Here is a 72,089-nt window from a genome sequence, read left to right as displayed (position 1 = left end):
AACAGCTTGGTTCTCTGTTCCCTGATCCTTTGTCTTCTTCCCTAATAAGAAGAACAACAGTCACTAATCTTGCTACTACTGTCACTTATTGAGTACTGGTTATGCATTGAGCATGATTCCAAGTACTCCACATGTAACATTTTATTTTATTTTATTGTAACCCACTGAGATGGCTATTATCATCCCCAATTTACAAAGGAGTGGGTGACTGAAACTTAGCGAGCTCTGTAAGTTCAAGAGCACTCAAGTGTGAGGTTGAGTAGTAACTGAGAAGTGAATGGAGGCTCTATCTTATTTCTTACCCCAGATTTTTAGCCATTCTATATAATGTCTCCATGTCCCTGGGCCGCCCACCTCTAGGCCCAGTCCATTCACTGACTCTGAAACCAATATAGTCCTAACTTGAGCGAGATGAAGGAACTCTAGCCCAGCACCTGACGTCACTCTTGCTGCTCTCCCAGCTCTAATCTGGTACTTGATTTACACTAAATGGACTTCTGCTCAGTGATATCGCTGAGAAGTCATCAGGGGGACTAGGCTAATGAGAACATTTGCTAAAGTGAGCTTTGCAAGCACTGAATGGTCACCTCAAGGTGGTGACATAGTGTAGATGTTTTCTCCTCTATATAGTAAAATCTGGCCAACTTCAGCTCCCCTTCTACCTTCTCTTGTCACCAACTCTCCACTTTGTTCTCAATTCCAGTGACCATGCTCTTGCCTCCGTTTTTCATGACTGATTCCTGGCCTTGATAGACTTTCTATTAGGTCAGTTTCTGTAAGATCTGCAAAGGGATAGTAAGATTTGGCTATTATGTACTAGCAGGAGAAGGGAGACCCCACATAGAAAAGATCTCGAGGGTTTTAGATTAGGGGCAGAATATAAGTTTAAGTTCATTGACATGAGTATTTTTACCTGTGACTCAGGACTTAATATTATGTCATGTACTTGTAAAGCAAGTCTAAGAGTTTTCTGGGATAGTTCCTTAATATCTGAATTTGAAAATGTTTCCTGAAATAAAGTGGAGATGTCAGAAGTTCCTTGGCATAGAGGAGGAGGTCAGAAGGCTCAAGGGTGTGAAAATTTTAGAATGTATTTATGATGCATACACTCACAACCCATCACCTGACTATAGTTCCTGGGACAGTCTAAAGGGTACGGTATTCATTTCAGTATAAGAAATTCACTGGAGAGGGAGGCACTCACATCCTTGGAGCAGGGTTTTCCACTATTAGATGGGATTAATGGGGCTGGGGAATGGCAGGGATCAGGTGGAAACTTTAAACTTTCTATCGTAGATACTGTGGTACTCTACCCAGGGCTCTATTCCAGGGCTAGTGCACCCTGCTGCTGGGAATGTTGCTGGCTAACAGCTCAGAGATGTGTCTAAATTTGGGAAATGCTACCCTCAAGGTTATGCCCATTCCCTGATGTTTCCAGAGAACCCAGTCTGAAATAGTTGGTGTCACAAGTGTCCTAGGCACCAGACTCTAAAATCAGATTTTGGAGCTGGATGGTCACCAGCCAACAAGTAATAACTCTATCACTGATAGTAGGTAGAGTGTGGCTAGCCCCTAGCATGCTCTCACAGTGTAATTGTGAAAACTTTCACCAGTGGGCAATTGGGATGGGAGACCAGTGGAAGCGGACGCACTATCTCGTGCAATGTCTCTAATGTGTAAGAGGCGAGGGAGAAATGATTCTATGAAGACAATGGAATTGTGTGGCTATTGTTGAGTGCCTCTGATGAGTTGAAGAGAGAAAAGGTCAGGCTCTAGTGATTAACAACCAATTCGAGGAAAAGGTAAAAGCTAACGGGCCTGCTTGTTGACATTTAAGTGGCCCCTCATGTCTTACAGCCAAAGTATAGGTGGATGGAGTACCAGGCTCAGGACTTAATCACGAAAGAAGTAGAGCTCACACCAAGGTCCGAGTGCACCCTGTGATTTGAGATGGAGCTATCTAGGTACATGTGTTTGAAAATAGAACTCCCAAGTTCCCCAGAGCTAGCAGGCCTATAGAAGGGGGCCTTCCTCCTTGTCAGGATATAGTGGAACCTCATGACTGGAGAACACGCTGAAGACTCAAATCATGCAGGTGCCTTAAAAGACCATGCTATCTCCCTCTTCCCTCCCTCCCTATGTTCCGTCTCCCTCCTAATTACCACACCAAGAATAAAGATCAAATCTCAGCATAGCTTGGCTGGGGATGTGCTAGGTTGAGTAAGGAGGAGACACTAAATACAGAAGGAGCTGTGGCCAGGTTAGTATGCTTGGGACTGGTTCCTGGAGGTGCTGACTCAGGAGAGTAGAACCTAACACTGAGTAAGGGAGAGTTTGAAATGGAAGTAATCTCTTGTGAAACAAGATTTGATAGACCGTCAAAGCCTCCAGAGACTACGCTAACATAGCATAGGAACGCTATGGTAGGTCAGGGATGGTAATGGAGATGCTGTCACAGAACTGGACTCTCTGAGAACAAAGGGGGATTATAGTTAGCAGCCTTTAAACATCAGAAGCAAGCTAGGTACAATTACTGCAATTAGTGGCCAGGACAGAGTGGTGGCATGGGGAGGCCTTGACCTGCAGGGCACCGTGAGATGGGTAATTACCAGGAGCAGGCAGGGCCGCTGCCACCCAATGGGGGCAGAGAAGAATATGGTTGGTGCTCGGTACACCCAATGTTGTGTCTCTGGTGCTTCCTGGTCCGATTTTAACAATCAATGGACAAGCGCAGGAGCTATGGCCTGAAAAGGGCATGATAACCAGGGAGCCAGGTCCCTTAGGGATGAGAGTCTGGATTATCCCACCAGGCAAGCGCCTACACCAGCAGAAACTGAACATCAGTGTTGGAGGAGGGCAATGATGAGTATTAGTTATGGCCTCCTAATTACACACAAATTGTCCAATCCGTGTGAAAGTAGACGAGATCGGATGAATATAGGTGGTATGCACATGGGCTCCTAGTAGGTGGCTAACAGTTTGGCTGATTAGTGAGGGGACCTAGAAGGAAGAGAACTGGGAGACCAGTGACGAGCAATGCTGAGGAAAGAGGTAAGCAGAAAGCCTGTGGGAGTGCCACAAAGCATGTGTATCTTTGAGTGTATTGTGAATGACCTCCCCAGAAGAGGCCCTTAACTAACAGGTGAAGAGTTTGACCCAGCCTGTGGATGTTAATCAGCCTTTCTTCTTAGCCATCCTGATGGTTGCTGAATGACCCATGAATATAGTGATCGCGTAGAAGGGATCGAGGCTGTGCATGGCCCTATACCATGTGGGTCCCCCTCATTAAGTCTGAGCTAGCTTCTGCTACCGCTGAGTCCACCCCCTGGCAGCAGGGATGGTCACTGAGCCTTCAGCCTGCCATCATTCCTCAGAGAAGCCACATGGTGGTAGTTCAACCACATCTACCCCCTTACACCTGGGAGGGGGTAGCAGTTCATCTTACTGGGGTCAACCCATACTTTGGATAAGAGTTTACCTTGCCCGCTTGCAGAGCCTCTGCTAACATTACCACCTGATCCATCAACATCGTGTCTCCCTCAGAGCGCCCCAGGCCCAGAGACCTGTTTTATGGCAAAAAATAAAAATAAAAACGAGAAAAGAGCTGTGAAAACAGACTTGTGGCCAAAGGATTACCATGTACATCATCACCCAGCAGTAGCCTGCCTGATTAAACGGTAGAAGTCTCAGCAAAGGTGTTGGTTGACTTGGGGGCAATATCGTGCATTATTGGAGCACTGTCTTCTGGGAAGCGGTAGGTGCATTGCACCACTGGCTGATATATGCTGCTTTATCTCCGATATATGGGTCCATGAAGCAAGGTTGAAAGTAACGCTGTCTCTACCGACTGTCACACCCAATGACCCACTTGGGAAATTTGTGCTTCCTGTTATCATGATATGTATATATTACACACAACATATATGTGCACATATGTGTTTGTGGGCACACACGCACACATATATATAATGAATATAATGACCATGCTGTAAAGCATACATTCAAAACCCTGGAGATTGCAAACATGCCTTCCACTTAAAGCAGCGTGTTACATTTATGCTGATTTAATCATTAACGTTAGTAAGAGGCCAATTATACTGTTCAAGAGTTAAGATGTTTTACGAGAAAATGACAAAAAGATACATGTAATCATTGCAATGCCAGTTTACCATCAGATAGGATGTGCAATAATCCCTTTAGCAAGCTTAAGCTTTTACATATTAATGGCAATAGTGGAGAGCAGGAAGGTGCCTTTTACGGCATCGCGGAGGCCCTTACAATAAAGAAATGCCTCTCTACTTGGCCCTATTACTGGAATGTGCTGGGAGAATAATGCTGTTCCATGGGCCCGTCCCTCCCCGTCCCCATGGACGGGACCCTCCCCGTCCCACCCTACTGGGACCTGGGGTGGTTTTTTTTTAAAGCAATGCTGTATAGCAATTAATAATGAGGAGGGAAAAAATTCATTTAGACGTTTGGCAACATCTTTGTGGCCCTCAGTATGGGTCTCATATAGAGTAGATTTGCCCTGCAGAGAGACTCTGGCAACGCTTTATTCTTAAACATACGATTAACCAGCTGCCAGAAACAATGGAACATTTAAAACTTCTATTCCGGGGACCAAGTTACCATCTATAGGTCTCAGAGCTACTGAGATTACTTAAAAATGAGCTGCAGGGCACAATACATGTTTCCTCATGCGTAAAACAAAGCCTTTGGGTTAGATTATGGTCTCGACAGTCCCCTTCTGGACTACAGTACCTCACAATGTAAAGGCCAACAAGGTAGCAAAGAAAAGCAACCTGTTGACTAAGGGAAGTGAGTAAGAAACTAAAGAAAAGAAATCAATAATAAGTCTAAGGAAAAGATCTTTCTTGGTTAAACAGCTAAGTCTACTCTCATCCATTCTGAAAGATGAACCGAGGAAATAGCTGAAGATATTCATTCCTGGGAATTGAAATACACTGGACGAAGTATCTGTTTTTTCTCTTGAGCTTGAAAATTATAGAGACGACAACCCAAATGCCAATCCAGAGTGAAAAGGATAACTGTAAGTGGCAGTCTATTCAGCAGCGACAAGGAGCAAGAAACAACACAGGTAAATCTCACGGATACGACGTTGTGAGAAAGAAAGCCAGGAAACAATACATAGTGTGTGATTCCACTTGTTACCGTTCAGAAACAGGATCGCTGGTCTCTGTTGTTTGGGATGCAGATAGAGGTGGTGGAATTGTAGGGGAGAAGGAAGGCGATCAACATCCCAGAGCTCAGGACAGAGATTATCTCTGGGAGGGGTGCAGGATGGGGTTATGGTAGAGAAAGGGTCCGCGGTGCTCCTAAATTGTGTTCCTACATTCTTTTTCTCGGCCTGGATGGTAGTCACATGGCACTTGCTTAATCATTGTTTGTAAAACCTTACAAATGCATTTTATGCCCTTTTCTGTATATACATTGTTTCGCAATACAAAGTACAGAGGGAAATATGCTTAAAAGCATTGTACACATTACCCAGAACTATTTAACTTTAACGCTTGGTCCTTTTCAAGATAACATAAGTGGGACCCTACAGATAAAGGTGGAGTCTCCCTTATGCACTTCCCAGCCCTGCTCTCCCCCCACCCCACCCCCTGCTTTGAGGCGGCTACAACATGAACTTGGTGTTTATTCTTCCATCCTTGTTTTTATACTTTTCTACACACGTGTTTCCGTGAAGGCCATATTTCCTTGCGTGTGTTTGAACTTTATATCGATTCTTTGATGCATGTGTTATCCTGCCAACTTGCTTCTTTGCTCGGCCTGGTTTGTAAGATCTATCCATGTTGGTACACGCAAAGGGCACTCTGCTTCTCCGTGCCCCAGTTTCCTCATCAGCAAATGATGATGATGATGATAATGGGTTTTTACGAGGTTGAAATGAGTTAGTATTTACAAAGTATCTGGCACACAGTGAGGGCTATATGTGCTTCCATAAACCATCCAGGTAATTTATTAATTACCTAAGCTAATGAATTTATCTAATTTTACCTGCTTCATAGAGGGCCAGCATTGCTTTGTCCACTTATTTATCTTTTTCTCGCTGATGGACATTTAGGGATTTCCAACATTTGGAATTATAAACAAGGCTGTAACAGACAGCTATATATATCTTCCTTCCTTTTATTTTTTATTTTGTCTTGATCCCTTTTTAAAAAAAAATTTAAGTTTATTTATTTATTTTGAGAAAGAGAGAGAGAGAGAGGCAGAGAGATTATCTCGAGCAGGCTCTGCACTGTCAGCACAGAGCCCAACGTGGGGTTCGAACTCACAAACCATGAGATCATGACCTGAGCCGAAACCAAGAGTCAGGCACTTAACTGACTGAGCCACCCAAGAGCCCCTGTTCCTGTCTTTTAAAGACATCTTTTGGCCTACCTGGGCCAGTGTGTTTTCTGGCTCTGACTTTGATAAGAGTGGGAGGGAAGGCCCAGAACAGAGCAAGGCCTCACATCTTTGAAATTCAAGGGCGATTATGAAAGTCTAGGGTCTTTAGGGAAGAGAGGAAACACTGACTGCTGGGCACCTAGTGTTAAGCACTTGGTCTACGTTATCTCATTGACATAGACAACAAATATTATGCCCACTGCTCAGATGAGGAAACTGAGGCTTGAATAGTTAAAGAACATAGTTAAGGTCACCCAGGCTGTGAGAGGAGGAGCTAACATTCAAAAGAACTAATAAAAAGTGGAAGGAATAAAGGTCAGGCAAAGATGGAATAGTAGCTTGCCTCACAAGGGGGAATAAAAAAGGCTAACTACACGGCCCCCAAAGCCCTGTGTCCCCGAAAAATCCTATCGCGCTTCAGCTGAGGCGCAGGCAGGGTTTCTCCCTCCAGATGACCCTGCGCCTGGATCAGTATCTTTGCCCAGCTCTGCCCTTTGCAAAGGCCCAAATGGTGCCGGGGGTTTGCAGGGGGTGGAGGGGGAGATGAGACAGGGTGGGAGAATAGAAAGGGATATGCTACAGAGATGATTACTGAAAGTTGACAGCTGCCAACCACACTGTGTCCCTGGCAACACCTGTTGAGTCTGCCGCAGTGGTGGAGAGTCAGATGAAGAAAGACAGCTGTATACACGCCAACCGCAGCAGGACGCTGGGCCGGGCTCGTGCTCTGCCAGCAGAAGATGTGCCAAGCTCGCTGGCCCTCATTCAAATGGCTGGGTGTCGACTGGGTCTGCCAGCTAGTAAGCCCGGGGAATACATTTGCATTAACACCGCTCCCCACCTCCCCCTGCTCCTCGTCCCCGTCCCTCCCCCGACGCACAGAACATCGCTCCTCTTCCCAGAATGTCATCTTCAGGCTGCTTTTCAGAACCTGTATTTCAGTGGAACATGAGGTAAGCCAGATGCTGTCCTGAATTGCCTCGAAGGGAGCCAGCGTGGGCAGTGGAGAGCAAGACAAAAAAACTCCATTTCAGGTTTTTGGCAGTTGGCTCGAAAAATATGCTGGGTAATTTTAATTTTTGGGGTGTGTGTGTGTGTGTGTGAAAAGAAAGAAAGAAGAGAAGGGGTTTTACATTTTATCTCATGCAAACATTATGCTCACCCAGACCCTTCCTTTATTCACACACCTTGAAATTTGGGGGATTCTCAGCTAAGCTGAGAGAGTTTCACAATTGCGGCGGCATGTTTTAGGAAAGTTTGGTTCTGCCTACAAAATTGCTTCCGGAGGTGGAGAAGTGTCAGATATGTCTAATTTCTTCTTATCTTTTCTCGAGACGCCAAGGATACCCTTGAGGAATGAGAAGTCTCAGATCTGGATGAGGGAGTTTTTTCTCCGCACAGACCACTGTTTGTGATTTAGAAAAGAGATCTGTCCTATCTATCTATCTTTCTCTATATTCTGGCGTGTATCATTTCATCCACTTCGGGCCAGCATGCCGTAGACATGGGGAGAGAGATAAAGCCTTAAGGAGGACGGAAGCTTTGTGGATTACTGTTTTCGATAGCCTTTCTCCCAGAGGTCTTAATGAGTAACTAGACCTCAAATGATACAAATTACCCCGTTCTCTTTCCTGACCTTCTAACATCGCACCTGTGCACGCACGCACGCACGCGCACATCACGCTTCTTGAGAAAGGTTCTCTCTTCATCTCAGTGTAGGGTTTGTGAAGGAAGATCACTAACACTCTTGATACCCTACTCTCTTCACGATGATAAGTCTTTCTTGAGTGGCTTTCGGCTGAAACCATAAGTCACATCACAAACTCTTAGTCAAGCACCATGTTTGGAGTCAAAAAATTTTATTTTAGGAATTTATTTCCCAGCTATAATAATGGCACGTGTACAATGACATTCAATGCAACATTTTTGCAAATAATCGCAAAAGACTAGGAAAACCCTAAAGGCCCATCGTTAGGGCACCTGATAGTACATCTATACAACGAACACTATGTAAATGTGAAGAAGTGTGAATTAGCTCCATACGTGGAGACGTAGGCCAACTTTCAAGACACATCAAGGGCAAAAATCAAGGTGTTGAATAACGTGTGTGATGTGTTACCATATGTGTAAACATAGAAAGCATATGTATGCTTATCTATACATAGACTATGTCTCAAGCATAAAAAAGAAGCACTTAACAGTGGTTATCTCTGGGAACGGGGGCCAAGTGATCAGATACACAAATTTTACTATGTATTGTTTTGCATTATTTTCATTTTTTCTGCTACTGCGTACATACACCACGTTTTCAAAAGCGTGAAAAATAAATGAACAAACTTATTTCTCACTAAGCTCTGAAGTTGTGTACTGGATATTTAATTCAAAGTTCTTTTTGGAAAAATGTATTTATTTAAATTCAAGTTAGTTAACATATGGTGCAGTATGGGTTTCAGGAGTAGAACCCAGTGATCCATCCCTTACATGTGACACCCAGTGGTCATCCCAGCAAACGCCCTCCTTAAAGCCCATCACCCATTTAGCCCATCCTTCCCATTCCCCTCTAGCAACCCTCAATTTGTTCTCTGCATTTAAGAATTTCTTACGGTTTGCCTCTCTTTTTGTTTTTATCTTATTTTTCCTTCCCTTCCTCTATGTTCATCTGTTTTTTTCTTATATTCCACATAGGAGTGAAATCATATATTTGTCTTTCTCTGCCTGACTTATTTCGCTTAGCATAATATGCTATAGTTCCATCCACATTGTTGCAAATGGCAAGATTTTATTTTTTTTGATTGCTCAGTAATATTCCAGTGTGTGTGTGTGTGTGTGTGTGTGTGTGTGTGTGTATCTCCTCTTCTTTATCCATTCATCAGTCGATGGACATTTGGATTCTTTCCATAATTTGGCTATTGTTGAGAGTGCTGTTGTAAACGTTGGGTACATGTGCCCCTACAAATCAGCACTCTTGTAACCTTTGGATAAATTCCTAGTAGTGCTATTGCTAGGTCATAGGGTAATTCTATTTTTAATTTTTTTGAGGAATCTCCACACTGTTTTCCAGAGTGGCTGCACCAGTTTGCATTCCCACCAACAGTGCAAGAGGGTTCCCCTTTCTCCACATCGTCACCAACATCTGTTGTTTCCTGAGTTGTTAATTTTAGCCACTTTGAGCCATGTGAAGTGGTATCTTAATGTGGTTTTCATTTGTATTTCCCTGATGATGAGCAATACTGAGCATCTTTTCAAGTGTCATCTGGATGTCTTCTTTGGAAAAGTGTCTATTCATGTCTTCTGCCCATTTCTTCACTGGATTATTTGTATTTTGGGTGTTGAGTTTGGATAAGTTCTTTATAGATTTTGAATACTAACCCTTTATCTGATATGTCATTTGCAAATATCTTCTCCCATTCCGTTGGTTGCCTTGTAGTTTTGGTAATTGTTTCCTTAGCTGTGCAGAAGCTTTTTACCTTGATGAGATCCTAACAGTTCACGTTCACTTTTGTTTCCCTTGCCTCCGGAGACTTGTCTAGTAAGAAGTTGCTGCAGCCAAGGTCAAAGAGATTGCTGCCTGTTTTCTCTAGGATTTTGATGGCTTACTATTTCTCATTTAGGTCTTTTCATCCATTTTGAGTTGATTTTTGTGTATGGTGTAAGAAAGTGGTCCAAGTTCACTCTTCTACATGTCGCTGTCCAGTTTTCCCAGTACCATTTGCTAAAGAGAATGTCTTTTTTCCATTGGATATTCTTTCTTGCTTTGTCGAAGATAAGCTGGCCATACATTTGTCGGTCCATTTCTGGGTTCTCTATTCTGTTGCACTGATCTATGTGTCTGTTTTTGTGCCAGTACCATGCTGTCTTGATGATTACAGGTTTATAATACAGCCTGGAGTCCAGAATTGTGATGCCTCCAGTTTTGGGGTTTTTTTTTTCAACATTACTTTGGCTATTCAGGGTCTTTTCTGGTTCCATACAAATTTTAGAATTATTTGTTCTAGCTTTGTGAAAAATGTTGGTGTTCTTTTGTTTTAAGCTAAGTGTGATTTCGCACACATCTACTTTGACCATTATTACAGATTAGTAACTTGATTCGTTAAATGTAACTGTCTAGTGACTAGTTAGAAAATACAAGTCAATGTAGTCAAAAGATCTGTTATGACTGTAAATGATGAAGATCTTTTTCTTCCACAGTCACAAATCAACTCAGAATAATTGTTGCTCAGCATGAATGAAATAAGATTGCTTTTAAGAACTTAATTGCCATAATTCTGCAATAGCATTTGAGTCCCCAGTCCCTTGCATTGCATTTTGAAAGCATTTTGATGCTTTCAATTTGCATTCATTCTTGTATATACATTTTCACATGACTCCATTTATAATAAATAATAGGAGAAACTGGTAAAAAAAATTTTATGGGATCCAAGAATGTACTTGAAATGTTCACTTACCTTCACATCAGAATGCTGTCTCTCTCCATTCTCTTCTCTATAGACAGTGTGTCAAAGAAATACACTGAGAGAGGAAATTTTTGCCTATAGACTTCATAAGATATCAAAAGTTTGATATTGCCCTTGAATGAAAGCAGATGAGCTTTATTATTTATTTATTTATTTATTTATTTATTTATTATTGCAGTATAGCTGATATATAATGTTATATTAGTTTCAGATGTGTGACATAATTACTCCATAATTCTGTACATTACTCAATGTTTACTACGTTAGATATAGTCAAGCTTTAAATCAGAGGTAAGCTTGCTTTCTGTGAGGAATTTGGAGTCAGAAAATCTGAGTTTCTGTCAAATTGGCCTCCCACCTCTCCCAGTCTCAATACAACAGAAAAAGAATGTGGTAGTACTCATCGTGTGAGGCTATTCAGAAGACCAAATGAGCTATGAGGTAATGAAAGCTCACTTGGAAACTGTAATGCTCAATTAGTTATTATTGTTAGATATCACACTCATTTGAAGTAAAAATCAAAGCGGACTTTGTTTCAAAGTTCTTTATTGACTCTGTTTTCTGAACAATGGTTACGATAAAAGATATCAGCAGCTTCAAGTTAATTTGAGTGTCTGCCATTGACAAGGGCAGCTTCCCCTAAGACCAGTATTGTGGCAGCATCCAATCAGAAGGAGCCTAAAATGAAACATGAGGGGCGCCTGTGTGGGTCAGTTGGTTAAGTGTCTGACTTCGGCTCAGGTCGCGATCTCATGGTTCTTGAGTTCAAGCCCTGCATCAGGCTCTGCACTGTCAGTGATTCTCTCTCTCCCTCTCTTTCTGCCCCTCCCCCCTCAGAATAAAGAAATAAATTTAAAAATAAAATAAAATAAAATAAAATGAAACACAGGCACCCGTGTTTAAAGTAGATAATTCTTAGATAACTGGACTGAGCCCATTCTTGTGGGTTTATGTATGCACAAGAGCAGAATCCTAAAAACCACAAATGTGTTTCATGAGATGATAATTTTATGTTCATATAATCTTAAATTCATGCAAAGAATTTTGATTTAGACTCTTTGAGTAAGATACAAGTAGGGTCTCTCAAACACGTTTCTTGTCTCAGAAAAAAGACATGAGTTTTGACCTACTAAATACTACTCTTTCATTTCACTTGTTTTGAATGCATTTTATTTGATAAACTAATTATTTTTCTGGATTTCTCTTCACTGATATACAGTATTTTCTACTAAGAATTCAAATTTAAATATAGCAGATTTATGTATGTATCTATGTATTTATTTATTTATTTACTTATTTACTTATTTATTTAAGTCATCTCTATACCCAACATGGGGGTTGAACTCCCAACCCTGAGATCTACAGTCACATGCTCTTCTGATTGAGCCAGCCAGGCACCCTTAAATATAGCAGTTTTAGGTTAAAAGACAAGTTCTACTGTATTATAACTCATCTTTCAGAACAATAGGGGTTTTTTTTTAATGTTTATTTATTATTGAGAGAGACAGAGACAGAATGGGAGTGGGTTAGGGCAGAGAGAGAGGGAGGCACAGAATCTGAAGCAGGCTCAGCAGGCTCCAGGCTCCTAGCTGTCAGCACAGAGCCTGACACAGGGCTCGAACTCACAAGCTGTGAGATCATGACCTGAGCCGAAGTCGGACACTCAACCGACTGAGCCACCCAGGCGCCCAAAACAATAGGTTTTTTTAAAACAGTTTTCAAACATATATTTTTAAAGTGGCAGAACACTTTTTTCAAAGGAAATAGTAGACAGATATCTACAATGTTAAAAAAACGCGGGGGAGGGGACAAAGTGGAATAGAGTGAGAGACAGAGAGTATGTATGTATGTGTTAAGGATATGGAGTCCAACTTACTGAACTGCACCTTCTCCAATACTCTCTTGTGACAATTTCCATTAGTGGTTAGTGAAATCTAATGAGTGTTCTCACAACGTGGGATGCTTATGCTGAAGCTGACCTATAACAATGAGTTAGATCCATGTTCGCCTCTGTATTTTGCACAGATATATATATATAAACACACACACATATATATACGTATATATATATGTGTGTGTGTATATATATATATATATATATATATATATATATATATAAATATATAAAGAGCAGAGTGGAAGTTCAGGGGACAGAAATGACTCCCTTAGGATTTCTTTTACAGCTATCTGGTTATTATGAGTCATGCCAAGATGACAGTTTGGGGATGGGCGCCTGGGTGGCTCAGTCGGTTAAGCATCCAACTTCAGCTCAGGTCATGATCTTGCGGTTTGTGAGTTTGAGCCCCGTGTAGGGCTCTGTGCTGACAGCTCAGAGCCTGGAGCCTGCTTTGGATTCTGCGTCTCTCCATCTCTTGGCCTCTCCCCTGCTCATGCTCTGTGTCTCTCTGTCTCTCAATAATAAATAAACGTTAAAAAATTTTAAAAAAGATAACAGTTTGGGATTTGAAGGCATTTATAATAGGAACTATGATAAGAGAACTTGCAGTGACTGGGTTGAGAGACATGCTCATGGCAAAAAAGCAGATTGGTAAAGAAGTTGATTTCTGAATTTCTGTGTACAGAAGTGAAGTGAAAGTCACTCCGAGAAAAGCACCATGATATGTTCAGTGTCTTCTGTAGCTAACAATCTACTTTGTGTTGTGTATTTCAATTTTTATCTACATGTGATTGTACAGTGACATTTTCTTTACCCACCATAAGTCATCCAACTCCTCACCTTGGCATAAGTTAATAGAACCAATAGCTATTTATCCTAAAATGTATATTAGATTGAGATTTTTGTGGCCATGCTCTTCTGCTCAAATAAATTCAAATGTGGATGGAATGAAAGGCAATTTACATATGGCCTTGTTAGCCTCTGATATCTAAGAAATGCATTGAAATATTTATTTCTCAAAGAGAAATCAAGAGAGATATTGAAAGCCTTTCCCATTTGTTAAAGGAAAAACAGAGTTCACTGCGTAACTCTACTGATACAAGACCATGTATGTCTCTTGGCATATTTCATATGAAGAAGAAAAGATCAAGCGGCAACTTTTATTTAACTGAGACTAGGAAGTCTGTTTCATCCTAGGAAGACTTCATGGAGAGCTCAGTTCAAACCTCTTCACTTACAGGGCACCTGGGTGGCTCAGTCGGTTAAGCATCTGACTTAGCTCTAGTCATGATCTCATACTTCGTGAGTTCAAGCCTGAGATTCTCTCTCAATCTATCTCTCTTCCCCTCCCCCACTTGAGCTTTCTCTTGTCTTAAAATAAATAAATAAACTTTATTTATTTAAAATATTTATTTTATAAATAAAGTTTATTTATTTATTTTAAATAAATAAAAAACCTTACTAGTTATATCTTCGTTGAAATCATTCTGGTCTTCTCATATCCTTAACACTTTTGTATCTAATTATATTTCACATCTTTTCTCTTTTGCTTTTGTTAATGTGTGGTTTCAAAATTTTAAGGTGTCTAACATGTGCATATTTTGTCTCTACAACTAGGCTGTAAATTTCGTGAGGGCAGACTTCTTCAGAGTCCTCAAAGAATACCGATTTCAGGCTTCTGTACCAGATGAATTATGCGGGAAATGCGTGTTTATTGCCACTTGGTATACTTATACTCCTTAACATGTGAATACTCTCTCCAACTTAGTTGATTTACACTCAAGGAAAACAAACTGATTTACTAGTCTGAATAAGCAACATTCAATAGGACACTAAATAGGAAGCAAAATTATGTATAAAACTAATAAAAACTGCACATTGAGCAAAAAAAAAAGTGGTTTTTGCCTTATCCATCATCTGAGGTCCTTAAACAGAAAATATTATGGTCTGATTAAAATTACATATCTTGTGAGGAAGCAAAATTTCTTTTTTTTTTTTTTTTTTTTTTTTTTTGGTTCAACCAGGGAAGCAATGTTTCTAAATAGGTTCCAAACACCCATGACTTCAGACATGTTAAATGGTCTTGCATCATAAGAGAAATTGTTATACCTCTATGCACTTTTTAAATGTTTGTTTGTTTCGAGAGTGAGTGTGTGAGTAGGGGAGGAGTAGAGAGAGAATGTCAGAGAGAGAATCCCAACCAGGCTCCATGCTGTCAGCACAGAGCCCAACACAGGGCTTGATCCCACAAAACATGAAAAATCAAGAATCAGATGATTAACCGACTGAGCCACCCAGGTGTCCCTGCATTTTTATAAAGGACGTTAAATTATTCTTTTCTTTGTATTCTGGTAAATTCAGAGGGTTTTTAAGTGGCTAAGGGTGTTTTTTTTATAAAATAGGCATTATCTGGATCGTTATTTTAAATTTATGTTTTTGATATTGTTACATGTGGCCTTAATATATAAGGAGGTTGTTCTGGGGTTTAAAACCAAGAAGAAGAATTCTGCCTTCCGGTGTCGAAGTATATCATGCATTGTGGTCACCACCAGTCTTACTTATCCTCCCTCTTACCAGTAGGCATCAATAAGGATGTACAATGTTCAGGAAAGTCAAAACTGAGTCTGGATACTGTGCTACCCAGCTAACTGACCATGTAAACTCAGGCAAGTTTCTTAACTTCCTCAATCCTCAATTTCTTTATCTACAAAATGAGAATAATAGAGATCATAAGGATTAAACAAGATACTCAACGTCCAATACTTAGTACGGTTGCAGGCCCACGTTAGGTTCCTGAGAAATGTCAGCTGTTTTGATTAGCAGATCCTCCTCTAAATTGTAATTTATCCTCCAGAAAGGAGAGTTCTTCTCTCCGACTCCAGGCCATTTCTCTAGACACAGGTCATGGAAAGTGTGCTTCACAGCAAGAGTGGCCATATTTGGTCAAGTCCCCTACTCTCTTTACCTTCATGTAGGTGGGAGACCCCACACAAAGCTGCAAATGAGTGTAAGCCAAAGTCAATGTAGGATCTTTGGAAATACTTGAAAAAAAAAGTAAATCTTACAATGGATTGGGTTTGAAAAGCAACGGTATTTAATGGGAAGCTTATTGTAATGTGATGCTTGGGTCTCAAGCCATGGGGCTTTCTTGGAAGTTAGAGCATTTTACACCAAGGGGCTTTGATGCCTACTCCTCTTAGGTGGTGCCTGAAGTACATTTTCTTGCTCTAGATACTATCTCTTCTTCGATTTCTCTACTAAGATCTCCACAATACGTTCAGCTTGCTCCACACCTTCTTGGTCATCTCCCAATTCCAGAGAAGCTTCCATTTGACTGGAAGGTGTGCCCAGTCCTTTCCCAGGGCAGCAAATAAAACCATGTGACCCGAAGCAAATCAGTGGGGTTGAGAAACTCTCTAGCACCACGTCTTTTATTGACAACCCAGATCATTGACATGGTGGTCCCACGGTCCATCAGTGTGCGGATCCAACTACCAAGAAATAAAAAATGTTAAGTGATTTAGAGCAGTACAGAGAAAGAACCTAAAAATGGAGCCCAGTGTTTCTCGATCCTCCTGTCCTCCTAAGCTGTTGTTCTTTAGCCTTAAATTCAACACGAAATTTCAGGTATCGAAAAAGTCTTTCTTTGCTGCTTGGGTTGCCTCTCATCTTCTTCATAAAAGTTAAATATTATTTTATTTCTGAAAATTAAAGTCCAAAGGAGGAATAATTTTTAAATAAACCTGCCACATAGAAATAACAACTGTTGACTTAGTGACATACTTTCTATCTGTATTATTTGGTAAGAAAAAAAGCCACTAGTTTTATAAAAAAAGAAACATACATACAGAAAAGAAGCAGACATCAAAGAATAATACTAAATATTTAAAAATCACCTCAAATTCAATCATCCCCAAATAATATTGTTAACATTACATTAGATGAATATATTTTCAGATATCTATGTATACACACACATGGAGAGACAGACAGACAGAAAAATGCTTTTATAAAACGGGGACCATAATCTAGAACTTATTTTTAATAAAACAAAAAAAATACATGAGACTTTCCTTTAATTTATGAAGGAAAAAAAAGAAACTTTAGGCATTGGTGAATTTTAACTAAACATTTTTCACAGTACGATTCCAAAAGATATCTCTAAGTTTAAGAAAACAGATTATGATGAACTTTGAATTGGAGTTATATATGTTTCAATATGAGATATATCAATTCAGCTTTTCCATTAAATATGCTTTATTTTCACATTTTAATGTTTGTTATTATTTGTACAATACCCATGTTTATAATACTAAGATTCTGATCTTTAAAAATGTATTATACTTTGGGAAGCCTGAGTGATTCAGTTGGTTAAGCATCCAATTCTTGGTTTCAGCTCAGGTCATGATCTCATAGTTCGTGGATGTGAGCCCTGCATTAGGCTCTGTGCTGACAGTGTAGAGCCTGCTTGAAATTCTCTCTCTCTGCTCCTCCCCCACTTTCACACAGACTGTGCTCTCTCTCTTTCTCTCAAAAATAAATAAATAAACATTAAAAAAATAAAAATGTATCATACTAACTCATTTAATACATTTAAATGAATATGATTGTCATGGCTGGCTATTTTTAACCGCTTCTCCATCCTAAGTTATGAATTTTGATTAATCTCAGGATAAGATGAATTTTATTGTCAAGTAGTTTTTTTCAAGAAAGGTGTATGCATGCTCTGTTTCTGAGGGGTTTTTTTGGTTGTTTGTTTTTAATTTGAGAATATCTGCCTGTAGCTTTCCTACAAGAACAACGTTTGCCTCATTGGATATGATTTTCTTGGATCACATTTTCTTTCCTCCAGAATTCTGACCTTCACATGTGGATTTGTATAACCACCACCACAGCTGACATGGAGAACTATGCCATTGCTACACAGACCTCCTTTGTGCCACTGCTTTATAGTCCCACCCACTTTCCTTCTTCACCACCATCCCTAACCCCTGGCAACCACTGATATGTTCTCCATTTCTACAATTTTGTCATGTGGAGAGTGTTACATATGTGGAATCATGCCGTATGTGGGCTTTGAGACTGACTTTATTCTGCTCTGTATAATGCCTTTGATGTGTTCTGTCTGTATTGTGTGGTAGGCATTCACTAATTTCCTTCCTTCTCCTTCCATTAAGAGCACATAAATTTTCCTTTGGAGGACCTTCCTCAATTCCCAGTCCATTCATACCCACACCCCCAACCCCAGTCTCCTGGGTAGTCATATCACTAAAACCTGTTTCTAACTGGCTCTCAATATGAGGGGTAGAGCAGGCTTACAGACGGGTATATTCATTATAGTGCACAATGTTAAGTCTTCCCATAGTGACAGTATAGAGAAAGAGTGAAAATAATAAAATTCTGACAAGGAATTTGGAAAGCCTTCTCAAAGGAAGATATATTCGGGTTGAGTCTGGAAGGCTGAATAATATTTTTCTAGCAGAGACAGTGGAGAGGGCAATCATAAATCAACATCCTTGCCAGTAGGAGATTAAGAACAGATACCCACAACTATATGTTGAAAGAGAGAAAAATATATGAAGATTATGTGTACCATTAATTGAGAATACGCCTGCAGGTAAGAACTTAGAAAAAAAGAACCTATGAACGAAGCATTTATTGCTAGTCAATTTAAAAAGACAATTATTTAACTAAAAATCTCTGCTTTATCAAAGGCTATTGATGAGTGAAATTGGGTTTAGATTTGAAAAGTGTGTGCAAATTTTATGGAACATACATAATTACATTAAGAAGTTCAAATGATAACAAAGCTATTTCTTTTTAAAAATTTTTTTTAACGTTTATTTATTTTTGAGACAGAGAGAGACAGAGCATGAATGGGGGAGGGTCAGAGAGAGAGGGAGACACAGAATCCAAAGCAGGGTCCAGGCTCTGAGCAGTCAGCACAGAGCCCGACGCGGGGCTCGAACCCACAAGCTGTGAGATCATGACCTGAGCCGAAGTCGGACGCTCAACCGACTGAGCCACCCAGGCGCCCCCAAAGCTATTTCTTTAAAACATGAATTGTTATTTAAGCAAGGCGAAGTATAGAGAGAAGGCTAATTAATGACTTTACCAACTTGTCTTTCTGACCTGTTTGGTCTTTGCACATGTTCAGTCCACCACACTTCTTTCCTTCCATCAATCTTGGTATCTGAATAGAAACTCTGTAGAGAGAGATTACAGCAACCCCTTGGCAAAATAGTAATAGAAATCTCTGAGCATGTTAATTGACATTCTTCTGCTCAATTGTTGAAGCATATCTTTGGATTGACCCACTCACCATTCAACCTCCTTTTTGTGTGCTTTTCTGTACTGCAGGAGCTGGAAAGTTAAAAACTACATTTCCTACACTCCCTTGCAGCTAGGAACTCAGATGTACTTTGGTTTCACCAATCAGATGTGTTTTCAACACAAATATAGAGCTAAGAATAATTAACAGAGGGGCACCTGGGTGGCTCAGTCGGTTAAGCATCCGACTTTGCCTCAGGTCATGATCTCACGGTTCATGGGTTCAAGCCCCACATGGGGCTCTGTGCTGACAGCTCACAGCCTGGAACCTGCTTCAGATTCTGTGTCTCCCTCTCTCTCTGCCCCGCTCCTGCTCATTCTCTGCCTCTCAAAAATGAATAAACATTAAAAAAATAAAAAACAAAAAAGAATGAACAGGTCTGCTACTTTGGGCTGTTCCTATAAACTCAGCCTAAAATCTGTTTCTTTGGTGATCCCATCCATTCCATAAACCATGCAGTACAATGTAATAAATCCATTTCTGCCTCAGTGAATCAGAGTAGATTTTGTTCTCTGTAACTGAACCCTGACTAATATTGTCACCTTTGGCCAAAGTTTCTGTATTTGATTTAAAAAAAAAAAATAATAAAATATATATATATATATATATATATATATATATATATATATATATAAATCACTCATGTATGGAATTATGTACTAAAACTAGGATTTGATGCTGAGCATCCAAAGTTTTTATTTTATTATTTTTTTAAGTCTATTTATTTGTTTTGAGGGAGAGAGAGAGCATGCACACGCGAGAGGAAGAGAGAAAGGGAGAGAGAGAGAATCCCAAGCAGGCTCTACACTGTCAGCATAGAGCCCGATGCGGGCTCAAATCCATGGAGCTGTGACATCAAGACCTGAGCCAAAATCAAGAGTTGGACACTCAACCGACTGAGCCACCCAGACATCCCCAAAGTTTTTATTTCAAAATAAAACATATTGCTTTTGACTTTGTTCAAAATGGAAATCGTTTTGTAGCTTTGAATCAGATTTTAGATGAACTTGTGTGCATAATAAATATGTTAGGTAATAGTGAAAGGAATAAGAAAGCAAAAGTTTATTTACAAATCTTTTATCTGAAATAATCTCCATTTTTTTTCTGTATTTGGACCTATATATAACAAACACATTTCATAAAATCAAGAACATAACAAGAATATTGCTCTGTAATATGCTTTTCATGTGATATCTTGTGAACATATTTTCATATCAAATCTGTATCATTATTAAATTCTTAGTAGAGATTGCATATACCTTCCGTGTATTTTTATAACCCACCCCCTATTTGAATATTCAGGTTGTTTTACATTTTCAGTTGTTGTAAAAAAAGCCAAAATGAACATTTTTCATTTCCTCTCTATTTCTTTCTATAATGTAAATATGTAGGGGAGGAATTTCTAAGTCCATTGTAAAGATCTTGGATATGTATTACCAGGTTGCCCTCTATAAAGAGTGTATCAATTTCCAAGGTCACTAGACAATATGCTAGTGTCCCTTACTTTGCATGTCACCAACATTGGGTGCAAATAGTCTGATAATCCGATAGGGGAACACCAGGATCTCACTTTATTTTATTGCTTTCATCCTCTCTTCTTTCTTCTCTTTAAAAAATAAAAACCCAGGGGCGCCTGGGTGGCTCAGTCGGTTGAGCGTCTGACTTTGGCTCAGGTCATGATCTCACAGTTCGTGAGTTTGAGGCCCATGTAGGGCTCTGTGCTGACAGCTTGGGGCCTGGAGCCTGCTTCAGATTCTATGTCTCCCCCTCTCTCTCTCTGCCCCTCCCTGCTCATGCTCTGTCTCTCAAAAATAAATAAACAATAAAAAAAAAACCAAACCCCTATTTTTTAAATTCATATTTATATTTTTTCATCTCCCTAAAAATCACTATTTTATTATCTGGGCTTCTGTAGTTCAGGATTATTATCCAGACATGTTCCTCATCATGATGGTAAATGCAGATATGGATTGAAAAGCTTCAAGTGTTTTTGAAATATTATTGCTGGAGCTAAAGCTGAATCAGATGGCATATTTCACATGGCATTCGCTACGGTGACACTCTAGGATGTAGAAGGGCCAGTGTCACCGCTTTCAACATTCAGGCTTATGGAGGGACAGCCCCCTGGCAATCTGTATATGGTTCTGTGGCATAAGCTTTCAGAGCTTATTTGATTGCTACCTCTGGTTACATGGAGTTTCTCTTCAAACAGCCACAGGACTCATTGCTATTATTAATCTGTCTCTGTTGCCAGATTCATAGCTTCAGAGTAAGAAAATATTATCTGAGCAAATATTTAAGCAGAATTCTCTACACTGTTATGCTTCATTAAAGAACAGTTTTCATTCAGTTTGTTCTGGAGTAAAGTGAAATGCTCCGAATCAATACACTCCCCGGTTTGCCCCAGTCTCTTTTCCCCCCACAGTAGGAAGACAAGGGCTTCTCAGGAAGAAGAGCTTTATGATGATGAGCCCTTCTCTCTCATTCATGCCCTTCCGCCAGAATTTGGCCTGTGGCGGGAAAACCTGGTGCTGAAATGGATAAAATAACGGGTATCTGTGTATACCTTTGCTCAAAGTAGTGAAATATGACTGGCGTTCTTCTACTAACCGCCGATGCATGGGCTTTGAATTGTCCCACTCAACACTCAACCTGCTCTGTGCTTTCCTGTGTTGCAGAAGTTTTCAGGTATTCGGTTGGACTGGACGGAATGAAAACACATCATCTGTATAGTATCCTAAAGTCGTATGGTGTCAGGGCTCCCATCCTAAGATGTCGTAGGGTCTTCCCTACCCATCTGCTTCAGCTGCTCCCTCTTTACTTCCCAGGTGAATATACATGCCATAGACAGCACCGGGGAAAAGTGACTAACCGTAAAAAATAAAATAAAATAAATAAGCTAGATATAGAAATTATTGATCTAGGTAAGTAGTGTTTGTACAACAAACTGGTGTGATTTATCACACACACACACACACACACACACACACACACACCTGGAAAGATGTGTTCCTAAAATTTCTTTTTTTTTTTAAATTTTTTTTAACGTTTATTTATTTTTGAGACAGAGAGAGACAGAGCATGAATGGGGGGAGGGTCAGAGAGAGAGGGAGACACAGAATCGGAAGCAGGCTCCAGGGTCCGAGCTGTCAGCACAGAGCCCGACACGGGGCTCGAACTCACAGACCACGAGATCATGACCTGAGCCGAAGTCGGACGCTTAACCGCCTTAGCCACCGTCGCCCCGTGTTCCTAAAATTTCTAATCACTAATGTTTTTGAGGGTATTGGCGAACTTGTCTTTTTGGTGTGGTTCACACTGGCATAGGTGATTTCAGGAAATTTTTGTTTTCTCTTAAAAGCAGTTGTTTGCGGAGCGTGTCTTTCAGCCAGTGTTGTTCATGTTGCTAACTATCCATGCGTGTTATTGTTGATGATAACCTTACGGGTAAGAGAAATGCCAATGACCTTATGGAGGAAGGGTGAACTTCTCAAACTCCTATTTGGTTCGTCTCAGGTCAGGAAGGGGAGCCAATAAGCCAGATTCCTTTTGTTTGTTTGTTTGTTTGTTTCAAGTTTTTATTTCAGTTCTAGTTCAGATTCCTTTTCTCTTAAGAGCTTCCTCCCTTGCATGCCTATATCCATGCTAGCTGAAAAATGACTGGTCCTAGCTCATCCCTCCTTATTTTATATTAAAGCTTTGTGGAATAAAGGCCATGGAGTCTACACCATCAGTGTCTCCAGGCAGACGATTCAGTTCTATTATTTTGTGACTTCAAAAAAGTTGTGGCAGGTTTGTGTAATGGTTTGCTTGAGAAGCTGCTGGAGTTGGTTTGTATGGATGTTTTTTCAGCACACACAATGAAATAAAACCACAATTTATTGTTTTGGATCACAAAGTTGTACTCAGAATGACAGATAAAATATCAAACTTTTATCTTATATTTTAAAATAGCCATTTTGTTATATTAAGAAAAAACATCTAGCTCTATCTTGTTATTTCTTTATCACAAAGAAGAGAGAAGTGAAATCCGTATTTAAAAGGCTGTGGAACATTGTGCATTTAAAGTACTCAGCAAGTTATTCCCTAAAGCACTCCATATGATATGTAAATCTTTTGATCTTTCACAAAATGCATGAATACTATAAAGAATAATGAGTACAAGCTTGGAAAATACAATATTGACTGTCAATGTAGTGCACTTAGCCACAATTATTATTTGCGTGGCTTTTGCAACATCACTGGAGGGGATACTTCTGTGAATATGTTAAGTACATGCCAGTGTCTACTAAAGAAGATTTAATTTTATAAGAAAGACTTCTTTCTCCCTTTCCCCTTCCACTAGTTGTTCTTTTTTTTTTTTTTCTAAACCATTTTCTCAAGATAGAAAGAATCTTTGGGAAAGGATGGAATTGACTAGAATTTAAAAAGGGAAGCCCTGCTACCCCGTTGTTATTAATTACCATATGATGGATAAAATAACTTGGCTTTGGAAAGTATCACTCTATGATACCCTGCAGAAAGAATATTTAAGTCATGGGAAGCTGTTCTTTATAGAAATCTTTATTTAAAACCTAGTTCAGCGATGTGACTGAAATTTCTTCAAGTTTAGTTTAGAGAATAGTTTAATTGGCATTTCTGAGCATTTTAGAAATTACCAATTCTGTTTGAACTTGGTCAGCAGGATTTATTTGAAACAAACAAATGAGCCACAATCTTTTTTTTTTTTGTTTTATGTTATCAGTTAAAAATTTGATGTTTGAATTCACTTGGCTTTAGTCAAAGTAACGAGCTATTTTGTTGTTGTGGCTAGCTGTGTTTACAATATGATAAGACCTGGTTAATTAATCCAGTCCTAAGAAACGGCAGCGTTGCTAGCTAGGGACAAAGGGCTCATGGGTAGGAGCAATACGCCCCAAAATTTGGGAGTAGTTCATGTACGAGTGGGAATAAAAATTGATACCCATGAAGACATTTGTGATCCCAAGATATTAGTGTCTCCATCTACACTGAGACACGAAAGCAAAGAATTCCACTTGGATGCCTAGCTGTATTAGACCTTTCAAACTTCAGTTTTTAAGAGTATATGAATAAATTTTGATTCTAAAATTTGTTTGGGAGTACAAAGAACAGAGGATATCAAATAGGATTTTGAAAAAGAAGTACAAACTTGGAGGACTTTGCTACCTGATTTTGTGACTTATAAAGCTACCGTCATCAAGATAATACGACATTGGCATATGAACGGATAAATAGGCAGTAGAACAGAAGAGACCCCCATGTTTACCATCATTTGGCAAAGGTACCTAAGTAATCTAGCAGGGAAAGAAAATCTTTTCAACAAATGCTGCTGAAACAACTGGATGCCCACATGGGGGAAAAAAACGAACCTTGATCCTATATTACATTAAACACAAAAATCAATTCAAGGTGGATTACACACGTAAATGTAAAAGCTAGAACTCAAAAGATTTTTGAAGAAAGTATTGGATAGTATTTTTGCAACCCGAGGGCAGGCAGGAGCTTCTTAGGACACAGAAAGCTTACAAATGGCAGGTTGTGGGACTTCTCACTCTCTATCATCAGGGGATCCAATTCCTATAATAAATCTAATATAATATAATGTATCTTATTTTATATATATGTCCAGACATTTATGTGTTACATATGTATATATGCGTATATGTTTAAAATATATATTTAATATATAAAATATATATTACACTATTTCATACTACAGACACACACACACCCCCACACACCCACAAAGAGATTCTGTTGGATCTCTTCCTCTGGGGAAACTGCACTAAGAGTAACCACTTTGAGTAACCACATCTTCAGCAGGCATGTTCTTTTGCTCATTCATTCCATGAACGTGCATCAAACCTGCTAGGTGCCAAGTTCTAAAGTAGATCTGAGATCCTAAGATGATTGCAAAATAATTCCCATCTGCAAGGAATTTGCGGTTAGTCTGGAAACACAGAACATGATGTAAACAAATAATCGTTCTACAGTGAGATAACTACTATACAGACAGAAGTGCAAATCACCGACATGGTGTGAGGGACGGTGTGACCAGCCCTGTCTAGAGAAATGCAGGCAGGATAGTCGAGAAGGGGAGAACATGAGCTGGTTCATGGGCCAACAGAGTGGAATGGGCATTCCTGGCGATGCCAATTACGTGGGCAATATCATCATGCTTGAGATACGAACACATGCAGCTCACTTCATCTGGAGCAAGGCTGGAAGCAAGAACTGCTTCCTGGACAATGATTGCAAATGAGCATGTGGAAGGTTCCTGTGCCTGGTGAGAGCTCTGGGCTTTGCTCTATTGGGAACTCCTAGGTTTCCTTTTTATTTTTTTAATGCTTGTTTACTTTTGAGAGAGAGACAGAGACAGAGACAGAGATAGAGAATGCAAGTGGGGGAGAGAGAGAGGGAGACACAGAATCCAAAGCAGGCTCCAGACCCTGAGCTGTCAGCACAGAGCCCTACGTGGGACTCGAACCCACAAACCGTGAGATCATGACCTGAGCTGAAGTCAGTCGCTTAACCGACTGAGCCACCCGGGTGCCCCAGAAGCTCCTAGGTTTCTTAAGCAGAGGATCATCAGAGGGAGAAATGTTCATATGAGACAGATTACCCTGGGGGTGGTATGAGATTGACCTACAGGTGACACGCTGATGAGCCTGGATCCAGGGAGTCCAATTCAGAAACTTATAAATGACTTGCGTGGAAATAAGGGCAGACAAGCTGTCTTCAGGAGGAAGGGACAGGGTTGACACTTCAAGGGTAGAATCAGCAAGAATCAGTGTAGGAGGAGACCTGGGGAGGGGGCGGGGCTGATGGAGAAGGAGGTGTGAAGGCTTCCCCCTATGTTTCGGGCTTGGGTAAGTAATGCTGCTCTTCACTAAATAGGAAATAGGAGGAACACTTTTGAAGAGAGTTTTTGAAGCTGAGTTTTGGTTATTTTCAGTTTGAAATTTCTGTGGAGGGTACAGTTGGAAATCGTCCACTGGCAGCTCTTTGTGCAGGTTATAAGCGTGAATGCAACCCCCCAGGGTGAGTGTGTACATTAATAAAAGATTAAAGGTCAGAGTCCTTAGAAACACCAACATGTAAGAGTGGGATGGATGGCAGGAGGTGTAGAAAACGGTCGGCTTCTAAAGAAGCTGCTTAGGAAGGAGCCGTGACCACAGAAACAAGGGGGCTGTGCACCAGCTAAATCTGTGTTTGTGTCTGCATCCTCACTGTAGCTCTTGCCTCTTTCAGGTGCTTCCCCTTGAACCCAGGAGCACATAGAACACTGGAATATTGGGCTTCAAGGCAGAAGCCACTTGACTGCGGTTTAGCTTCCAGGTGTAGTTGCCATAATCATGAAATTTCTGTCTTTTTAAAAAGTCGGGTCACGAGACCCTGCAGCTGGATCTCATAACAGGGACACAGGGTCAGCAGCAAACACCAGTCCTTCGAGCATCTGAGGACTTCTATGACGGATCCATTCGCGTGCGGTGTTGCACCTATGCACTGTCCTGACCCCAAAATCGGAAAGGAAGACAATTTAAGGGATATTTGTATCGCGGCGCCTGGGTGGCTCAATCGGTTGAGCAACTGACTTCAGCTCAGGTCACGATCTCACTGTTTGTGAGTTCGAGCCCCGCATCGGGCTCTGTCCTGGCACCTCAGAGCCTGGAGCCTGCTTCAGATTCTGTCTCCCTCTATCTCTGCCCATCCCCCACTCGCGCTCTGTCTCTGTCTCTCAAAAATAAATAAACGTTAAAAAAACTTCTTAAAGGATATTTGTATCAAATCACTTGGATATTTAGAAAGATAAAAATGGGTCTATTGCGGGACGCCTGGGTGGCTCAGTTGGTTGAGCATCCGACTTCAGCTGGGGTCATGATCTCACCGTTTCTGGGTTCCAGCCCTGCATTGGGCTCTGTGCTGAACACTTGCTCAGAGCTGGGAGCCTGCTTTGGATTCTGGGTCTCCTTCTCTCTCTGCCCCTCCCCCGCTCGTGCACTGTCTCACTGTCTCTCAAAAATAAATAAATGTTAAGAAAAAAATTAAAGAAAAACTGGATCTATTGCTACAACTTCAGGGAACAAGAAACCTTTCATGCTGATTTGTTCTGTTTCTTTAAAAAATGCCTGGAACCCCTGGGTGGCTCAGTGGGTTAAGCGATTAAGCGATTAAGAGTCTGATTTGGACTCAGGTCATGATCTCTTGGTTCATGAGTTCGAACCCCACGTCAGGCTCTGTGCTGACAGCTCAGAGCCTGGAGCCTGCTTCAGATTCTGTGCCTCCCTCTCTCTCTGCCCTTCCCCTACTCACATTCTGTCTGTCTCGCTCTCTCTCTCTCTCTCAAAAATAAATAAACATTGAAAAAATTAAAATAAATAAATTAAAAATGCCTAATTATTGCAGCAAATGGTACATCATAAGCTCTTTCTAGTATTAGCAAGAAGATGCAGAACACTTTCCTGAAGAAAAACAAAGAAATCTTATATATTTCTACATATCACAACGTTTTCAGGAGTCAACACTCTTTGGAGAATATGTCTTCTTATTTTGAGTGACAGCTCGTAATCATACCAACAAATACTACCATTCACTTCAGCACCCAAACAGATGGATACCCAGATTCACCCACTGGAAGATCAAAAAAACCAGGATCCAAATTTCTCTGTGTGTTTTTGTTTGTCTGTCTGCATTTCTTTATTTTTTATTTTGTTATTATCATTATTTGCTGTTGTTGATGACTCTATTGTCATTTGAAACTGAATTTAGAAGTCCTCAACAAAAAAGTACGTTTAAAAAAACTAAATTACTAATCCTGGATAATTGATCCTACTTTAATCGAGACAATGCCTATAGTGTTATTTAGAAAGAATTACTTTACTCAGATTCTACTTTGAATGAACAATCTTCAAAAAAAAGACCAGATGATGAAAAGTTGAGAGTAAGAGTTGTGATTTAGACTTTGTCAAAGGTAACATTCTGGATGAGTCCATGTTTTACTTACTCAAGCAGAACAATTAAGAAAAAGTGATATTCCAGCTTGAAAGTAGTTACACTGTGATCTAATTTCATCTTTTCTCACATGTTTGAGAAGTTCAGTCGATTTGACAATGGTTTTAGTTAGGGTAGAGGTTAAGTTGCTTTAACAAAGTAACCTTAAATACAGCGTCTTAAGGAAGGTAATTCTAGGGAGAATATTCCAAAATGGTGTGAAAGTTCTCCTCCATATGGTCTTTTAGGAACCTGTCTTGTTGGTCTACCATCCCTTAGAGCATTGTCCTTGTCTGTATAATGAAAGTCAGCTGTGATAATCAAAGTATGGACATGGTCACAAACATGTCCCAGCTTATGATAAGGGAGAAGAGAGGTGCACTGGGACTCATGGTTTGTCTTTAAAGTGGAAGGTCCCAGGAGATCTACACATCCCATTGATCTGAATTTAGTCTTATAGCAATATCTGGTTGCAAGGAAGGGTGAAAATGGCCATCCAGTCACCTAGTTTAAACTCTAGTGCTGGGGAAGGAAGGGAGAACAGATTTTGACAGCCAGCCAGATGTTTCCTGATCTCTGTGGGACACATTGATAGAAACATCACATTGGCTGAGCTTGGAGGCACTAGCTTCAAAAGGCAGGACTTTGGCTCAAACAATGGTTGAATTGTACTAAAGATCATATTGCAGAATAAGGGAAATGGAATGCATTCTATTCCAAATGGATATTTTTGGGAGAAGCAGCAATGCAGAAAGATAGTAAAAGGCCTAGAGCTTAAATAAACACATTTGAACAGGAGATGATGTGTTGCAAGACAAATGAAAATCAGTTGATTTACCAGGGCTCTATCCAAATGAAAATAAGGTCACCCCTGATTCCGAGAAGTTCATATAGGAAAGGGAAAGAATTCTAATTAGGATTAAGAACATTATCTCTCTCCAGATGTGTGCAAGCATAGAACACTAGTTTTGTCTATGGCTATACCTATAATTTTGCAATATGACTTTTTTTTAAAGGAGGAGACAATTTGGTAAACTGATAACTAATTTAGATAATGCTAATTGTATTGGGTGGAAGATGATTAGGAGAGTTATAAAAGAAACCTCGAGTGTGCTCTGCATGGGATATTATTGGAAACATGAATATTGTGTAAAGCTGTTATCCCTTCTACAAAAGAGAGATGATTCCTGGATGGGCTTGTATTATATAAAATCAGAAGAGGAGGAGCTGGGGGCCGAGGTGGAGGGCATAGTGGTTATGCTGATTTTAGTACGTTTTGGAATCCCTCTTTAATTCCCTTCTGTGGATGGTGCCTGCTCATATGCTCACATGGGACCTAACTGTATAACATCACCTGGCTTTATAATCACAAACCATACTTTGCGTGTGAGTTACCAGTACAAATTTGCTTCCCTCTCAGTTAAATGCAAATAGCCTTGGTTATTAAGCAAACCCTCTCTATTTTAGCTATGCACATAATTTGCTTCCTTAAAACATTGTGGGACTTATATATTCCTTCCTATAAATTGTTGCTGTCATTGAATCAGGTTTTGGAGGAGTCCAACAAACATTTGGAGGAAACAGATATTTGCTTCCCATGTTAAGTAGACATAGTGTGCTAATCTACACAACTGTGGTGTCCTGTGTAAAACCTGTCTGGTGTTATTTGGAGTCATCATATTTTATTCATGCCATATGATAATCAACATGTGATAACTATCGCATGAGCACTCAATCAAGGAAGTAGAATACCCTTTATGGGGCAACAAACATCTGTCCACCTCCAGGGGAAAGTTCAAGCAACCCCTCTGAGCTTATTTGCTGTCCTTCCCCTTCCCAACTGTTGATCTTCTCAGCCTTGCTCTGTGCCATGGGAGGGTGACCTTTGTGGGCCACATCTCCTGAGCTCCCTTGCTGGTGAACTTATGTTTAGATTTGGCCAATATTTGGAGATCAGAGGGTGAGTGTAAAGGTTTCTGGTAGTTCTTCCTTGCTCCCTCCTCCCTTCCATGCTCTATTCAGGCAACAACTGATTCTCCCCAGGCCCACAGCTTCCACTGGGTGATTCTTCTTCGCTCTTTCATCTCTCATTGTGTTCCACTAACCTGATCTCTTCTCCTTGTCCCTTCAGTTTAGAAGCGGTAACAGCTTCCCACTGTAGCTAGTTCCTTGGTACCTCACTATCTGTCGTTTATTCCCTCAGGGAAGCCCACACCTCCACAAGTAATAGTTTCTCAAAGTTTCTTCATTTGAACCACTTGGGATGAATTCTGTTTCCCGCCATAACCATGACCAGGAAGGTAGCTGATAAGTCTTCGTGTTGATCTGCACTCGACAAATTCTGGAAAGAGTCATCCATGTCTATTCTCCTTTCTTTCTCTGTCGCTTGAATTCATTCCAAAAGTCATTGCCTTCATTGCCCTTGTCAAAGTCACCAATTTTAACAATGATAATCCTTTGCTCAGGTCTCAGTCCTCATATTATTTGATCTTTCAGTAGCACTGGACACAGCTGACCATTCTCTCTTCATTGAATTTTTTCTTCGCTTGGCTTCCTGGACATCAAACTCCACCAACTTTTCTAACACCTCATTAGCCAGTCTTTCTCAGTCTCCTTTACCGTTTCATCCTTTGTACAGAGCCTGGATAGCTGCTTACCAAACAAGGTTTTTATTTTTCATGAAAACTTAGTTAGACTGCATTTCTAAATCTCCCTTATAATTTGAAGAAGCCACAGGTGCCACTTCTTGGTGTGATCTTAAAATCCCCCCGTGCACTATCTTTCCCTTTCTCCTTGCATGACGCGGATGTTCATGATGACCTTGGAAACCATATGAAGATAGAGGAACCACAAAATGGAAGGAGAGCCACCACGAATCAGAACACTCATTTTGGACTTGATGTGAGTGAGAAATAGACTTCTATTAACCATTCTTCATTTCTGATTTTGTTTGGTACAGCGGGTAGTCTTACCTGGGCCAATCTTATCTCTTCATTCCCTCAACACTGTGTCCAGGGCTCAGTCCTTGGATCTCTTCTCTTATGATTTCATCCAGTCTTGTGCCTCTAAATGCCATTCAGATTTTTGTCAGTCATCCTTTCAGTTATTCAGACTAAAAACTGTTCTCGAACCCCACATCTGACCAGTCGATAAATCCTCTTGGCTTTACCTTCAAAATATATCTAGCATCAGGGTGTCTGGGTGCCTCAGTCAGTTGAGCGTCCTGCTCTTGATTTCAGCTCAGGAAATGATCTCACGGTTCATGTTTTCGAGCCCCATGTCGGGCTGTGCCCTGATGGTGCGGAGCCTGCTTAGGGTCCTCTCTCTTCCTCTCTCTCTGTCCCTCTCCCACTCTCTCTCTCTATCAAAAATAAATAAATAGGGGCTCCTGGGTGGCTCAGTCCGTTAAGTGTCTGACTTCGGCTCAGGTCATGATCTCACAGTTCGTGGGTTTGAGCCACACATCAGGCTCTGTGCTAAATGCTTGCTCAGAGCCTGGAATCTGCTTCAGATTCTGTGTCTCCTCTCTCTGCCCCACCTCTGCTCATGCTCTGTCTCATTCTGTCTCTCAAAAATAAATAAATGTAAATTTAAAATTTAAAAATAAATGAATGAATGAATGAATGAATGAATGAATAAATACATAAATAAACATAAAATATATACATAGAGAGAGAGAGAGAGAGTCTGTTCCCTTCTCACCATCTCCACTGGTCTAATAGCTACACTTGAAATACTTCAACAGCTTCTTACTGGTCTTCCTGCTTCTGCCCTTGCCCTCTCTAATCTGTCCTTAACCTAGTCAACAAAATGACTCAGAATGAAAGTCAGACAGATCATGTCACTCCTCTGTTCAAAACCTTTGGCTTTGCATCCCACTCTCTGGAAACACAGGAGTTCTTACAATGGCTTCCAATTTGTTACATGAGGAGCCCATTACTTCTTTGACTTCATTTCCTACAGCTCTCCGTCCCAACATTCCTGCCGTGCCGGCGTCTTCACTGCTCCTCTTGCACACTCCCACCTCAAAGCCTCTTTTCTTCTGGTTTCAGTCCCCAGATGGCCCCAGGGTCTCCACCCATCCCCTTCTTGACTCAAATATCACCTTGTCAGTGAATTTTCCATGACTACCCGTTTAAATGGCGCCCCTCCACACAGGCTTATTTCTCTCCTTTCCTCTTCCGTCTTTCTCCATAACAGTTATCACCATCATGCTTACAATTCATTTGATTAAGTTGTCTTATTTCTTGGGGTGCCCGGATGACTCAGTCAGTTGGGCCATGATCTCACCGCTCATGGGTTCGAGCCCCACATCAGGCTTTGCGTTGACAGCTCAGAGCCTGGAGCCTGCTTCGGATTCTGTGTCTCCCTCTCTGCCCCTCCCCTGCTCATGCTCTGTCTCCCTCTGTCTCAAAAATAAATAAACATTAAAAATTTTTTTTAATTGTCTTATTTCTTTGGCCTGCCCTCCCTAGGATTTAGCTCAATGCAGGCAAGGATTTTTGTTTGTTTTCCTCCTTGCTGTATTTCAGCCCCTAGAACCGGGCCTGGCACTCATGAGTGTTCAAGAAATATTTATGGAATGAATGAATGGGTGAATGAACGAATTTTCTGCATAGACAGGAATATACAAGTTTTAAAGTGTTTCTTAAAAAACAGACCATAAGTGAAAGAAAGAAGAAACAAAAGGGAAAGACAGCAATAGCTTCATACACTTAACAGAAAATATTCTGCACCATTACCAGGCAGCATCTTCACAGCCCTCAAAATTGAATCCATCCCAATAATCATGCTGACAGAGCCCTCCATAGAAGATTGGGGTCCTACAATCAGCATTCCAAGAATCCATGCCAAGCAGGCACTTGAAGCTAGTGTTGTTACATTTAACATAACAATGTGTCAAACCAAGTGTGTTTTTATTTTACATAATATTACCAAATGGTTATGATTTTAACACGTTTTTAAAATGCATTTATATTTCTCTCCGTAAAAAACTATTCAGGATACGTGATTTGGAAAATGTAGAAAATAGTAAAGGAACAAAGAGTGAAAGACAAGGAAAGCTAGAAAGAGAGGAACAACCACAGTCACAAACATATACAGTTGACCTACTGGTTGACCTAACATCTCTTTTCTTTACACTTTTTTTAAGTGATCCCTCTGCCCAATATGGGTTTCGAACTCATGACCCCAAGATCAGGAGTCGCATGCTCTACCAACCAGCCAGGTGCCCCTTTTTTTCTCAACTTAAAAAAAAAAGTAATCTCTGAATGACCTTAACAAACTAAGTACATTAGCGTGAACCTCAGTGCACATAACATGAATCACTTCTCAAATGCTGAACGAAGGCTGCTCTTGTTTCTTGCTGCACACACTTGGCAATCCGGTCACATGATCATAATTATCCTGTCATCAGCAGCATTTAATGACAGACAGGGCCATTCAGACATTATACCCAGCCCCGTGTGCAGATTTCAGTTCCCGGTTTTTCTCAATGTGAAATAGCAATTCCATTTACATAACAGTAATGAACCATTTTTTTAGTGAAAAACCAGGAGAGATTAAAAACGGTTTTGGCCTTGCCTGTGAGTAATGATGTCAAATGATGTAGTGGGGTAATTATTGTGAAGACTTAATTCCTGTGTCATCAGGTATTTATAGATATACAAAGCATTCTACTGATTAAACAGCATTCAAGGTGACTAAACATTCGCCGTGATTGACAGTTTACAGCTCAGACTAAAAAGATTAAATAACATTAGAAAGTGGCAGGTGACTTCTTTCCCCTCGGGGCCTTGTGCCCTGTGAGGAAACGATTGAGACTTCTAATAATATTGCTAACAAGAAAGTTCTGAACTGTTTGCTTGCAGCAGTCATATTCTGAGAAGGAATGCAAATCCTGTTATGCATCGTTTTCATATTGGTGCGGTTGCAGTGGCCATAAAAGTTAGATATAAGGTAAAGCGAAGTATACCTTCCCTTGAGACTTAAAATGCCCTGAAACACGTCCAACTTCTAGGGGCAGATAATGTTTCAAAGCTGCTGGCCAAGATCTATTTGTCTTCTATCTGATACATTCTTTCTCAGAAATCCAGCCAAGATTATCCCAAATTCAGTTATTCAGAATTTCAGGTAACCAACGTGGCTTCTCTCTAAAATGTCCCCCGTAGCCGAGCCTTCAGTAACATTACATGATTCCTAATTACATATCTATGCATACCTTACCTCAGCCTCTATCCTTTTTTCTTTCCAGAAGGTTCAGAAGAGATTTTTTTTTTTTACCGTCTCCTTTTCAAGCTGGATAATGCTACTTCCTACAAAATCATAATCACCCCTTACATGCTTGTGGTTCTTTGAACTTTATGAAATGTTTCTTTCTTTCTCTTTTATCTCATGGGAATAATAGTACCTATGCACGGGGTTATCATGAGAACCAGACGAAAGAATGCATGTGAAGTGATTAGCACAGTGCTGGCCCATAGCATTTGCCAAATAATTGTAAACCATTTTAATGAATTAATTTACTATATTTCATCCTTACGATAGCCTCACAAATTAGGTAAAATGCGCAGTATTATTTTTGTTCAATGGGTGCCTTTGAATCTGAGGCATGAAGGTTGAGTAACTTTCAGAGATCTGGGGGGATCTGAGTCAAAATTGGAATCCAAACCTGCTGGTTTCCAACCTCACATTTGCTCCCTAGAGACTCCTAGAGCACATGATTGTTCTGGGGTGAGAGATGGCCCTCAGTCCTCCACATCTGATCCCTTTGGGCATCATAACTGCCACTAATGTTCCCAGCTGTGCCCATCTCATTGCTCTTCTATGAAGACTGCATTCTGTGCTCATTAAGAGAGCATAATCTTTGCTCCCTGACAGACCTGGGTTTGAATCCTGGTTCTGGCTCTTAATAGCCGTGTATGAAATGAACATAGGTTTCTTGTGAGGACTAAAGAAAGTAAGATATTGCCTACATAGTACCTGGTGCATGGAAAGCACTCAACAAATTTTCGTTGTTGTTATGATTGCTAGATAAACTCCAGAGCCGCACTGCTGTACCTGCTGCCATAGCCACGTCTCCACACCAGCTGTCTCCTTGGGTTCCGGCCAACCTGGCTCTTGGCCTCAATACTCCACTGAAACTACAGTTCTCCTTGTCAATAAATACCTCCTTCTGACCAATCCAGGACCTCTCTCCTTGCTCAGGGCACTGCGGACTCATCCCTCTCCACTGGAGGCTTCTCAGTCTTGGCATCAGCGTGCCCCATCCTGGTGATTTTCCTCAGACACGGCTCCCTCTTCTTTTCATGGCACCACTTCCCTCATCCCACCCTTTTGAGCTCTGCTTATTCCTGAAAAGTCGTGGACTCACTCTTCTCTTCTTCAACTGTACCCTACAAAGATCATGGTTATATTTACCTCTCCGTATGTATCACCTTGCATTATTCACCATCTCTGCTTCCAGAACCATTAATTGGTTTATTCCCATAAATGGCGTAACCCCATATATGGTTATATGTATAGTTATATATATAATTTGTTTTCTACATCTCTAAAGGCTTGGTGAGAACTCTCGAAGGAATGTGATTACAACTGTTGGCAGGAAGCCAAAGGGAAAATGCCCAAGTATCATCTGCATCTTCTTAACTACTCTTTACAAACCTTCAGGGGTGCAATCATGAAACTCGCATGAGTCTCATCCCTTCAGTGAGGGTGTCCAGTGACGGAAACCACCTCCTTTCCATGCAATGTCTTAGCAATCTCTTAAAAGGTTAGAAGTTTCTGAATAAACAAGGAATATCTCCCAACACTGGTACCCCATTCGGAGTCTTGTTAAGGTGGCAGTTTGAACTCAGAAATGCTCTGGCACTGTTGGGTACCCCTGGAACAAGTGAGCCTTGGGCATCCTGTTTGAGTAGCCACTTCTGCTGCCACCGTCTCGACACACAGGATATAGTTATTATAACTTGCTCTATGCAGTCATATGGTGCTGAAAAGCCCTCTAAAGTCTTGGAATACCTCCCCGCTCTCGTAGTCTCCTTCACACCTGTGTGCCACGATGTATTCCGTTGTGCAATTGTCACTGCTCTATCACGTGTCATAGATTAGGGTGTTGTCGTTGGCCCCCAGGTGGGCTAAACACCTTGTTACAATGACGCTGAGATACAGCAAAACCAGGGCCATAGACCCAAAGTGGTTCTAACAAGGAAGAAATTTGGGGGTCAAGGGTAGGAGCTCTGAAGCCTCTTTCTTCTTCTCCGGTGTGGTGCCTGGAGAGACCCTAAGTATGGTTATGGACATGCATGTCAGTGCCCTTTTACCTAGAAAATAGGAAATGAATTCCAAACAATACTGGAAACAGCTGACCCTTTTAGCACAATGCTTAAATATGCTAGTGCTGAGCCAAGGCAGCATGTGCAGAGTAAATATTTTAATCCCTAATTAATCACTTTGGTTAGATTGGTAAAACACAAGTCTAATGAAAATAATTTGAAATTTCCTTCATGAATAATTGCCTTGTTCGGGGAATTGTGGGAAGAGTCAACTGACTGACCTTCCATTCTTACTCAGCTGTACTGCTCTGAGACTTAATTTGTGTCCTTCAACCTCTTCCAGTCACCGTCATGAGATTAGAAATACCTTCCGTGCAGTTTAGCAGCAAGTATGTAATATGACGGTTAAGTCAGCGGAGAGGTAGAAAACCGAGTGACTCCTGGCTTTCTCGCCATGGAGCTCACAGTATCCTGTCGAGGGGCGAGTGTCTTTGCAACCCCGCATTCTTTTATTAGGTTGTGAGCATGATGGATTGCTCCGGGTTATTGAACTGTTCATGTTCCTTTTTAATTAAAAACTTGAATAATAAGGTGCCCAGGGTTTGGGCATTTACAAAGGGGAGAGAAAGAATTTTCCAACTCTGAGTGCTGATGAATGCTATTCTGATTAGCACTGTGCCACCAGATTTAATTACTTCTTTGAGTAAATCAAATTTTTCTTACAGAGCAATGTCCCCGGGTGTGCAAAGACCAAAGGTTAAGCCACCTTACTAGTTACCTGTTCAGACATGTTGGAACCTGTTAGACGTGGGTTGCGAGCGTGCTCTGTTCCATCTTTATTCTATCTTGCCTGCCTGCCTGTTCTCCTTAACTTCCTCCCCAGTGTTCCTCAACCCCCTTCCAGCAATGAATGTATTGCTTATCTGGTTGGAATGTCACTAGGAGTGATGACTGGCAACGTGCCCTGTGGCTGGTGCACTCTGGCTCACACTGCAATCATTGCTAAAAATTGCCTGGTCCACCAGTCGGTTTGGCCAGTTCTGTGGACTGTCAAGGTCCACCTGGTGGACCATCTGCCGCCTCTCCCTGGAGGTTCCTCCTCTCTTTTGTTTTCCAGTCTGGTCCTCCTCCTCAATCTTGCTCTTTTATTTGGGAGATTCAAATATTGGGGGGAATTTTTCTTTTGCTTCTCAGCAATCGGGAGGAAATGATGTTCGTGGGTTGTTGGAAGGCATTTGGATTAATAACACCTTAACTCTTTGCTGTCCTGCAGTTGCCTTGCAAAATGACCAATAACTGGCTCAAGAAGCTTGGTTATAAAGCAGAAAAATACCACTCAAGTGGAGAAGCCTAGAGGCAGGCAACTTGTAACCCAGGTGATAACTGAACCAAATTTTGGAGCAGATTTGGTATCTCTATTCAAAATGGAGGTAGCTACATCCCATGCCAAAAGGGCCACGGAAGCCTTCCCATTTTTACAGGATCAGAGGCAGAGAGAATTAGAAGCCAAATCATTGGTTTTCAATATGTTTTCACCATTGTGGGTGTGTGGCGACATAACTATGCATCCAACAGCATGATATATAGTTGAGCATGACTAGTTGAATGTACTGTTGTCCTAATGGACATCTTTAAAAATAGCTCTACAGAATTCCTCCCCAGAGCTCCTGGTGCCAGACCTCTGAATCAAAGAGATGACAGCAACAAGTCTAATTCAGGGGTAAATGGAAGAAAGAGGACCCTGAGCTGCAAAAGGCAAAGTTTGATGACTTTATCATTATGCCCAGGTTGGGTCCTGCTGATGACATCTATAGAATGCTTGCTCTTCCTCACCAGGAAACGTGTGCTAGGAAAAGAGCAAGAGTGATCGCTCATTCTTCCAGAGCTCGCCTCTGCGGCTAGACCACCTTTCATCCCAGCCACACCGCCCTGTGCAGGAGCTCTCCATAAAGCAGACCTAGCACTGGTTTTGCAAAGGCCTGTCTGCACTTTGGCTTTTCTGACTGATTTGAGTCAGCGCAGAACATTCATAGACCCCGTAACATGAATACAAAAATGTGCTTTGTGGTTGCCTAACTCTGCGCTTCTAGAGTCACTGGATAGGATTTGAACTCTGGTAGTGCCCTCCCCCACCTCGAAACTTAACCCTACACTGGAACATGCTCCATCCATTTCCTGAGGGTCCTTGTTTATAAGTACTACATTCATTCAGTAATGTTAAGTGAGCACCTACAAGTACTACGCTGGGCACTGCCCTAATTAAATGTAGCCCCTACCCTACTGAAGTTTTTCTTAATACCACAATTTAATTCCTTCTTCCTGCCTCTTCAGTTGTTTTGAGATCTGCCATTCTGTTACTATTTATCTGGCCATTCATACATTTCTGCCTTCCCTCCAACACTGCTTCCTTTGAAGACTTCTGATGGCTGAATTTGGAAACACAGTGAAACTGCGACTACATTGGGCCACTTGGCACAAATGGATATGGATATATGAATAGATGGATGGATGGATGGACAGAGAGAGAGAGAGAAATAGATAGTGATAGACATATCTTTTGGTGTGAGCTATTATATAGCACTAAAGCATTAAATTGGCAGAGATGTAAGAGGTCTTAAAGTTCTTCTCTCATAGAAGTTCCCAGGCTTCAGTGACTTGCTCAAGGTCATGGCTAACTGTTTTTAAGTTGAGACTAGAAAACTGGCTTCTGACTCCTAGTCATTGTTTTTTCCAACACACAGTAATTTATATATATGATGTAATTCGGGGTCTATGCTTGATTACGCCTGCCATCCAGTCAGTAAGAAATAGGTGAACTACCAAGAAGGTTCAAAAATTTTAATAACAATAAAGTATTTATGAAACCTATTGATTTCAGCATGCCCAAATTATATTCACAAAATGTTGGAACTGTTCACTGCTGTTTCCTCGAGATACTTATTCCCACCAACTTAGTCCAAAACTTGACTAACATCAGCACAAACATGACTATCATCCTCAGACCTTCCTGTCTCTTCTCCTACCCTGTTGTAATTACTTTGGTGGTGCTTCTTCACCAGCTGAGTGTGTACATTAAGGCTGAATACCTTACAGTGACAGCACTACCCTACTGGACTGGGTAAACTCTGGATCAGAGTTTGGGAGCCAAGAGGAGAGTCTTTCTTGTCCCCTCACCCTCTCGTAATGACGCTTCCGGAAAGAACACGGACTTTCCTCTTTTAATAAGGATTCCTGGTTTCCAGAAATGAGCCCATCAAACCTGAAGCAAACAAGACTTGCGTTTGGGGGCAGATATCTCATTCACAGAAGATTCCTTTTCTTTATTCAAATCTTAAAGACAGTGTCTTATTGATATGCTGCTTACTCTTTATCCACATGTTATTGATAAAAGTCAATATTTTCCTTTATTAATATTTTTTAAAAGTACAACCATGAGCTCTGAAAAGGATCACATACTGAAAACCTCAAATAGCGTGGGTCTGTGAGATCCGGCTGCCAGTAACAAAATGAAGCACACAGCCCAGGCCCTTAAGGCATGCACCCCACTTTTCTTTTCTTTTTTTTTAAGTCATTGTGAGAAAGCATAATTGGGGGGGGTGCAGTCAAGGAAGGATATGCTGTCAAAGTCAAGGGGGTTGAGAGTATGGACTGCGAAACGAAGGGCAGATCAGATGGCAGGGCGTTTGAGGAGATAGAAGACCACTCTTCAGAGTTAAGCCCCCCAGCTCTGTCATTGCTACAGAAAATGGTAAAACTCTGCTTCTTTATCCTCAGAGCCACTGCTGGTGGGGCTGGCCTCATGGGCTTTCCCACCCTGGGCCCACGTGTATCCCCTCTGGTCCATGACAGTGCCCTTGAGAATATAATTTCATTTGGAAAGGTCTGAGGAGAGGAGGTAACGCCACACCCTTGTACTTGTCTTACCCTCAATGCAAATGGCACTTATAGGGAGGCAGGCTCGCACTCAGTATGAATAAGAACATTTTAACAATTAGTAAAGATCAGTCAGCTGAGGCGTACAATGAGCTCGCTGGCATTGGAAGTAAGAGGCTTACAGACTATCTTTCAAGGATTCGGAAAGGGGGTTCCTGTTTTGAATGGGAAGTTGGATTAGGAAACTGAAAATTCATATAACCCAAAGGGTTGTGACTCCCTGAATATTTTTACTCAAACATAACTCTGTGTCATAGAGGCTTAATGAATATTATTTAATTCCATTTCCAAATTGGCTCGTTAGTGCACAAAAGGCTGAGGGCAAGGCCAGAATAGGCCACCGCTTTGGGGACTGGGTTTCAGGGGCCCAGGGAAGGCTCCACTGATTAGAAACACACACAATTACAGCCTCACTCCTTAGCTGAAGGCTCTGTCCCCTAGTCAATGGCAGCCGATCTGGGAGAAGCAATGCTGGGTTCCCAGTCTTCTGGTACAGACACACTGAAGCATAATGATTGCAGGTGTGTGCGATTAAGAGAACAAGCTTGGTGATGAGACTCCCTGGGTTGGAATCCCTGTGTGAATTTCACAATCCCCTAGCCTCCTCCGTAGAATAGAAATAAGAATATGCCCATCTATAGGGTTGTCACAAGCATTAAGTAATAATACATGTAAAATGCTTAGACCAGTGCCTGGCAGAAAGTCAAACATCAAGAAATGCTAGCTATTACGTGCTCATTGGTTTGAAGGGTTTGATCAGACTCTCTTTGAGAGTAACTCTGGCTCTGCGTAGGTGAAGGGCAAGGAAAGTAAGGGAGGTGGCTCTTTGAAGGGCTCCAGACGAAAACCAAGGGGGAAGAAGATTAAAGAAAGCTGAGACGGAGAGTATGAGAGAAACATCTTTGCGTCTTAGCCCCTGGAGGTCCAGCCTTGCTCGGGTTCCTGAGTTTCCATTTTGATTCATAAATCCCAGAGACAAAGTTTTGAGTTGCCTATCAACTCATCAGACTTGAAACTCATGGGAGACCCACCAGTTTTTTTCAGACTGTAAGCTTTTTCCCTCCCAAGTAAAAAAGTCCAGAGAGAATCAAAGATCCCCCCTCCCCCAACAGATCACATTTACCATAGGGCCTAATCTACTTCTGGGAAAACCATACACAGGGTTTAATTAAGTTCTTCTAGGGACCATGAGCCTAGAGGGGCTGCACACATAGGGGGAGAAGCAGCCTGACGGCTGTGGGTCTTTCACTAGCTTCTTTCTCAGGGGGAAGTCAGGGCAAGCACTGCAACTCTCGCCTTCCTGGTGTATGGGGCCCAGGCCACGGTCCGGACCAGGACGAGGTTCTCCAAGCCTCCTTCCGTAGCTGTTTTAACAACACGGGACATTCCCCCCACCCCCACCCCAGGCCACCTGCTGCTCATGTGCGGTTTAAAAATTAACTTAGAAATACATGAGATCAGCGGAACAAGGGCATTAGACGGTGTCCCCCAGAAATGGACCTCTTGTGCTCCAAAAATGTTCTTAGAAACACATGTGAGTTTCTTTGCTCTCAAATTAAGGAGGATTAAAGCAGCCAGACAGCTGTTGCTCAGTTCCTGGGATCATGTGGCCAAGGCTGAAAGCCTTAATTTGCTGGCATGAGCCTAAGTCAGTTGCCTGATCTCCAAATTAATTTTTGAATTAAATGATTGTACCCCCCTTCCTTTTTTTTCTTCTAATTGAGACTTCCATTGAAAAATGCTTAGCAAACAGTTGGAAAACCCCAGAACAAAAGGCTGTTGTAAAATCATGAAATGGAGGTCATTGGAAACAGTTTTAGGTTAGCACTGGAGATGCGATTAAATCTTTTTTTAATCATATTTTTATTAACTATAAAAATATTTAGAAATAAACTTCAAGCACTGAAGTTAGGTCCTAAAGGGTGGTTGAAAAGAGCTTAGATCATTTCATATAGTTCGTTTGTGTTTTACCCAAAGAGAGCAAAAGGTCTGAGGCACAGTGGCTTTGTGTTTAATTTTAAAACAACAATGATGTTATCCTATAGATCTTAATGCTTTAATGACTGAACACTTGTAAAATGTTTCTATAAGGTAAAATTAAAAGAAGGATGATTTTATAATCCCCAAATGAAAAAGATCCACAGTGAAGACAGACAAGGGTTTGAAAAAGGAAGTAGTATTCTGAAAGTACAGGTTTATTTAAAAAAAAAAAAAAAAGACAAAATGCTAACTTTTAGGCTCTGCAAAGATTTCAATTATGCTGAAGGCTTAGGTACAAAATATTCAATGGAAACTTCACGCTGAAAAAAATACAGTATTGTGTACTTATGCATATTTCAAAACCTTAAAAAGTCAACTTGATCAATAAACACAGTCTGAAACAGTAATTGTTGGCTGACAATGAAATAAAGTTTACCCGGTGAAATTTATTTAGATCAGCCTTCTTTCATCAAGCCCATGATAGGACTCTGTGTGTGAAGAATTTGGGGCTTTACAGTTCTATATCCCTGAAGACGACTTTATGAATAAGAAAAGGTAAAGGAGTGGGCATGTACAAATACTCTTTCTGACTTAGGTGCTGGGAGGTCTTCCTGCGGCTCAGTGAGTTATAAGAAACCTCTCAGAGCTCTTCAAATACAGCTATTACACCCATGTAGGGTTGAGTCATAGCACCTTTATTAAAGGAGGGTCATGGGTGGGGGTGGGAAAGGACACGTCCCTGGAACAGCAATTAAAAACCAGCTGCTACCTAGACACGGCTCTTTCAAGTTTCTTTCATCTTTGGCTCTAAAATGTTGACTACAGACTCCTTTGTGATTAACTTGTATGCAAACTCCAATAGATCCTTAATGGTTAACCACACTGAAGTTCTCTCTTTGCAGGTCTAGCTGCAGGCATGATTCGGTATCTGTTCTCCTTGCTTGCAAAAGATGACACAAGAGAACCTGAGGTGGCTGGAGATATAAGAGAGTAGTCAGTTGCTCCAAATGAGTGTGCTAGTGTCTTGACTTTCATTCATTCTTTCATAAAATACTTACTGTGCACCTATTATTGCCTCTTCTAGATGTTGGGGGTGCATTAGTGAGCAAAGCAGACAGAAATCCTGCCTTCCTGGAGTTCCCATTCTAGTGGGAGTGGGGAGAACAGACAATAAGCAAATAATTATGTCAGAAAGTGCTAAGTGCTATGGAGAAGAGTAAAGCAGGGAAGGGCAGGAGGGATACTACAGGGAGAGAGAGGCAATTTTGAATAAGAAAGTCAGGAAAGGCTCACTGAGAAGTGAATCTTCAGCAAAGGAACATGGGAGGCATCTCTGTAGACATCGGGGGTGAGAGCTGGCTGGACAGAGAAAGACAGGGGCCAAGACCCTTCAGCAGGATGTGCCTACTATGTCCTAGGGGGTAGCGAGAAAGAATCAGAATTTAAAAAGGTCTGAATGGACCAACCCAAACAAGATAGAATTTAACAGGAGTGGACAAGGGGTTAGGGGTGGTAGATGAGGTTAGAGAGGGGTTCGTTTTGTATAAGGTCTTACAGGTTATTGTGGGGACATTTTTAGGTCCCCTGAGGGAGAGAGTACAGATTGCTCAACCACTACTGACGATCTAGGAGATAAAATAGAAAATGGAAGAGGAAGAAAAAGCCAAAGATGCGAAATGTCTGATATTCAGAAAGTAAAAATAATTGGATTCTTTCTAGAAGTAAATTATAGACCAGGAGTTGACTTTTAATGTAAAGGATCAGATAGTAAATAATTTAGCCTTTTCAGGCCATCTGGTTTTTGTCACAACAGCTTAACTCTACCCTTGTTGCATAAAAGCAGCCATAGGCAACACAGAAATGAATGAGTATGTATTCAATAAAACTTTATTTACGGTAACAAACAATGGGCAGCATTTGGCCTATAGACTGTAGTTGGCCAACCTGTGCGTATAGCCCAATGATTGTGGGGAGTTCAGATAAGAAAGCAAAGGATCATAGTAGTCTTCTTTTTATTTTATTTTATTTTTTATAGGACCATCCATCTATTTGGATAAATCAAATAGGGTTAAGGGTATGGACCAGGACACTTGACAAATTCTTCTCTTATTTTCTTGTGAGCAAGATGGAGAAATTATCTTGGATTCAAGAACAATCCATTAGTAACTGGCTAAATAGCCCCAGAAAAAGAGAGCTGTATCATCAGCCTCAATAAAGTTTATAGGTTAAAAAAAAAGCTGGGGCGAGGTGGGGTGTGCTATACCATCCGGGGCCTGTGGAAACTCAAATCCATTTCTTCCTCTTCTGCTCCTCCACTTTATCACACAGGAGCTCTGTTTCCCAAGCTGGGAAGAAGGCTTCCAGCTGGGTTAGGCCAATGACAGGAATGAAGAAGTTGGGTACTTCTCCCCCCTCACCTCTGTGACTTGGGTGGCAGTTATGACAGGGTAGGAGTCCCTGGGCCCACCCTTCACTGCTCTGTGGCTCCTACTGACCCTCCCCTGTTGGGTACTCCAGCCTGTGCGTGACAATGGCTTCCTGCCATCACTACACCTGTTTGCTTTATTGCTCCCTGGTTGACTTCTCCCGTCTTCCATTGTCCAACTCCCCTGTATTAGATTCTCTCTCTCTCAAACACTCAGGGTGGTTTCTGTTTTTCCTGGTTGGACCCCGACTAATAGGGCAGCTAACCTATGAATGTCACTCTAGAGGAAGGTTTAGACTGGTGCTTCCAGGCTCTCCCCTTGCTCTCACCGTTTTTATCAATAACTCAGCTGATGATGTAGCAGGTATGCTAATCACATTTGCAAATGGCCTGGAGCTGGCTGGAAAAGCTATTTGCTGGAAGGCAGTCTCGGAATCTAAAAATATCTCCGTGGGCCAAATCTAACAAAAAGGAATGTAATAAGAAAAAAAAAAAAAAGTGAAGTCTTGCACTTGGGTCCCCAAATCAAGTATGGGATGGGGAAATGGTGACATAATAGCACAAGTGCTTCAGGGATTTGGACTGACATCAAAATGAGGCAAAATCTACCAAAAGAAAAAAATTAAAAAGCCACAGGGAACACTGGTTGCTTTAATACTTTTGTACAGAGGAAAAGGGAGTTAACTAGACTGTTCTGTACTCTATGGGTCAGACCACTCTTAAGGGTGTTGCATTCAGCTGGGGCACAGCATTGAAAAATACTACTGGTAAAGTAGTTTGAGGCACAGGAGAATGACAGAATATTAAAAGAAAGTGGAAGTTATTGAAGGAAACTAGAAAGAAGCAGTCAGAGAGATGGGTAGGAAGAAAACATTTCCATGTCTGAAAGATTACCAGGCCAGCAGTGGTTGTATGGAACGAACTCATTGGCCGGCACCTCTTGTTTCAAAGGGCAGGACTTGGGTGATCTCCTTCCTTGGCATAGCCTACCATCTTAAAAATTCATATCAGGAAACTTTTCCTTATGCCTACCGCGACGTTATCTTGCTCTAGTGAAAGTCCCGAGGCAGTCATCTTTGAAATGAGAGCTTAATTTTTCGTTTAATCAATGGCTCAGGAATCAGACTTGTTCGAATTCTAGGCACTGACTCTTTTGTGACCCTGGATAACTCACTCCTTAATTGCCTCCATTTCCTCACCAAAAAAGAAGCTGCCAAGGAGGCTCTGTTGTGCATTTAGGAAACACCGGGCTTCCAGAGCTTAGTAAAGTTTGGTGTTTTGTTTGTTTTGCTTTGTTTTGTTTTTCCCTTTTCCCGCTTCTTACTGTTTACGTGTTTTGTAGAAATCAGAATCACCAACATCCCAGGGTTTCTATGTAGATGTGATGAAAAGAAATGAATACTACAAACTCGGACAAAGGAAAGACTGGCTGCCTGGGTATTCCATGCAGGGGTTAACACTGCCTCCCAGGAACTAGTGTCTTTGTCGTCAGGTTACCATAGGTCTGTCACATGTTTTCTTCCTCTTTCCTGGGTTGGTAGACTTTTCTGTAAACTGGAATATTTCGCCTGCATTGTGCTCTAACAGAAACTTAATGTAATTCTGAACACCAAGCTGTTTTTCCTCTGCACTCTGGTTCTTAGCTGTGGGATGCCTTTAGTTTGTGCTGCTTACCTGGTGACCGCGTCTTTCTCTTGCTTTTTTGGGAAGAAATTAAGAAATTGACTGACACCTTTTCTGCACAGACAGACTCAAACTGCAGAACAAATAACTTAGAGTCAGGAATCAGCGTTTCCTGATGTTGCCTAATAGTGTTGACCTCATTAGCACACACTGGATACCTTGGTGTGTTTAGCATGGGCAGGTTAAAAGAAAAGATTTTTAATAAAGCTTAGCCTAATATTGTGTGCTATTTTGATGGACTTAGGAAAAACCATGGGTGTTGCGGCTCTAACACATCATTCTTTTTAATGTCTTATAGGTATTGTGAGCTAAAATACAGTTGTCCCGCTGAAATTTTTAAATAATCAATATAGCTCTATGATAAGAACACCAGGTTTATATAGCATATGTCATTGCAAGCTTCAAAAGCAGTATACCCAGAAGACTTCTTAGCGATCATGCAATTTCTGTTACAGATAAAGAAACCGAAGTGCAGAGAGGTGAGGTAGGTCCCCAGCAGTTGCTGGTGAGAGGGAGATGTGGAGTCCGGAAACCCCAGCTCCTTTCTGACAGACCAGGGCTCTTCCTGCTGGACTGTCCCACAGGAGCCCCACTGCCCCCTGTGCAGCTGTAAATGCAGAACGGAAATGGTGTTATAATGCCACAGAACAATCAGCTCAGACTTGTGAGCTGAGCCACTTCTAGTGAACAGAAAGTGACTTGGAAGGCAACACTTACTTTAATTGCGCTAAGATGCCCTCAAGTGTCAGATGCATCCTTATAGAATTTTATTTACTGAAAAAACTTTTTTAGACTCGCTGAGACACTGGTTTATAGACCTTCTGATTCTTGTGGGTAAATGGAAAGAAGATGGGGTGCCTGAGTGGCTCAGTCGGTTAAGCACCTGACTCTTGATTTCTGCTCGGGTCATGATCTCATGATTTGTGAGATTGAGACCCACGTTGGTTCTTCGTTGACGGCATGGAACCTGCTTGGGATTCTCTCTGTCTCCCTGTCTCTCTGCCCCTCCCCTGCTTGAGCTTAACCTGTCTTTCAAAATAAATAACTAAACTTTAAAAAAAGAAGATATCTCTTTTAAAACGAAGATGTAAACAAAACTAATGATATTTCTTTTTATGTATTTATTTTGAGAGAAGAGCGAGTGTGAGCAGAAGAGGGACAGAGAGAGAGGGAGAGAGAGAATCCCAAACAGGTTCATCACTGTTAGCTCAAAGCCCCATGTGGGGCTCGATCCCACAAGCCATGAGATCTTGACGTGAGTCAAAATCAAGAGTCCGTCGCTTAACCAACTGAGCCACCAAGGTGCCCAAAACTAATGATTCTAAAACTTCTTTATGTGCAATGTCCTTTTGCATTTGCAGTGGTTGCTATATACGTCTTTCCCCCCAATGTTCTTTGTGCTATCAGGAATATCAGTGATGCAGTATGACTATTTTTGAAAAGAGTGCTCTGTTACGGCCCCAGGATTGGTTTCTTGAGCTACAGACATTCATTCTGCAGGTTTGATCATGTGCCCAGGTAAAAACAACTATGTCTCAACTGCCACCTAATGACAGCAAATTTAAGATACATTCTGATTTCATAGATGTTAAAATGCTGAAAACATTTAAAGAAAAGAAGAAAGAAAAGAATGAAGGACAGAAGGGACAATGGAAGGGGTCTTAGAATGTATAAGATAGAGCCCTTCATTTGGTGTTCCTAGCATTCCTTCTCCATTCAATGAATGAATGGGTGTGTGTGTGTGTGTGTGTGTGCGCGCGCACATGTGTGTTTGTGTGTGTGTGTGTGTGTGTTTGGGAACTGCTGGCAGCCAGGCCCTTTGAGGAAGTACATTTGCAAAGCAAGGGAATTAAAGAGACCCATATGTAGTGGAAGGTACAGAGAAAGTTTGGATGACATTTGCCCCTGGATTCAGCCATACCTGAAGCTACTCTTGCACTTCTCATTTAAGTGAGCCAGTCAAATATATTTTAAGGTTCACACTAGCTTGATCTGGGTCTCTTTCACTAGCACCTCAAAGAGCCTTGACTTATATGTGGGACAATCCAATACATAGTCAAGGAATGTTCTATAGATTTAGACATTTATAGGACGGTAAAAAGAAAAAAAAAATCAAGCCTGGCTACGATGTCAGATAATTGTGTGCTATTTCGATGGACTTAGGAAAAACCACGGGTGTTGCTGTTCTAACACACCGTTCTCTTTAATGTCTTATAGGTATTGTGAGCTACTAAATTTTCTTTGTGATACAGTTGTCCCACTGAAATTTTTAAGTAATCACTATAGCTCGTGGACCAAAAAGAATATTGGGAAAATAGAAAAAGAAAAGACCAGGACAAGCGACAAAATAAAGCCGAACTTCTGAAATTTAGTCTGGAAAGTACACACAGAAACCAAGGGAGTGTTTGTCAGTAGAATGCATCCAGAACGCTTTCCTTCTGCAGATGCTGCTGACACTGTGGGTCCATTGTGGCATCTGTGTGCCTGAGCATGGACAGACTCTCGGTCTTCCACACAGACACTGCCACTTGTTGGGAAGAACACATCACTGAAACCTACTCGCCATGCCTGGCCGTCACACAGGAAGTAGCGAAGAAATGCTGGCTTGCCTCCTCTCTCCCACTCCATTTTCTGCGTGTGACTTCAGAGGAAGGGTCAGAATCTAGTTCCTTCCTTTCCTTTCCACAGAAACGTAATGTACACCCTGTCCACGATTGCTTGGGAAGGCATATCTATAAGGAAAGCTCAGGGGTTTGGCTGATGGTTGCGTGTGTGTGTGTGTGTGTCCTCACCCAACAGCTAGGGTAACTGCATAATTTAGCCTCTAACCTAGGACAGGTTTGAGACTGCTAGGGGACACAAGTAATGAAGACTCAGGGACAACAAGTATGTGGACACTTATTAATAGGGCTAACTTGCATAATGCTTTGTCCTTCACCTTCATCTCCTCATGAGACAAACTTACGTCATCTACTAAACCGTGAGCCCCTTGAGGACAAGACTCAGGTCTTCTTCCTGTTCCTGACGCGAGAGAGTCATACAAGTGCTCAGTGAATGTTGAGTATTGCAGAAAACATCTTGAGCAAGAAGACAGTAGTAGCAAATATGCATGGAAATGCTGCACTTCTTAATTTTTTCAAGTAGGGAGCAGCAACCCCATGCTTCCTGAGCAGTGCGCTCAGGAGATTGGGCAGAGATAAGAAGTTCAGGGTAGCATTTACCCAAGGGATACAGGAGTGCTGATGCATAGGGGCACTTGTACCCCAATGTTTATAGCAGCACTTTCAACAATAGCCAAATTATGGAAAGAGCCTAAATGTCCATCAACTGATGAACAGATAAAGAAGATATGGTTTATATACACAATGGAATACTACTTGACAATGAGAAAGAATGAAATATGGCCTTTTGCAGCAACACGGATGGAACTGGAGGGTATTATGCTAAGTGAAATAAATCAGGCAGAGAAAGACAGATACCATATGTTTTCACTCATATATGGATCCTGAGAAACTCAACAGAAGACCGGGGGGGAGGAGAAGGGAGAAAAAAAAAGTTACAGACAAGGAAGGAGGCAAACGATAAGAGACTCTTAAATACTGAGAATAAACTGAGGGTTGATGGGGGGTGGGGGGGAGGGGAAAGTGGGTGATGGGCATTGAGGAGGGCACCTGTTGGGCTGAGCACTGGGTGTTGTATGGAAACCAATGTAACCATAAATTTTATAAAAAAGAAAAAAAAGAAGAAGGAGGAGGAGGAGGAGGAGGAGGAGAAGGAGAAGGAGAAGGAGAAGAAGAAGAAGAAGAAGAAGAAGAAGAAGAAGAAGAAAAGGAAGACGTAGTTCAGGGTAGTAATCCCGAGCAGAAGATGTATGAATAAATCCGGGTATCTGCCACATTCACGGGTATGGGTAGCCGTACCCTTCCTGCCTGGTTGCTGGGTGTGCACGTACATAGTTTACATGACTTTCACACAGTTACAGCCACAGAAGGAGGGAATTGACATATAAAGCAGGAAGTTGGTCTGAGACCTGCAGGCACCTATGCGGGATCCTAGTGTGTGCCGGGGGAGGGGGTCTCCTTTCTGACCCCTTGGGGTAACCAGCCCCCACAGGGAAGACCCGAGGTGTTCAAGCAACATTGGCTTAAAGTAGCGATGCCCCCCCCCCCTCTTTCTTCCTGGAAAGAAACCAGAACCTCAGAATCAGGAATCCCAGGCTTGAGAGCCACACACACATGAGGCAGGGGGGAGTGGGGAAAGGAGGGACAGGAGAAGTGTCACTGACTTATTGGTGTCACTGTCCCTGGCAGGGAGGGACTTAGGCCACCTCCCCTTCCCTCCCCACCTCCTTCCCTTCCCCCTTGACCTCAAAGTTCCCACCTAAGCCTGGGGGGCCTCCAAGTTACTTCCTACTCTAGCAACCTTTAATGTGTCTATATTCTCTTCTTCTTTTCTCTGTGCTTCCCTTCCCCGAGGAGGTGATAGAAAGGAGCAGGAGCAGAAAGCTGGTGGCAGTTTTGTGAAGGTCCATCCTGACCCAACCCGGCCCATGCGTGGTGAGGGCTTCTCACTGAAGGCTCCTTGGGGCCAGTTCTTGGCAGGGTCTCCCCTGAGCTGGAGTGAGGCAGGGGACAGAGAGGACGTGAGGGGTGACCTGACGGAACCAGAGAGTGAGCGTTAGAGGACCAGGCAGGGGGCCGCACAGGAGATCCCAGCACTGAAGGGGTCAGCAAAGCCAGTGTTGGTGAGGACCGGCAGAGAGGGGCTGGAGGGAGGCCAGAGGGAGGGAGGGGTGCACCTGGGTCAGGGGACCAAGATTTTGCAGCCAGTGAAAATGGGGTCTAGGCACTAGCCAGAGGTGACAGTGCTGTAGACAGAGGGTCTGGGTCGGCGTCTTGGACCTGCTTTGTGATTTTTGTGTATGGGCCTGGAGGGTGGCTGGTCTGGTTTCCAGGCCAGCACTGAACAGACACTGCTGGGAAGGTTGGAGGCAGGGAAGGAGGCAGAGACACAGTTTAGAGGTAGGTGATGTCCTTTCTTGAAGCCCTCACCTCCACAGTCGGAGGTCCCTTTAAAGCGTTTCTAGGTATTCGTGAGCATGGGCAGCCAATGGTTACCAGTCCTACACAGGCCTGCCTGCTGGGTGGGGGAGTTTGCCCGCAGCTCATTTCTTGCCCAGCCTTTCGTCCCTCCCCTTTCTGTCAATCAGCGTCATCTGTGGCATGGCAAACATGTAAAGTGGATTCGTTTACTGTTCAGTGTTTATAACTTATTAACATATAGCTCTCAAAACATGAAGACACTTGGTACGGAAGACAGTGTGAGTATTGGAATCAAGTCGACCTGGGTTCAAAGCCCTACTCTCGCTGTATGGCCCCGAGCACTTCATCTAACTTCTGGGATTCTACATCCATGCAAACCAGTGTCTGCTCACTCTAATTGTATATAAATTGCTCAGCCGAGAGCCTGGTGCCCAGTGGATGCCAAGCAAATATCCCTCTTTGCTCCTTTCAAATTCCTCAAAATCGTAGATCGCTATTCCTCATTTAATGATCAGTACGTAGTTTGTTTTCATTTGCTGGAGTCCACTTACAGGAACGAGGTCAAAGAATCTTAAACATTAGATTCAAAACTAATGTACTGGAAATCCTGCTTCAGACTACATTATTTTGGTTATTTCAAGTAAAACAATAGTTAAGATTTAGACTTCCACTCACAGAACGAAAAATGGACGGTTTTATCTGTTTCTAATAATTGTTCATAGTAACGCCAGTAATTAACTATGTCCCATCATGACAAAAGAGCCATCTGGCTGCTCTGAAGCCGAAGCAATTAAGCAAACGAGGACAGCAGTAGATTTGTAGGACAGTGTTCTATAGGGAAGGGAAGTAGGTCCTGAGTGGGTGTGGCTCCCCGTTTATGACTGTTGCAAAATTAAAGAAAGGAATCAAAGGAGAATTGGACACAAGTGGTTAAAAGGTACAAACTTTCAGTTAGAAGATAAGTCCCAGGGATGTGATGTGCACATGATGACTATAATTAACTCTGCTGTGTGGCGTATCTGAAAGTTGCAAAGAGAGTAGATCTCAAGGGTTCTTAGCTCAAGGAAAAAACATATTTTTTGCTTTTTCCTTTCCTTTTTTTCCTGCATCTGTATGAGAGGACAGATGTTAACTAAACTTACATGGTAATCATTTCGCAATTTGTGTCAGTCAAATCATTGTCCTATGTATCTTAAACTTAACAGCGCTGTTTGCCAATTGTATCTCAATGAAACTGCAAAAAAGAAAGAAGTTTTCAAGTGTTTACTTATAACTGGAAAATCAAAATTCTTCAGGCACGTGGCAACAAGCCTAGGACTGGGAGGTCGACAGGGCGAGGGCATCTCCTTCGTGGGACTCTGACGGCACTTAATTTCGTTGGTATTCTTTTCTTTCAAGACTAGAGACGCCACATCAGTATGTAGATGAAGTCACGGTAGTAGGAAGAACAGAAGTACCTAATCGCTCTTCTGGAGAATGGGCCAGTTACTTTTTTGGGTTCATATCTGAGAGTTGAGGGAATACAAGGGAAAAAAGGATATGGAAATGGTCTGACAGGGCTGGGCGGGAGAAGGCTTTTCTCTCGCCCTCCGGCCACAGCCCTCCCCACATTCAGTGAGGAGGAAACGTTTAATGAACTTCTCAGAGTCCCCACCACGGGCTGAATTAACCAAATGTGCACCAAGCTGATAATAGAGAAACTCTGGGTTCCTGCCCCCCTCATATAACACAATTTCTTTTCCCCACAATGTTTTCGGTGGGAGATAATGTACAGAAGGGGTACAATACCACCGTTTGTCAAAGAAAAGAAGCTGGGGTCCCTTCTAGTGGGTGGTAGGTAAGAATTACTAATCCAATCTGCTTGAGTTAACTCAAAACAAGGATTAGTGTAAAGTTCCAGAATATGTTAATCTTCCTTTATAGAAGTAAACTTCAGCACTGCCACCAACCCCATGGTTTATAGTTCCTGGGAACAATGAGCCAATTAAACTTGAGAGGGAAAAAGGATCTTGCCCAAGTTTACTGATTGTTACCTAATACTCTGAGTTGCTTTGATTCTTGATTATTTGGCTTTGTGTCTCAGACACAGGAAATAAAACATCATTTATTATTCATTAGAATGTTCCTAAGTACAGTATACCTCCTAATTAAACACATATCCCTGTGCCTTGGTATTTTTTGTCTCCGACTTTATTAAAGAGGCTGTTAAAATGGCTTTTGTATATAGCTGATATATTGCTTTGCTAAATATGTCCATCAGTACTGATACAGTGTATTCAAAAACATATTTAGAGCTTTCATGATTAATGAATGGAACAAATTGTAAGTTATTTGGATTCAGACCCACTTGGAAGAGATTTCCAAATGGAAAATGGATTCTTATTTTCAGAGTGAAAACATAGGAAAGACTAGAAAAATATCTCCCCTTCTTCCTGCCAACGTGGCATTAGTTGGGGGAAAATCTTTGCACCTAAAACTGATGATGTGAGCTTGATTTTAAGAAGGTTTTGATATCTGACAACATTTTGAAATTATTGGCTTTGTTTATTTATGTATTTGTGTTCCCTAAGTAACGGTTGGCTTATTTTATTGAAATATTGGATCAGGACTAGAAGGTGTAGAATAGCAACTACTTTGATCATTAGTAGTCAGATTATTTATTAGAAACTAATCACTAACTACAAACAACATTTGTTAAACACTGACGAGGTACAAGGCATATTACATATGTAGTTCCTTACTAAAATTATTGAAATCAATTTTAAGGTTTAAAATGAATTTGGACTTTGTGCTGCATAAAACAAAATAGGGACACACTCGTGTAATGCTCCACGTGATCCTGATTTAGAGTGTGTGTTAATATGTGTGTGTGTGTGTGTGTACATATTTTGTTGTTAATACACTTTTTATAGTGATTTGTTTTTTAAAGAGCTTAATGGTAAACTACCCCTTTTAGAAATTGCAAGCTGGTAAATATATCTTGGGATTCTGTACCTTTTGGAAGATATTTTTATTATTAATCTAAATTTTAGGTGCCAGAATTGAAAACTAGCTGCCTTTGACTCTTAGGCATATTATTCAGGTTATGTAATGACTTGACGACACTATGTGTATTTTTTTTTCTATAATCCAGTTTTCCTGTTTTGTTTTGTTTTAATTTGCAGCATCAGAAGGTTAGAGACATGAAAATGCAAAAGTTCCTTCATTTAAGTACAAAAATCTAGATTCTCTTGTCTTCTCGGTGCCCATGTGTAAACTCCCCACACATCAAGGGGAGCAAAGTCTCCCGCAAATAGGCTCACAGGCATGTGTTTCAGGAACAGTGGGCTTTGCGGAACAGATAGCCTAGCAATATTCTCAAAGAACTAGAAATTGCTTACATTCCAAGTATGTGAACGTGTGTGTGTGTGGGGGGGGTGGTTTGTTTGCTTGTTTGTTTGGGGGTTTTATTTGCATATCAACATGCAAATGTATTTATTATCAGTTAAATCTCATTGAAATGAAAATGAAAAGGCAATACTATTTCTTTAATATGGTTCACTGACCCTGTTCACAGAGTTACTGATGCTCACTAGGGGTTGGCCAGCACCAGTTCTACTCAACCCTTGATGATTATGGTGGATTTAATTATAATTGAAAATGTAAAAAAAGAAGAAAGGAAGAAAGAGAGAAAGAGAAAGAAAGAAAGAAAGAAAGAAAGAAAGAAAGAAAGAAAGAGAAAAGAGAAAGATGGAAATCGAATCCAAAAATCAATTTGGCATAGAACTTAATAACAGATAAAAGCTCAAAATTCTAAACCTACCAAATGAAACCTATCAGCACCAGGAAGTAAAACCAATTCCCAGCATCAATCCCGACACCTGTGTAGATGCTTCCTGACCTGGCTTCTTTCGTCAAATTCATGACAAAGGACGAAGGCAAAAACAGGCCTGCAAACAGACAGCTTCTTCCTCCTCTTTCATACTGAAGCTGAGCCGCCCTTGCATCCATAGTCTCTAGTTGGTAGATTCCGCCTCCTGGGCCTGATATGAAATGAATGGGGAACAGCTTTAGTGGCTGCCCACAAAGTTAAAACAGCCCAGTGATACCTTATGTCTCAGATGGTTCCTCTGTATTTGCCATGCACTCTAACAGAAAAACCACAAGAAAGAGGAAGCAAAGCTTCCTCCATGGCCTTCTTTGGCTTGAATGCCGGAGGTAGGGGCTTATGAGTATGGGCCTACTCTCTGTTTTATACATAATATGAACCTCTTGATATACCACAGTTAGCAAATACTATTCAAAGTGTGACGCGTGTGTCTATTATATTTTCTTGATGCCATTATCCATGCTCTGAGAAAGTTGATTTTTTTTTTTTGGTTGTTTTTCCGGCAAGGACAGAGATAAAATACAGAGGTTTGTGAAGTGCTGTCCGTTTAAGCCAAATCAAAACCTACTGCTCAAATTGCAAAGGAAGGATGTCCAAATGGCAGGGGTGCCTTACATATCGAACCCCGTTTTGCCATTAGGCTTCCATTAGGATTTTGTTATTCGACAACTTGAATGTTCCCCCAGCCAGGCTCCCTCCCTAGGCCCTACTGTAAATAAATAAACAATCCCCTCCCCAGGGTCCTGGCCAGCCCCAAGGGAGGGGCCCTGGCCGGTGTGCCTAGACAGCTGACTGGAGCTTTTGGGGTAACACTAGTAATAATGTAACTGTATTATGGTGCTAGGCTGAGGGGAGCAGCGGATCGTTTGCTTGAAAACATGACCTTTTAATTTAAACAAAAGGCTTGAAAAAATAAAAGTGGGTCTTAAATGCAGTTTAATCAGTCAGGCGAGAGATGCCTAATGAAGCTGCCAGACGGATTTGTGGCCAGGCTGTCACTTCGGCCATCATGTTTACAGCTCCGGGAGTCAGATTGGCACCTTGTGAAGGCATAACCTCGGTCAAAATTTTCCGGGTCTGGGATGGCTGTAAATTTTGACATTTTGACAAATTATTTTTCTGTGGTGATGACGGTTTGGAAAAACTGACACGTAAGAGGCTTCCCGTTTTCCCACTGGACCGAGAGAGCATTTTATCAATGCAACAAAGGTAGCAACCTTTAGGAGGGCGTGGAAAGTGCCTGTGTGTGTGCCTGTGTGTGTGCATGTGTGTATGTGTGCGTGTGCGTGTGTGTGTTCAAAACCAAAACACTGGTAAGTGGGCTTTCATCCTTTCATCACATACTATTTCAACTAATACTTGCAGGGAAAAATTGCCATTTTGGCCCATATTTCAGCTAAAAGTTCTTCCCAAAGATTTTTTTTGTGGAGGAACAGACACTTGTGCCAGTGTGATTATATCACGTCATAAAGTAGTTCTTCCACAGTTTGAATTTCTGTTGCAATGTGCCATTGCTGCCGGGAAAGATCTGAGTGTAAGTTTCAAAAAGTCCATCTTCTGTTGGCGGTATCTCCTGAATGCTGGGGAATCTCAGGAAATGTGTATTCTCCTGTGCTGGTATTCTTTCTTAGTGCTGTTCAATGTGCCAAATCTTAATTCTCAAATGTTCACTGAGTATTTGGTTGAAGACATGCCACTGAAAGGGGTATCAGGAAACTCAAAGAGAATATAAACTTTTTTTATTATTGTTTTTCAGGAATGTTTTTCAAAAACAGAAAATTACAGGAAAAGGAATTATCGCCCTGGGTGGGGGTGGGGGGGGGCATCATGGTTGAGTTTCCTTTCTTAATTTGCCATATTTATTTGCTGGAAATGGCATGCAGTTGTGCATAAACACTAATATTATCCACTTTGTTCCCTCTTAATAATCTAGGGAAGCCTCAGCTTAATCTCTTACTCATTTCATGCCGAAAGCACAAATGTATTGCTTTTGTTTTACTGCATGTTTCATTCCGTCTGCTGGAAGCCTCATAAGTCAATATTTATCACGTTTATAAATTCTGAATCACCACGGGGGTAAAAAATCGGGTTGGAGAAAAACACGCACACCGTTCTTTTTTTTTTTTTTTTTCTTTTTTTTACTATTTTAAAGTTTAAAAGTATTGTCTCTGCCATGTTCATTTAGCTCTTTTGAGCTAAAATAATGCAGCTTGCATGATTTTTTTAATTAAAAAATATTTTTAATGACGTGTTCTCGAAGTTTTTCATTTCCCCCAAACCTTTCTATAATTGCCTTGTCATGATTATCATTTTCCTTTCACTGTCGCTTTCTGTGGAAGCCCCGGGAAAGAGTTCCTAAAAATTAAATTTCATGCTTGCATGTGTTTCTGTGATCTGCAGCGTGTATGATCTCTGAGTGGAAAACTTCTCTAAAAATAAATGGATTACCCTTTTTACTACACTGTCTGATGTCTCTTCAACAGATAGCACTGCTTCCCTGTGATCTCTAACCCACCACAATTGAAATGACAAGCGTTGAAATGGAAGCCTCACGGTGGCGCCCTCTACCTTTGCCGGCCCTTTCTGCAGTGTGGAGCCGGTCCCACTGCCGAGCACCGGTTCTCAAACTTGAATATTGCCCGGACCCCTCTTAAGACGGTAGATTAATCTCCGCACAACCCGCAATACATCAGTGGAGTCCACTTTGGGAAACGCCGGCTTAAAAATTAAGATCTCATTCTATAGCTATCTCTTTCCATTCAGAATTCTAACAGCAAAGACAAGTTCTGTCTTTGTAACTGCTAAAAGGTGGAACATTGAACTCTTTAGTCTTTTCTTGAAACAAAGCAATTAAAAATATTTTAAATACCCTAAAAGTCTTGGAATCCTGGAAACATGTCCACGAACCCCCAATTTGAACAACCTGCTCTCCTTTTTGCAGGGAGAAGCATCGCTCCTTGGCAGAAGACGCGCATTTGACCTTTTATAAACTGCTCTGTAAATATCATCGTTGCTTAGTTTGTGAAAGACTAATGTGTTTCCACTAACAAAACTGTCTTTCCAGGGTTGCTGCTCTCTAGAATAATGCTTGTTTTCCTACTGGGCTTTCTATTGCTGGCGTTTTTTAAAGGCAACTAAATTTGTCTAAGGGATTGCACTTTGAGGCAATCCAAGGAATTTTAATCAAGAACCAATGAGAAAGCCAAAGTTTCGAATGGGAAAAAAAGAATGTGACAGAGTGGCAGACCTCAAAAATACGAAGTAAGTAGATTTGCTAATGTTTGATACTTTAGAGACAAACTGTTTTCTAAAACATATTTTTCAGGCAAAGGTTAAAATCATATTTCTTTTTCTTCTGGGATAACTGGTCTCATGTAGGTAATGTCATCGATAGAGTTGGCTTTTCTCTCCTCACAGCAATCAACAAATTGGACTTTCTTACACCAGAATAAATGTGTCTAAAGGATCTAGTCTCTCGAAAAGGGTGCATTGCAAGGGAATGCTGCAGGGACTCAGTTTAGAACATTGGCATTCCCATAACATGTTGCCTGCTCTTGTTTGTAACAGAGGAAGGAGACAAACTAATTAATAGTCCTCTTAATAAATGAGCTTTGAATTAAAGTCTGCGGCTAGGAAATTCGGGCCATGTTGCTCCAAGGTACCGGGGGCTACCTTTGATCCTTTACGGTTCTTGGAATTCTAATAAGCGTACAGCCACAGGTGAGGCTAGCACTGTTGTCGATCTCTGAGCCAACTCACACACCTCAAAAACAAACATATATAGTTACTCATGTGCCACCGTGGGAACGTACCATAAAACCAGCGGAAAGAAAAATAATAAACATGTCATCCAATAAGCACGTGCTATGATGCGTAGCCTCGGGTTTTCAATAGCTGAGCTTTATTACAATAACCACAACATGAACAGCTTTGGGAAACAGAACAATCAGGTCAACGTGTAGGCCAAAAGAATCTATCACTCAAATGGTCTTCTTTTCAAAACACAGCTATCTGTGCTGAGCTAGAGTTAAGTACTTGGCACCAAAAGACTTTGCTCATCCCGGTGGCTTCATAGATAAAAATAAAACCGGGGAGCCTGAATTGAAACTCACTTTTAATAGATCATAGAAGTCCTGTAAGTAAATTCTTTGTGATCAATCTTAGACAAGATTCTACTTTAATTAACCTGGCATGTAATCAGGCTATATGTAATAGAAGACTCCAGGTATTCTGTCATAAAAGCTTAAAACGTAGAAAAATGTGTATTTCCTGAGTCTCCATAGGCTTCATCTGTAAGACTAGGTAGTGGTTCTTTTATGTAATTATTATTTGGTGGACTTAAAATACTGAATAAGAAAGTATTTCAGGGGTGCCTAGGTGGCTCGGTCAGTTAAGTGCCTGACTTCAGCTTAAGTCGTGATATCACAGTTCATGGGTTCAAGCCCCCCATTGGGCTCTGTGCTGACAGCTCAGAGCCTGGAGCCTGCTTCAGATTCTGTGTCTCCCTCTCTCTCTGCCCCTCCGCAGCTTGTGTTCTCTCTCTCTCAGTAATAAATAAATAAAACTTTTTTAAAAATTATTAAAAAAAGAAACTATTTAGAAATTTTTATTTAAAATGACAATTATAACCTCAATTGACCATGGTGTTGTTCTGGATTTTAAATATATTCTCCAGAAAAAAAAACCCTAAGCAATTTCTTTTAATTCCAAAATATAATGCCACTGTGCTGATGTTGTTTTATTAAACCAGAATGTGGTAGCTGAAGACAGGGATTTTGTTTGCTTTTCTCACATATCCTTAGCCCCTTTTGTGGGTGCTCAATAAATATTTGTTGAATGAATGAATGAATTTTATGGTAAGCCTATAAAAGGTGTATATTATAGTTGTATACTACATGAAGACTGTAATTATAGTTATCAAAAGAGATTGCCTTTTGATGTTTGCATTTCCCTAAATATGAAGAGGAAGCATCTAGTCTTTTAAAAAAAAAAGTTTTTATTTTATTTTTGAGAGAGAGAGAGCACGTGCAGGGAAGGGGCAGAGAGAGAGCTCTGCCCAAAGAGCAGAGGATCCAAAGCAGGCTCTGTGCTGACAGCAGAGAGCCCGACATGGGGCTCGAACTCACGAACCAAACTGTGAGATCATGACCTAAGCCAAAGTTGGAAGCTCAATAGACTGAGCCACACAGGCACCCTGCATCTCGTCCTTTTTAATGTTGATTGTTGTGCCAAACAGGACTAGTTCTTCTCTGACTTGGAAAACTTTCTGCTTCTATCAAGCATCTTGGTGAAGTGAATGTTCATCAGGGAAATGTCCAATTCTAGTAAATCATAAAGAATTCATTTAGTTCGTACAATCGCTGCTTTGGATCTTTCCCATAATAGATTTGTTTGTATGTGAAATAGGGAGTGTATTTTTTTTGCATCACTGATCTACAGAATTAAAGTGCACTATGTGTTTGGTATGTGAGAGCCCCAGCTTGGATGCGATGTATTATCAACTCTAGGTTAGCCTTTAGGTGTGTATGAGAGTTTGCGGCCAAAAATAAGGACTCTACTGACCTCCTAGAGAAAAATCAAGTCTTAGTTATCTTAGAAATTCATTTGATTACAAAATCTTAGCACTTGAGTATTTCTCATTTTTTCCCTACGAGGTAGAAAAGCATACATACTAGGGACAGGAGAATTATTGGTAGTGGTTAAAATATCTGACCGTGCAATCCAGGCAGAGGAGAGATTTTTCATCAACAAGTATTTTTAAGCATCCGCAGTGCCCAGACCCGTATAAGGCACTTTGGGAATTCAAAACAGAAAGGATCTGACTGAAGGGACCTGTAGTCAATAGAAGTGAGGCACACGCACACGTGTGCGCACACACATGCACACACACACACAAATTAATAAGAGAATAATTAAAAACAACACATGAATAATAATAATTGCAAGATGGCAAGATTAAAAGCTTATATAGAAATCCACGAGTACAAAGTGCCTTCTGAGAGTGGGATTCGTCAGGAAAAGCCCTCTGAAGTAGTGGGATTTGAGCGGGGCTTGCTAAATGCAATATTTTATGTTGCCTTTCATTCCACAAACATTTGTGAAGGGTCTCTGTGGGCTGGGTCCTCGGTTAGCTAAAGTGTGGGATGGCAAGATGAACAAGACAAGGTCGTATTCCCAAGCCTTGCTGTTCATTTTGACCCTGGCACATACGATGTTTTGGCTCACATTAGAATTTTTACGTAATTCTTTCTACATCTCGGTTCTGATGTTGGCTTTCTGGTCACTGCAAGATCAAGGAAAATCAAAAGGGCTACACAGCCTGCTATCTCAGATGTGTCTCAGAGATAATGTAGATGGGACACCCTAAAACTCTCTACTAAAAGGAGCTTACCAAAGGCCTCGGGCACATGCACGCTTCTTAAAATCATCTGTCAGTTTGGCCAACTCTGTCAGAAAGTATTCCAGTCAGTTATGTGCCATTTGGCTCACAAAAAGTTCGCTTTGTTAAACTTTTCAACTAGTGGGGCAGCTGTTACAGAGATTAGGTTGAAAGGCTCCTTTCCAATTTCTGCTGATGCTTTCACTCTCTAATACTTATGATATTGTATTGAAAGGTTTAAACATTTTCTTCATGGAGAATTTGTTTTTAGCATTTAAAAAAAATTTTTTTAATGTTTATTTATTTATTTATTTTTAATTTTTTTTTTTAACATTTATTTTTGAGACAGAGAGAGACAGAGCATGAACGGGGGAGGGGCAGAGAGAGAGGGAGACAGAATCAGAAGCAGGCTCCAGGCTCTGAGCCATCAGCCCAGAGCCCGACGCGGGGCTCGAACTCACGGACCGCGAGATCGTGACCCGGGCTGAAGTCGGATGCTTAACCGACTGAGCCACCCAGGCGCCCCAAATGTTTATTTGTTTTTGAGACAGAGAGAGACAGAGCATGAGCAGGGAAGGGGCAGAGAGAGAGAGAGAGAGGGAGAGGGAGAGGGGGAGGGAGACACAGAATGTGAAGCAGACTCCAGGCTCTGAGCTGTCAGCATAGAGCCGGACGCGGGGCTCGAACTCATGAACCGTGAGATCATGACCTGAGCCGAAGTCAGACGCTTAAACGACTGAGCCACCCAGGCGCCCCTTTTTTTAGCATTTCTAATTGCTAACTTTTAAAAACGAAAAGTGGGGGAAACTGGGAAACTGGCCTGGGTCAGCCTGTGTGAAACCCCGCGCTCCGGCTGCCCCCACTCCCCCACCCCCCCATCGCAGGGCCTCTGTGTGAGGTTCCCAGTGTATCCCGATTGTGACCCGCCACCTCCCCACTCTGGTCGGCTTGGGCAGGACCCCCATGGCACCCCTCTGCGGGTGCAGCTCCTGGCAAAGTCACAGGTCACTGTCCTACATTTCACAATCAGTGTCTCCAACTCAGAATTGCTATCTTCTCTCCCAAACAGGCGTCCTCTCCCACTCACTCCGTCTTCGCCAGCGTTACCCTTCCCAGCCTCCCAGCACAAAGTGCCACGCGTTCCTGGCTTTCTTCCTACCCGTAGGCACATCTTTCTCCGTCTCTTTTGTAGATTCTTCTGCCACTTATGCCCTAAACACGAGTGTTTGCCAGCTTCTTCCCGGCTTTTCCTTTCGGGTCACTCCACTTGGTCTCCCGTGTGAGCTCTTTCGAACCTGTGTCTCCAGCCCCCATCCCCAGCTCAGTGTGCCCCAAATTGTATTTGTCATTTCTCCCCAGTGTGGCCTCTCCCCTCTCTCACCGTGTGCTCCCCTGTCTTCAGGCAACCATGTGCACCTGCCCATCCACTTCCACAACCCGGGGAGCATCCTTGACTCTTTCCCGGCACCCCACTTCCTGCAGTAAGTCGATCCCATTAATTTGGCCTCCTTAGGGGTCTCAGGGGCTTATATCTACCCTTATGTCCACCCGATGACCATGGCCTTCTTTCCAGCCCTTGTCATTTCTCATCTGCATTTCCAAGATGCCATCATACTTAATACCCAGAACAGAAGAAAACACTGGAGTTTGGTTAGATTAAGTGCCTGCTGCATATGATGACGTGTTCGTACCAGGATTTGAGCCAAGATTATACCGTTTCTTTGTTACTCACAACCGCACATCGCCTGAGACCCTGCTAGAAATGCTGAATCTCAGGACCACCCCAGACCCAGGGAATCAGAATCTGCATTTAACAATATGCCCAGATGACCCACGAGCTGGTGAAGCCCTGGGCCCTGGTCCTGGGTGGCTGCTGAGAGTAATGCGTGCAGATAATTAACCCAGTGCTTCCTTCATGTCCCTACTCTTTGCTTCCCTCTCAAATGGACTTACCTGAGGTTTGAGGTGAGCATTTTTCTTTTAAGACAGAAGCACTTCTAACCAATGGCCACATGTCTTTCTAACACAACTCAAGAAAGCTTTGGGGGCACATGAGAAGGTGGGGACTCAGGTCACACAGCCGCTCCCTCTAGGTGCCAACTCCAAGCCTGGCCGTGCCCTGCACTGGTTTCTACCTGTGCTAACAGGCAAGGACACACAAAAAAGTTACTTCTGAGAGGCTAGCTAATGTGCAGGGAAAAGGTAGCCCTGCCCATCGGTTTATTGCAGAGTTATATTCCTGCACAGTCATGAAGAACAGCAGTGGAGGGGCACCTGGGTGGCTCAGTGGGTTAAGCATCCGACTTCAGCTCAGGTCACGATCTCACTGTTTGTGAGTTCGAGACCCACACTGGGATCTGTGCTAACAGCTCAGAACCTGGAGCCTGCTTCGGATTCTGTCTCCGTCTCTCTCTCTACCCCTCCCCCATTCATGCTCTGTGTCTCTCTGTCTCTCAAAAAAATAAATAAACATTAAACAAATTAAAAAAAAAGAAAAGAAAAACAGAAGTGGAAAATACATAAGGCTCAAGTGCACAGTGAGTTGGCAATGGATGTAATCACAAGACCCAAGAATTCCTAGCTCTTATTCTCTGGCTCCAGCAATGGGAATACACACATGAAATCCTTTGTAACAATTATTAAGTCCTCCTTTACAAAAATCTTTTTTCTTTTTAATGTTTATTTATTTTGAGAGGGAGCTTGAGGGAGGGGCAGACTGAGAGAGAGAGAGAGAGAGAGAGAGAGAGAGAGTATCCCAAGCAGGCTCTGCACTGTCCCTGTAGAGCCCGATGCAGGATGATTGATTTTACAATCATGAGCCAAAATCAGGAGTCGGACGCTCACCCTACTGAGCCACCTGGGCGCCCCTCAAAAATCTTGCTCTGGGTACACTTGTCCCCATGGGTACAATCTTGCTCTGGGGACACTTGTCTGAGGCCATGTGCGTGGGAGGGTCATGAATGCCACCTCATCTGCTTGCATAGGGGAGGTTTACTTTTTGCATTTGCACTGACATCCATAACCTGTGCGTCGCTCTCCTGTGACGCCCCAGAACTACATCCAAAGACTGCGATTGTCTTACTGCTTCAATGAGAAAATCCTTACCGTGGCTCTCTGATTACCACAGAAGTGCTAAATGGCCATACTGATGAGTCTAGAGACAGAACCAGAAGTCTGGGGGCGATGTGTCTGCATTTCTGTTTTTAAGAGCAGAGAGTACAATTTTTTAGCACTGAATCCAATCCCATTAAAACGGGTTGTAAAAAAATAACATAAAATAAAGTTCCCATGCTGCTAAGCCGCTTTCATGTGACAGCGGCCTCTCGGCACGTGGCATATATGTTTCTGATGCTTCGGTTCCAAATCAAGCTGGCGCCCAGGTAGACTTCAGATCTGCTGTCTTCACTTACGAGTCTTCCGAGAGAGACACCCGCCAACTCCATCTCTCTCCGACTAAGAGACACTAGAGCTTTCAGATGGGGAAAAGGGGAAGTTTAATCAAGCACAGTTTCCTAAATACCTGTGACTCATCGCGAAGCCCACACCGCAGAGAACTGCCAGCGGGGACACACGACGCTGACCTACTTTGCCAGAATAGGATTTACTTTTCTTGGTGGGTGTGAATCTTTCTTCTTTATTAAGGGAGAGGAATTTAATGAACATTAGTTCTTCAGGAAACCAGAGGCAGATAGCCGAGGGTGGGGCCGAGTCTCCTTTCTCCTCCAGCTTCCCAGGCTGGCAACCTTCAAAACCCTTATCTGTCCGCTGAATGGCAGACTTCTTTAACCTTTGACCTAAATTGTGTCTGAACCTTCATCTTGAGGAAGTAAAGTTTTGAACATTAAGCCACTGAAGACTTCAAAAGCCCCTGGATTTATGTCCCGTTCTTTAGCAAGAATCCCAATACCCTCGTCTTTGAGCGGCCAATAAAGTCGAACCCGCTCGGCCCAGTTCGAGTAGTGATGAGTAAGGGATACGCTAGGGGAAGAAATGCCTTCAGGAGGAGGGTACTTATTTTGTTTATTGGTTTGGTTTCTTCCTTCTATTCACAGGATAAATGTGAACCTAGCTTAAGACTTTCATTTCTGCCTCCCCGAGAGCCCTTTATAGGCATTTTAAAAGTAAGTCGTGGTAGTATTTTAGGGTCCCCATTTAAAAAGTCCAAAAGTTAGAATATCTCACGATCTTTTTAGAACAGGTTGCATTTGAAGCAGCAATGGCTATTTTAATGGCCTGCCCTCTATACTCCCAGTGAAATTCACGGGGGATTTACACGTAACTGTAAACACACACCCAGATGAGGATACGCCTCAAAGAGAATATTGGAAGGGCAAAGTCAATCTGAGAGGATTAACAGCAAAATAAAACCCAGATTAAATCAAATGACCAAAGAAAAATTAGTAGAACAAGAAAGATTTTAATGCTTGTACCAGGGAAAATGCCGACCTCGGTGCATTGAAAAACTAGGAATACCCAGCTGACTTAAATCAAACTCCCAAACTAACTCCGATTCGTATTTGAAAATCTTTGGACTTGCTCTTTAAAAAAAATAATTTACATTAGTTTTATGTGTCCTGTCAGTTAAAGCAGCTGAAGCTGCCAAAACACTGTCATTTCTTATAACTGATTACTCTCCCTTCCCATGGCTGTCATATGTGTCTCAAGTGCATTTGTCTTTGGAATGTTGTTCCTTTATTGCCTTTTGTGGGACCTGTCTTGCTCTGGCATTTTTACTGTGGTAGACACATTGCTATATTACAGGAGGCCAAAGGTCAGCTACACAGCCATCAAGTCGAAGAATGATTTTTTGGTTAATAAAACTAATTTTCTTAGCTGAGGGCTGCTTGCTGTGAGAAGAAGTTATATTTGCCAGGTCATATTTTCAGGAAAGTGATAGAATGCCAGCCATTGAGCTATAATTTATGGTGCTACCGTAGTTTGTCAGAAACAGAATTTTGTTTTTTTAACATGTGGATGTTAAGTACGATAGGAAATCTGAGCTTATGTGGTAGGTGGCAAGATGAAGTAAATATGTGTTTGGGGAGAATGTGTAACAAGCGTTATTTTCCTCCTGGCTCAGAAAGCACCTAGACCGAAAGGACAGAGGTGGAGCGCTGATTAAGAGCCAGGACTGGGAGCCAGAGAGATGTGGAATAAAAAATTGCCTTAGCCATCTGCAGTGACCATAGACAACTTAATTAACTTCTCTCAGCCTAGGCTTTTTCATCCTTGAAATGGGCATAACAAGGGCGCCTGGGTGGCTCAGGTAGTTAAGTGTCTGACTCTTGATTTCGGCTCAGGTCACGATCTCGTGGTTCATGGGTTTGAGTCCTGAGTCAGGCCCTGCGCTGAAGGTGTGGCGCCTGCTTGGGATTCTGCCTCCTTCTCTCTTTGATTCTCTCTCAAAAAAAAAGGGGGGGGGTGCATAACAATAATACCTGCCTCCTAGATCTATTTGGAGGATGAATAGTGTATGCATAAAAGTGCTTAACTGTATTTAGTGTATCAGTCAGTCTAGGCTGTTTATGCTACATAACAAACTGCCCTATATTCTCATGGGCTTAAAGCAACTAATTATTTCTAACTTAATGCTACACATCCATGTAGGTTAGCAGGGCAAAGGTCCGCCCATGATAGTCATTCAGGGATAGTCGTTCAGGGATGGAGCAGCCACCATCTTGGACCTTGTTGGTCACATGCAGAGGAGAAAAGACCTCTAGGGATTTTATGTCAGCCATTCAACGTTCAGCCCACAGGTGACACTGATCACTTCTCATCAAACCTATTGGCCTAGAAGCTGGGAAACACCCCCTTTCTTTATGCAGAGACTTACCAGATGAGAGAGGGCTCACACATTAAGTCACTGTCCCTTTCATTATGAATTCAGTGGCCACCTTGCCTTCAGTCACCTCTGTAGAACTCGAGGGAACAGAATCTAGATAAAAAAGGTCAGGCAACGAAGAAACGATTGCCCTGAGACCTGAGTCAGGGGCAGGATGAGAACAGCTGCCTCCAGAGTCTCATCGGTGTCAGGATCACGTCTAGAAGGACTCAAGGACCAGGGAGTTGTAAGAGAGGAGGCCCCTGGTGATGTCCACACACCACAGCTGTGCCTGAAGCAAACTTTCTCTCACCAATAGCCCTACAGCAATAAGCTCACAGGGCCAGTTTTTGATAGGAGGAAAGACAAGGGAATGTTGCCTAATTTGTGGCTGGGAGCAAGGTAGCATCAGTAAGCATCACTGTGTTGTCTTCAGAGCAGAACAGTTGCCTCCATTCTCAACTGTAACTTTCTCTGCTTTGCTCCGGGAGCCATCTGGAGGTGGCACGCAATGGGGAGCCACACCAACAGCTAATGTTATTTGAACACTTACTTTGGACAAGCTTTGTAGCGGGCATGTGTTACTTTAAGTAAGCTCTGCACCCAATGTGGGGCTTGAACTCACCACCTGAGATCAAGAGTTGCATGCTCTACTGACTAAGCCAGCCAGGTGCCCCGACACACATTATTTCAATTAATCATTAGCAACCCTCTGAGGAGGGTAAAAAGTTGTTACCTTAACATCTCGGATGTGGAAGCAGAAATTCAGAATTAAGAAAATTCAGACAGAGCCAAAATTCGAACTTCACATATATCTCATCGTAACTCTGATACTTTTATTTTTTAACTGTTTTAATCACTTCTCTCTCTCTTCTCTCCATTTTTTGCTCTCTCTTCGTCTTCTCAATTTAATCACTGCTAGGGAAAAATTTAATATTTAAGGAAAAGAGCAGACAGAAAACATGGAATTTCTGTGTCCTTCTCGATTTTGTCATATGCATCTGCTCACATGCTTTTCCTACTTAAACCCATCTTTGACTTTCTAACACCTACAGAGGAAAGTCCAACCTCCCCAGTCTTGTTTTCCGAGATCTTTATAATCTGATGCCACAGCCTTTGCAGATTTATTTGGCTGCCACCACATCTCCAAGCACAGCACCAGCTACCCAACTTCCTGTTATTTCCCAAACACAACCTGTGCCTTCATGTTTCTGTGCCTTTGCTCATGCTGTTCCTTGTGCCTGGAATTCTCTTTCCTTGTCCACTTGTTTGTTGATTCCACATATATTGAACTCCTCCTATGGGCCAGATTCTGGGGCTATGGAGGGGAGTAAATCTGGGTGTCTGACCTCAACCATCTCACAGTCTGATGGGATGCACTGAAAGAAGGACAGTAAATGATAATACAGTGGGGGTGTGCCCATTAGGACAGCTCACTGAGGAGTACTAACTCAAATTTCAGGGTGAGGAGGGAGGTGCAGGGAATAACTCACATCAAGGGGCTTTTCACAGGAAAGATGCCTGAGTTAGGGCTTGAAGAATGTCCCTAGACAAGCAAGAGGGAATGAGAGAACGTGTGAGTATTTGAAACTGATTTGAAACTTTCAAGAGCAGATGAAGAAAGAAAGAGTAAGTGGGAGGGGTGACAGATGAGGCCGGGAGGGTCTTCTGGGTCCTGGACAGGATTTTGGACTTGTCACTTGAAAAAAATGGACAGCTACTGAGGGATTTCTGTACTTAAGCAGGGAAACAACAGCAGTATTTGCAGCTTTGGTTAAATCAATTTGAAAATAGGTTGGGGAAGATGCCAGAAAGTTAAATATTTCTAAGACTTGAATAAAGCTGGTCAAAGTAAGAAAACACATGAGAAAGCTCATCACATCCTCAAAGAAATACATTCCCTCCCATTTTCTTGAAGACATGGCCCCATTCATTATCTTTCATTTTTTGGTTTTTGATAGATACAACAAATGAATGAAAGAAACACTTGACTCTTCTTTCAGCCACAGGAGTAACCAATAGCAAACACTTTGATGAGTGGCAATGCCTCAGTGGGGGAGAATGTGGGGCAGGGGCTGCAGTGAACTCTGTAAAGCAGGTGCCGTGGAAGGGGTACAGCCCCCATTCAGCTCCAGCTGCCTGTTGCCGTGCAAGAGTATAGGAAAAATCTAGACCTCTGCTTTTTTCAAAGAAATCTTGAAATCAAAATTTTAAGGTAAAGATACGATTAAAAAAAAAAAAAGCAGCAGCATGCTGGTCAAACTAGGATTGTAAGATTATACACACAAGTATGTATATATATATATATATATATATATATATATAATCAACAAGGCCCTAGTTATAAGACAAAGAAGAAACAAAAAGAGAATTACTTCAATAGTTGCTTTGGTGGCACAATTGACTGGCAAGGCATTTGAGGGACATGTGGCTGCCCCAGGTGCTGCAGGGTGTCTAGCTTCCCTGGACCGTGACAATTAAATGCTTGCACTGCCTCGCAATCTATGTGATAACAAAAAGTAACCCCCCACCCCAGTCACCTTTCCCAAATGCCCCCTAGGTGGGGTGCTGTCCCCAGTAATGAACACCGGTTAGAGAAAGATTGGCAGTCGTGGAGGGGACAGGCAGAGAATGACACTGGAGGTTCGGGAGCACAGGTAGGAAGTGGCTGCTTTTATCTAAGGGAGAAATGGCTGGAGAACCAACTGGAAGAGGAGGGAGCATTCAAATAAGGAATACCAGAGTAGGATTTTGCTTCAAAATCAATGAATTCCTTTTACTGAGTTTGGGATTCCTGTGGGAGATCTAAGGGGTGCTGAGAGCTAGGCTATGGAATGTGTGCGTGTGGTATTCTGAGGTCTAAGGTGGACACAGAAATTTGGGAATGGGCGGCAGATCATCTACACATTATGGAAGTCGTGGACTGGAGGGGATCCCTCCCAGGGACGCTGCAGAGTCTGAGGTGATGTGGTCCACAGACGCAGCCCTGGAGAACACCAAATTTCAGGAGATGCCCAGCCTCCATCACAGAGGTGTAAAACAGTTTCCGGAAACAAAGTGGGGAATCCAGAAGAAGGTGGTATAATAAAAAGGGAAGGCGGAGAGGTAAGTGGGCCAACCCTGCAGAGAAGAGGCAAACTCTACAGAGAGGGCAAACAAGATCAAAGTTGAACACATGTCCAATCAGAAGATCCCTGATGGCCTGACTACAGTTTTGGTGCGTGCTAGGTGTGGAGGCCTACTTAGAGCTGACGAAGAAATGCAGACAAAGTATACAGACCACTCTTGGAAATGTCTTGGCTGTGAAGGAGTATGAGATCTTACTCACTTTTTTTTTTTTAAGGTTTTATTTTCTTAAGTAATCTCTACACCCAACTTGGGGTTTGAATTCACAACCCCAAGATCAAGAGTTGTGTGCTCCACCAACTGAGCCAGCCAGGCTCCCCTATCCTATTTACCTTTTAAGACCCTCCTCATACGAGGTCTCTGAAGTTTCTCTGGATCTCTTAGGCTGCTTTTGCTGATAAGTACCAGAAAACTGAATTCAAACTGGCTTAAAAAGTAAAATCCAATAGTGGCTTTGGGCTACTGAAAAAAGTCCAGCGTGGACTTCAGGCATAGTTTGATCAGGCTTTGGATCCAATTCTCTCAGTTCTTGCCCTTTGTGACTTTCCTATTTTATTTGTTTATTTAAAAAAATATTTATTGGGCACCTACAGCATGCCAGGAACTTTCTCGGTTCTTGGGACACAACAGTAAGCAAAACTAAATAAAGATCCCTGCTCTTCTGAAGCATATATTCAAATGGGAGAAGATAAACATTAAAAAAAAATATATATATATATATTTATTTATATTTTATATGTAAACTTTGCACATATGTAATTCATATAGCATGTTAAATGATGATGAAGTCCATGGAGAAAGAAAAACATAGTGCAGAGTGAAGAGGATGGAGAGTGTAGGAAGGGGGTGGGGGGTTGAAGTTTATGTTGGTGATCAGGGAGCCTTCATCCAGAAAATGGTATTTGAGCAAAGACATGAGGATGTGAAAGAGAGACATGTGAATGGCTTAGGGAAGAGTGTTCCGGGCAGAAGACACAACCAGCACAAAGGTCCTGAGCAGGAATATTCCCAGCATGTTTAAACAGCATCAGAAGACCAGTGTAGCTGGAATGGAGTGAATAAGGGATTAGCAGCTGGATATTAGATCACGGAAGTATCAGAGGGCCAAGTCATAACGGCCACTGTAAAGACTCTGGCTTTTCATCTGCAGGGTTTTGAATCAAAGAGTAAATGATCCAAGTCAGGTTTGATAGGATCTCTGTGGCTGCTGCTTTGAAGGCAGACTGTAGGGGCGTGGGGATGGAATCTGGGAAATCAGTAGACTCAAAAAAGTCTATTAAAATAATACAGGCAAGAGATAATATGGCTGGACCAGGGTGGTCACAAGGGGAGTGATGAGACATGGTGGGATTCTGGAAAGAGTCCGAGTGTAGGGCTAACAAGATTTCCTGACAGATAGGAGGTGAGAGATGAAAGAAGAGTCTGGAATGTCTCCAAGATTTGGG

The sequence above is a fragment of the Panthera pardus genome, unplaced genomic scaffold (assembly GCF_024362965.1).
Source record: "Panthera pardus isolate Hobbes unplaced genomic scaffold, ASM2436296v1 HiC_scaffold_24, whole genome shotgun sequence".
NCBI classification, from domain to species: domain Eukaryota; kingdom Metazoa; phylum Chordata; class Mammalia; order Carnivora; family Felidae; genus Panthera; species Panthera pardus.
This window is presented reverse-complemented; position numbering follows the sequence as displayed.